The sequence below is a fragment of the Ruditapes philippinarum genome, unplaced genomic scaffold (assembly GCF_026571515.1).
Source record: "Ruditapes philippinarum isolate M1 unplaced genomic scaffold, ASM2657151v2 ctg3094_1_1_1_1, whole genome shotgun sequence".
NCBI lineage: Eukaryota > Metazoa > Mollusca > Bivalvia > Venerida > Veneridae > Ruditapes > Ruditapes philippinarum.
In genome coordinates, this window is record NW_026858409.1 from 132,580 (window position 1) to 193,527 (window position 60,948).

Sequence of the window (60,948 nt, forward strand, 5' to 3'; positions counted from 1 at the left end):
TTTTAAAAGAATTTAATCATACCTACTATAAAAAAAATGCGCAATAGAATACATTTTCAAATTTGTTTTGAAAAAAATTGGTAGTTAACAAGGAAAAAAAACAAAAACCGGCGCGTTACAGGGGCGGAAATCTAGCTCTCGGGGAACGTTTTTCGGAAACTCGGGGAGAGCCTCTTCCCCCTGTAAAAATTACCCTCGAGCTAGATATTCCGGTCTGTACTGGCAGCCAGTGTAAGATTCTTAATAATTCTAAAAGCATAATTATAACGCTGGTCTTTAATATATTAAAATTTCTAAGGCATAAATATAACGTGCCTTTAAGTAAATTAAGTTCTGAAACTGAAAATTGAAAACACATGACTGTGATAAAAAAAGCATGTGTGAGCCAGTTGATAATGAGTCTGCAATGGTCACATGACTGTGTAGGTTCATTCCACCAGCAGGTGTATCTAAGGAAACAGCAATTATATAAAAAATCTAAAAATGGTTTGTAAAAGGTCAGACATGTTTGGGGAAATTCTCAAAATTTTGATTCTTTAGATCCTAAAAATAAGTACCAATCAAAATTTGAGAACCATCCAAAATTATATGGTCATAATTTTATACATGTATGGCAAAGCTCTGTTGTTTTGGATTGTTTTCAAATTTAATTCGTTAGATCCCAAAAATAAAGAAGTGCCAATCAAAATTTGAGAACCATCCAAAATTATGGTCATGTATAATTTTGGGGAAAAGTCTGTTTTTAAAGGCTTTCATGTACAGCAAAGGTCGTGTTTTTACAGCAAAACACTTGGGTAATTTGAGCAATCAATATTTAAAATGATAAAATTTTCATTGTGGGAAATTAAAAATTTGTGAAACCAGAAAGATTAAACTGTAACCTTATTTTACATCATAAATAAAATCAATTGTTACAATTTTTTATTAAGCGTCAGAAAAAGAATGTTTTTTTTTTTTGAAAAGAAAAAAAAGAATGCGAAAAATAAAGTTTGATAAGTTACACTTTTTAACCGAAGAAATATGAAAATGAGAAAATAGACTGAAGAAATAAGAAATAGTGCTGAATGAAGAAAGTACGAATTCATTTTGAAAAAGGTATGAATGAGATTTAATATGTGAATATAGTCAAAAGTAGACAAAGGGTTTTTTTATTTTTTTAAAATACTTAATCAATATTCCTTTAAATTATTGCCCAAAAACAAAAAAGCAAAATTTATTGCTTAGCTTAAAATGACAATGAAACCTTTAAGGAATAAAAGTACCCGGACCAAAAAACAAAACGTTTTTAAAAAAAAAAATATTCTAACATTTTAGCCTCAATGGCCTTTTTAAGGGGACGAAATACATTGTTTATAAAAGTTTTAAATAAAAACCCTTGGTATTAAGTTTGATTTTTTTTCTTTGTGGACCTTAAGATAAACTATTTTCATGAATAATTTAGGTATTTTTATTTAGTGTTATATGAGATATATCACCAAGGTATAATCACTCAGATATTATCACCAAGGGATTTGAATTTGATACCTCTATAAAGATAACCAGTTTTGAATAAGTTCATCCAGACAATGCTCTATGACATTGTTGTAACATGGCTTTGGAACAGATTGAAAAAAAAGAAAAAAAAAAAAGATAATTTCTCTTTGATATTTAATCTTTCAAACTCCAATAGTTTGACAGTATTAAAGCAGCACGCCTCCATATTCATGCTAATTTTCACAAAAATTTTGAAAATATAATTATTTAAAAGTGAAATTGTGAGGTAACCAAAAGAAGCAAATTACGCATTACAAGTAGGACTCAAAAGTTAATTACCAAAATAAGGTCAAAACAAATTTTTTTAAAAACCTTTACTGCATTAGTAACACAGTAAAAATATGGTTATAAATACTGGAAAATCAGTCGTTAAATCACACATAACATGTAAATTATGACTTAAATCTTGAATCTTTTTACTTTTCCTAAAATTTTAGTACATTTGTCTCAGATTTGATTTTATCAAAATATTTTTGGTTCGTCTGGATGTATGTAGCTTTAACTATAAGTTATATAAATCGTTAATGAAGAATGAAAAAGTGTGTAATGAAGTGTCTGTCCTTGTTTTATATGTATATACTATGTATATATTTTCAGGAAATAAAGTCAAGTGAACTCTGAAGTATTAGTAATTAAGAGGTTGTTGTGGATAAAGTTATACACAGTCTATCATATACTGGTTTATATCCTTAATAAATTCTTGGATATTATACATGAAAGGTGAGATATGCAACTGTATATAGTGCCTCTTTGACATTTAGGTTCCTTAGATGTTTTTTTTAACACTCCTATAACATTAACATTTTGTAGGTGAAAGACTTTAACTTGTGATTTTGTAACATAAGATTTTGCCAGATCTTTTTTCTTTGCGTTGGTGTTGACGTATTGATAGATTTGTTGTAAAGTTATTGAAGATGAGTTGATCCATTATAGAACGACAGTCTAGCTTTAAAGATTCTATGGCAATTGATCTGCAGTAATTGCTGGCGCATTAAGTAGTTTTTTATCTTAAAATCTGTCGTTTGTGTGATATTTATTCAACACAGCTGATTTGTCTGAACTTCCTTATAAAATCTTGATGATGTTTTAAAGCTGATACTAAGTGTACTTATTTGGGCATGCTGTACAGGCTGACTTTATACTAATTATACTATTTTGTAGCTTATTTTTACTATTTTGATGTTTTAAATAATAGAAAATGACATTGAATTGTTCCATATTTTAAAGCATTAGTTAGGATATTCCAATGATTTTATGAGAAAGTGGTACAAAGGCAATGTAATGTTCTGTACATGTAACTACTTCAAATGTCTGATATGAGTTTAAAGGGACTTTATGGTTACAGGATTGGTAATATGTTTTCAACATTTATGTACCATTTAAAGTACATCTGCTTTAGTACTTTGTGTGCTCAAAGTGGACACAGTAAGGTTGTTCACTTAAAACCACTTATCCTGCACTGCTGTTGGTGGGAATCCCACCAAGGCCTTTGGATTCTTTTATGTGTGGAAGCTGTCCTGGTTTTACTCAGATGCCCGTTCATGGAGGGAGAACAGTTCATATATAGTAATAAAAACTCCAAATAAGGGTGATATCCAATATCTAATGGAAAATTAAAATATACACAAATTTGATGTTGGATAAATCATTTAAAGTGGCTTCATTTTTCACAATAGTCCGTCAAGAGTCCATCCCTTTTGTCTAATATTGCATATGACGTACAGTCACTATTCTATTCCCACGAACACCATTAAATGTGCATCATCGAAGTCCATGTAAAGTGACTATAAGTGTAATACAATTTTTCCCCATTTTCTTTGAGAGATTCTAGATACTCTGATAGCTAAACCTCTTGAGACAAAAGTATTGATTACTGACATGGAACTGATGTTCAATTATTATTCTATAAAAATATTAAATCTAATCAAGTAGCATACCATTTGTTTAGGATACACTTGATTTTCGTTCCGTCTGAAATTTGTGCTTGATATAATTCAAATTTTCTATTGATTTTTGTTGGCTTATTAGAACGATATTCCCTTATATTGACCAACAAAGTCATTTTGTGTGGCATCAGCTATAATTTAGTCTGTGACAGTGAGAACAGTTCCTGATATAGACAATTTTCCCACTAAATAAGGAATTATAGTACAAGAGAGGGATTCTCTGGCCAATTATGAAAGGTTACTGACGGCCAGTGATTTTTGCCCTTTCATAACTTTAAAAGTTTGATACCTATCTTTAAAGATGCCTTTTCTACAAGGTTGACGAATCTAACTGCTGGTTGCAAGCATTGTTACATTTTGTGTGAGTAAAGGCATTGGCAGCCAGCATGCAGAATGTTTTGTGTGACATGATGTTGCAGTAATTTTTTTTTGAAATATAGTAGTTTGAGATATAGTAGATTGATAATAATATTTTTGTGCCGCGCCTTTTTGAAGAAAAAGGGGGATATTGAAATAGGCTCCGTTCGTCTGTCAATCCGTCTGACCGTCACACTTTTGTGTTCCGACCATAACTTTGTCATTTATCAAAGGAATCTGAAATAACTTGGAACAAATGTTTGTTATAATAAGACGATATGTCGTGCACAACAACCAGACCCCTACCTCCAGGGTCAAGGTCGCACTTTCTTATTCAAGGTCAACATTGTCTATTTGAGGATAAATGTCGTGTCTGGTCCATAACTTTCTTATCTTTGAAGGGATTTTGTAAATACTTGCCACAATTGTTCACAATAATGAGACAATGTGTCATGCGCAATAACCGGTCACCTACCTCCAAGGTCAAGGTCACACTTGGAGGTCAAAGATTAACAGTCTGTTATAGGGTATAACTTTTTCATAGATTAAAGGATATTGTAAATACTTGCCACAAATAGTCATTATAATAAGATGATATGTCATGCTTAACACCTGCATCCCTACCTCCAAGTTCAAGTTCACACTCAGAGGTCAAAAATTAACATAGTCTGTTTTAAGGTATATTTTGTGTCCGGTCTAGAACTTCTTCGGGATTTTGAAATAACTTGGCACAAATTGTCATAATAATAAAAGAATATGTCAAGTACAACAGCTGCACCCCTGCCTCCAAGGTCAAGGTCACACTTAGAGGTGAAAGGTTAACAGAGTCTGTTATATGGTATATTTTGTGTCCTGTACATAACTTCTTCATAGATCAAGGGATTTTGAATATACTTGGCACAAATAGTCACAATAATAAGATAATACGTCATGCGTAACACCTGTGTCTCTACCTCCAAGGTCAAGGTCACACTTAGAGGTCAAAGATTAAAATAGTCTGTTATAGGGTATATTTTGTGTCTAGTCCATACTTTTTTCATAGATCAAGGGATTTTAAAAATACTTTGCACAAATAATCACAATAATAAGACAATATGTCAGGGGCAAAACATGGGTCCCTACCTCCAAGGTCACACTTAGAGGTCAAAGATTAACATAGTCTGTAATAGGGTATATTTTGTGACTGATCTATTATAAACTTCTTCATAGTTCAAGGGATTTTAAAAATACTTGGCACAAATAGATACAATAATAAGATGATATGTCATGCACAAGACCTGCATCCCTACCTCCAAGTAAGGCTCCCACGTTTACAATTTTTTGTAAACGTTTACTAGATTGCTAAGAACCGAAACGATACTGTTTAAACGGTGGTACCTCTATGTACTATACACACCATGTATTTGAGTCGCCAAATGATGTCATTCTTTCTATCTTTTATAAATAAAGAATGTGCAGGGCTCATCACGATTGAGTCAGCACAAATTTTTTGCATTGTATTACCAAAAATGTATTATGTCACAAGCAATTTTGCACGGTAATGCTGTGTTGAGGGTTTTAAACACCTATTTTCCGTTTGTTTATAGTCTGATTTTATTGACCTGTCAATTATGAATACATTATAGCACTCATTTACATATTCGATCCCACTTCGGTTTTTTCCGTTTATTTTACGAGAATTAATATGGAGTGTATCACTTACGTTTGGAAAACTCTCACTAGATTAATGTAGGTTCTTGTAACATCCGCAATAGCACAGTCGGTTAAGTGATTACCTAATGCATGAGGGGTCCGAGGTTCGATCCCCTTTTTTGATATTGTTTTTAGACTTATTCTTTCTTTATTTTTAAGTATATTTTAATGAAAATGGTCAAGCGCTTGCAATTTGTCTACACGGATATGAACCAACTAAGAAACACTGAATTGTCACATTTTATATTGTATAATTACATTTATTGATTTTAATCGGAATGAATTTTCAGTATTAATTCTTGTTATATACAAATGTATAGTGTTTACAAAATGGTGCAAAACATATTAAAAATGGAATAACCATATCTTAAAAAACATGTAGAAAATAGTTATGAAAAAAAATACTGGACATACTCTGTCTCGATCCTACAACACGTTGAACATTCAGATAAAATATACCAGTGGTTTACCCTATTGCACTATAACGGTCAGTGTAACTAATTCAAAATAACAAGATGAATTTAATCACATCTTACTGCGCACATCTCACGGAATTTACCGAACATTTATCGAATATTAATATATACTGTGCATTGACCGTATAATCAGTATGGAATTGACAGGTTAATAAAATCAAACAATACTTTGGAATAAACCACTAGAATTGATAAAATCCATGATTACAGGCAATGATTAAGATATTTTTAAGACAATATGGTCATTTCGATTAAACGGTAAACAATATCGTAAACGTTTATGAATGAAAATCGAAACGAATCCGTTTAAACGTGTAATCGTGGGGGCCTTACCTCCAAGGTCAAGGTCACACTTAGAGGTCAAAGCTTAACATGATAGATTTTTAAATTCCGTGTTTCATTTTTATTTCTTTAATAAATTTATTGTTGCATTTGCAGATCTAGCATTGATCATAATTTTAGACTCCATACCTCAATCTTTTGAAATAGCACAATTATTTTACGCTTCATATAAAACTTCCCCGAGGCGGGGGATGTTGGTAACTCTGTTACAAATTCTTGTTGCATTTAGAGATTTGTCTTGAAATTCTGTGATGGTGTTTCTAAGTCAACAACTTTTACTATCAGGCCACAAAGGCCTGTTCTATAAGATATAGATTTGTCTTGAAATTCTGTGATGGTGTTTCTAAGTCAACAACTTTTACTGTCAGGCCACAAAGGCCTGTTCTATAAGATTATATATTGATTTTCCTTAATATATGCAATGGATTTGAAATTGGAATAGTTCATTTGATTTAAATTTCAAAATACAAAAACATATGAGCTACCAACAGTATTATAGCCTAGCTTGACTGCATCAATGAATTGGTGCAGGTTGCTTGGCTCGATACTGGTGGCAAAAGCTTACTCAATTTTCAAAATACAAAAAATTGAGCAACCAAAAGTATACAACAGGTAAAGGTACTTCTAAAAATTCAGATGGGGATTATAATAATGAAATGCCTGGCTAATCAGTTTGTATTAAGAAGACTTTGCAGCTTGGAAAGATTTAGTATTTTGATTTTAAGTCCCTAAAATTACTGATGGCAGTATGAAAACGATTAATAGGTAAAATCATCAAATAAAGTAGAAGAACTTGTAAAATGTGTTTTTAGATAATTACAGTATAATACCAATGTTATATGTAGTGTATCAACAGTAAGGATGCTGAAGTTTCCATGTGAACGGACAATCAGAAATGTATGTATCATATACTGTATGTGTCACAAATTGAATGTGACAGTGACTGCCAGCTTGTCTACAAGGTAATATACTGTGACAAAATGACATTGACAATAATCAGAATTTCCTGTATATTTCTGCCTCTTACGGACATTCTAGATATATTAGTGGTATCTCTCTAAAGAGCTGTAATTATATATCCTTCAAGCAATTTTCATTGTGTGCTATGATGTATTGATGTCCTAGAAATGAGCCGCGTCACGACAAAACCAACATAATGGGTTTCCGCCCAGTCTGATCAGAACCATGCTGTTCGCTATCTGTTTCTCTACTTGTTATAGGGTTTGTAAGAGATCAGCATGGATCCTGATCAGACTGCGGGGATGCGCAGGCTGGTCTGGATCCATGCTGGTCGCAAACCCCTTATGTTGGTTTTGTCGTGACGCGGCTCAAATCTCCTAGTCTTGATATCAATCTTGTTTGTCACAAAGTTTAAACAGGTACACTGCTAAATATGATAAGGGCACTTAGTCTGCCACGATTTGTTTATACAGAATTTTATTATGCCCCCACAGAGTGGGAGCATATAGCGTTGCACTTGTCCGTCCGAGTGTCCGTCCGTACGTCCGTCCGTCCGAGCCAACATTTGATTATTATGAGCTTCATTCCGTAGTTAAATAAAGAACATAAACTCATAAAATTCAAATTAAGAGCTATTTTTTTGTTTTTATGAGCTTATTTTGCTTATGGACGTTGGTCCAGGTGGTGTTTATGAGCTCATTTGCCTCATAAACATCAGATTTTGGTACAGACGTCCGTACGTCCCGAAATCTTGTGAACGCAACTCCTCTTAAACCGGATGGCAGATTTTGCTTAAACTTCCAGGGATGAACAACCTTAATGTGTAGATGGTAGTAGAGGAAGGAATTTTTGCTGTGACCAAATTTAACAGAATTATGGCCCTTTGTTGATTTTTTCACTATATACTATGTAGAAATTTTGTGAACGCAACTCCTCTTAAACCAGATGGCAGATTTTGCTTAAACTTCCAGGGATGAACAACCTTAATGTGTAGATGGTAGTAAAGGGAGGAATTTATGCTGCGACTAAATTTAACAGAATTATGGCCATTTGTTGAATTTTTTTACTAAATACTATGTAGAAATTTTGTGAACGCAACTCCTTTTAAACCGGATGGCAGATTTTGCTTAAACTTCCAGGGATGAACAACCTTAATGTGTAGATGGTAGTAAAAGAAGGAATTTTTGCTGCGACCAAATTTAACAGAATTGTGGCCCTTTGTTGATTTTTTCACTATATACTATGTAGAAATTTTGTGAACGCAACTCCTCTTAAACCGGATGGCAGATTTTGCTTAAACTTCCAGGAATGAACAACCTTAATGTGTAGATGGTAGTAAAGAAAGGAATTTTTGCTGCAACCAAATTTAACAGAATTATGGCCCTTTGTTGATTTTTAGTTTTCAACTTGTGGCACATGTAGTCCAAAAAATATTTGACCTAGAGTCATAAGATTGACAGAACAGTGGCGTGTGGGGGCATCCGTGTCCTTTGGACACATTTCTAGTTTTATTTTGATTGTGTAGGAGGTTATAAGCTTATAGACACACTCTTGAATCCATTCCTGGAACCAATCATCAGTACTGAGCAATGCATGTAAATTTTTCCTGCTCAAGGAAACAACGTCTTGTCCTAATGACAGAGTTTGAACCCACACAAGAAGAAATCCACAATTTACTAGTCTGATGTGTTAACCACTTGACTTTGAAACTGCATATTTGTTGTTTGTAAAGCGATTTAAAAAAAATAAGAATATTAAGCTGTAGCAGTCAAGAGATTAAAGTTTTGTTTGTGTTAAAAAATTTGTGTTAAAAATAGATTTATGTTACCTGGAATTAAGCAAATATTGGTTTATCTCATCTAATTCCGGGTTACAAAGAAATTTTTATTGTTATAGCTTGATTATAAGTGCACAAGCATCCACAGAAGTGATCAAATTGCATTGGGCTTATTTTTTATATAATTACAAAGTTGTCACTGTTAAAGTTTGTTTGAAGATGGGAAAAACATGCATTTGCGTAGTTCCGGAGTATCTCCATTTGAAAATGTTAAACTATGCAAGAGTGAAATAGATTTGAGACAATCGAGACCCCCTATAAGGTTCTGTATGGATTTGCTTCCACACAGATTTCTCTCATCAAAGTTTTAACGAATAATGTGTATCATTATCATCATAGTTCTAACTGTTACAGCAAGCAATTGATTTCTCGTCGTTTAATGAAAAATGTCCATTATTAGGTTGTGAAATTGTTGCCGATTTCTTCTTGTTAAGTGTATTATAGTAGCAACATATAGGATGATTATGACCTCGATTAATAAATAAAAGTTGCCAATTAGCTGCTATCAAATAAAAAAATACTTGCTGTACAATATATATATATATATATATATATATATATATATATATATATATATATATATATATATATATATCTCATACATGATGAAAAATGATGAAAATGATATCATACGAAATTATTACTACATAATTGATGGCACAACTATGGTGTGAAAATTTTGGAAGGCAATATAATTATCACTTTCTTATATTGTTGTTTTCTCACATGTGACGAAGAACATAAATATATTTGTATGTATATGTTTGTAACAACAATATAGTTTAATTTTAGTAAATCAGAACAAAAAAATGGGCGACATGTCCAACACATCAGAGTAGTAATCTAATGATCGCTAGCCACATGGGTTCAAACCCCCGTCAAGAGGTTGTTTCCTTGAGCAAAAAATTTTACACTCATTCACACGGGGGAGGAAGTGTTACATGAAGGATGGAGTTCTTATGATAACTTGTACAGGAGTTCTTGTGATAACTGTCACAGAGTTCGTCGGAAAACATCTGTATATACTACAAAAACACTCGTTAAAATGGTTATTGTCATCGTTCAAAAATGAGTTTTAGGTGCTAAATTAAACTTTAATTATTAAGCTTGTCTTACATCTTGTATTATGTGTCGAAGCCTAATTCACAGGCCATTTTTCATCGCCTCTTGCTTCAAATCTGGTAGTTTTGAGTAAAATTTCCAAATTACTTGCCAATTCACAAGTTTTGACCGGTTTATTTCTGGTCTTCATCCATCCCATACATAATTACCTAATTATAATGCAAAATTGCAAACATTAAGCACCGGCTAACAGATTTGTACCCGATTTTTCAAATGTCCCGGAGTTCTTGTGATAACTCTGAAGATGTCACAGAGTTCTTATGATAACTTTTGTTATTGCCAGTGTGTTTCTTGCGCTAAATCACGGCACGTTTTGGCGTTTATTATCATTTAATAAGATTATAAGTCATTTTGAAATGCATGAGTACGATCATCTTTTGCACAAAAATGTGGACAAAACGTTTGTATTAAGTGTCTGCAAAGGATAAATAGATGATAGGCTATCAGCTACAGTAAAAAATTGAACCAGCGGCCACTGATATTCAGCAGTATAATGGCTTAAACAACAAAACAAAAATGTCTCATAACTCAGTTTCACCCACCTTTCTTAAGCAGACAATATATAGGCATGCTTCCCTTACCTATAAGGGCTAAGTAATTTGTATCATTTTATACCATAATAAATAAGTTTAAAACCAGGATAACTTTCACACCTGTGTCTTGAAAAAGTACGATACATGATAAAAACTCAACTGCGGTTGGCTCTAACTACCGATCTCTCGAACAAATTTGAACTGCCCCTCCAGGTTCGAGCGAACTAAGTTTGACTTTATATTTTTGTTATTATTGTGATTTACCTAGAATGGGATTTCAGTAATTGTGCATTGGCATTCAAACTAGAATTCCCCAGGTGTTGCTTGTAAGTGTCGCAAGTTCTCAAATGTAACTTAAAACAACAGACAAAATTTTAAAACATATTAATCGCTGTACTATTATAACTGCTGTATTACAAAGAAAACAAATGTTACTCGGACTGATGCAGTTACATAGATGCTTAACTGAGAAAAAATAGACTGTATGCCTGGATGAAAATGATAAAGGGCCAGAATACTGCTAGGAGCCGGAAACTGCTAGGAAACCAGTACATAAATCCTTTTTCATGTCTACGAAATATGCGTCAAACAAAAAGAAATACTTTGATAAAGAAACGGGGGTAAGAAATAATATCTCTTGAACTAAAATTCACTCAAAACCAACATTATAAGGATTATAGGATGAGCGTACTACATTTCATAATGATTTACAATCTCATTGAATAATAAAAAACACTAAAAAGTGCCGTGATTTAGCGCAAGAAACACACTGGCAATAACAAAAGTTATCATAAGAACTCTGTGACATCTTCAGAGTTATCACAAGAACTCCGGGACATTTGAAAAATCGGGTATAAATCTGTTAGCCGGTGCTTAATGTTTGCAATTTTGCATTATAATTAGGTAATTATGTATGGGATGGATGAAGACCAGAAATAAACCAGTCAAAACTTGTGAATTGGCAAGTAATTTGGAAATTTTACTCAAAACTACCAGATTTGAAGCAAGAGGCGATGAAAAATGGCCTGTGAATTAGGCTTTGACACATAATACAAGATGTAAGACAAGCTTAATAATTAAAGTTTAATTTAGCACCTAAAACTCATTTTTGAACGATGACAATAACCATTTTAACGAGTGTTTTTGTAGTATATACAGATGTTTTCCGACGAACTCCATGACAGTTATCACAAGAACTCCTGTACAAGTTATCATAAGAACTCCATCCTTTGTGTAACACTTCCTCCCCCGTGATTCAGCTCAGTACTGGTTGGTTCCAGGATCTGATCAAGAAGTGTGTCTATAAGCTTATCATAGCCTCTTACACTAAACTAAAATTAATTTTGTATACATGTATATTAAAACTAAAAATATGTACAAAAGTAGTCCATTTTCTCAAGAAATTTTCTGCCATCATTTACGTCGCTGAATTTGCCCAGCTTAGAGTTTTTGAAAGTCCATTAAAAGTTTTATGGACTTTTGTTTAAAAAATTTGAAATTTAGTAGCCAACTGTTAAGATTTTTGTCAGGTTACACCGGCATGAATGCTGGCCTGGCTCTAAAATGATGGCAAACTCGGGTTTGTTATGATCTCAGCTCAAGTTCCAACAGTTCATTTTAAAACCTTTCAAATATTCCTAGTGTCATGTAAAAACCTTTTTTCCAAGGTTACTCTTAAACCATGCCAGTGCTATTATGACAGCATTTATTTAACCCTTACTACATGCACTATGCAAAATAAATTAAAGGAACTTGCCCCCCATCTTTCAATATGAACAAAACTATTCATCACTTTCAAGGAAAATTTCCAAAAAAAATACTGAGTAGTGAGCTGTGCAGACCAGAATCAGACAGCACACAATTATGCCAGCACCCATAATTCTAACTTCATAACTGAAAGAAATGACACTTTCACAATTGAAAGTTTCTCTAAATTGAATACCGCTGCAAAACTGTTATAACAATAAAATGCAAAGTTTCATTTGGGAAATTTGGAGTCACCTCATACACTAAAACATTTTCCAAGTTAAAAGTACTTAATTCTAAATATCTGAAATGATTCGTTTTTGTCAATGAAAGGAAATTCTGAGACTCAAATTGTGTTTCACAAAATACCGTATGTCAACAATATGAGCGTCCTCTTTTAGTTCTAATTTTAAGGGATAAAAAAACCTTAAATTTCACAATTTGAAGAAAAATTTTGATAATGTCTTTCAGAAATTAGAAAGGCCTTGGGCTCTTCACAATTAAGGGAAAAAAACCTGGTAAGTCATCAAAATATTGAAGTCTATATGTGGTAAAACTCTTTGTACAGTCATTGAATTTAAGATTTTGAATTTACTGGCCCGAATTCCAGTTTTGAATTTATTCTACTATATATTTAAGTAAATATTCTTAAAATTTACACTGGCCCAAAAACTAATTTAGCACTGGCCTGAACTAATTTAGCACTGGCCATGGGCCACCGGACCAGTGCTAAATTCGATGACTGGTCTGCTGTCTATGGTATTGCGAGCATACTCTGCGTGCCTTTTAGCATGGTCAGACTACATGAAATTGTCAAGGTGCCTCATTTAAGGATCAAACCCTTGACCCCTGGATTACAAATGGTGCTTTCCCTATTGAACTAGGCTAGCAAACAATTCTTTTCCTGTAAATTTTATTTCAAAAGATGAAAAAGACTGGATTCAAATGACATCAGGTCATGTGGTATACATGGTATATTTTTTTCTGTACTGTTGCTAGAGATAGATTAAATCATAATGAAAATGGTAAAGCATTATATTTAGATTAACAAAATATGACATTGCATGTTTTAAGCCCTTGAGAGGCATACTGACATCTTAATGACTAGAATATCAATTTACGACATCAAAACATTCACATTATTTCTCATAAATATGATTCTTTGCGGTCTGATTTACTGTCAATTTTCCGTTTTACTATTTATGGAAATGGTGGAATGAGATATATATATTGCCAGTGACTTGAATTAGTAAATTAAAAGCTTCGCAGTCGTAAATTAATTCTTTGATGTTTAATATCTTGGTTAAAAGATACAAATATTGAGTACTGTTGTACTAGAATATTGCATGTTTAGAGCATTCATGTGTACTGTAATGCTGTAAGCATGCCGTGATTAATTACAAACCATTTGGCAGTATGATTATGCAAGAAAAAATTTGTTTGAATTACTAGAGTCTATGCATGTTTTAGCTCCAGCAAGTGAGGTGGTTTTGACCTCTGGTGCTGCTTTAAGTTTGTAACACCCGAGGTTAGTCAAAATCATCTTTTCTTGTTTCTGCGTTGTTGTCTTGTCCTGTGATGACCTAAATTGTGTTGGTGCACCATATACATGTATCCATGAAAACAATAAAACCATGTTTATTAACATAAATGGACTAGTCGATCTTTCAATCTAGACAAAGTCATTCATCATTTTTCTGGAAAATTTCAATATTCAATACTTAACTGAGTAGCAAACAGTGCAGACAATGATCAAATATTGGCACACATGGAATCAGTTTCTGCCATCTGGTTAAGAGAGTTAAGGAGGGTAAATTTTATATAACAAAAACAAGTAAAAAAAAATCAAGCAGTTGAATTTGTCAGCATATTAATCAAGTTTTAGAAATTTTATGAAAACTCAATTTGATTCATGAGCTTTTCCTTTTCTATCACCTGGGGCCTAAAAGGGTGGCTTCCCCCCCTCCCAATATCTGTGAAAAAAACCTCTAGTAAAAATTTGTTTATCTATTTCAACTTGCAATTGTTTTAAACTTGAATTAATTAAAACGTTGTTTTTAGCTTGTACTTATCTTTAAAAATCAAATGAAAATTAAAGCTTAACTCATTGTTGATGTGTGCCGTTGTGTGGAAATGTGGCAACATTTTGTTATACTCATGAAATTTGTGCTATCGGGTCACGTCATTATTCTGAAAGGAGCAAGCACTATTATTGTAAAATAAACAATCAATTTGCATTGTTTAAACAAATAATATTGGGAAATTGTATTGACAATAATAGACATTGACTTGAGTTCTAGAATACTTATTTGTTTTATTGTTATGAGTATGTGTAAGCACATTCAATACGTATATATATCACTTCTTCCAAAATTCATAACCCACATTCTTTTTATAGGCAAGTTTACAGACCTAATATCAAGCAATTCAAAAAAGTTGAAACAAAAGTCTACTTGATGGTGTTTATCACTTGAAATATTTATAAATCCTTAGATAAGCACTATTGACTAAGTATGATCACAGTAGTTCTACTAAGATGAAATAGCTTTAAGTGCAGCAGAGATATAACTTACAAATGCAGACCACTTAATTCAATACACTAATCCTTCCTTTGTGAAAATAACATATGAATAGGTCTCTTTTAGCTAAAACCACTTAATAAATTTGTACATTTGCACTAATTAACACAATGTCTGAAGTAATATTTGCACATGCTTCATAGATATGATTATGAAATTACATTCTTAGTACAAAAACATGTGGTGACCTTGATGCTTTGCAAAAAAATTAGTTTTGTTGCTTATTTGAATGAATACCTTGCCTTTTTTTTCAGGAGACCGCTTGTAAAAGCCTCTTTTTGAAAATAGAAGACTGGTTGTCTAGCAACTGATGTAGAGCCTCAATTCAGATTACGAGACTGGTTATCTGGCAGACTGGGGTGCACATTAGGATGTGCTCAGATTATGGGGGGTAACCAGTCTACTCGTGGTGTTCCATTTGATGCTTCAGGTGAAGGTAATTGTCTTCAATTCTTCTAGTATTGTAGCATTTAAGTAGTATTGCAAGTTTAAACTTGAAGCATGTTTTCATGAATGTTTTGAGTGTATTGGAACCACCTGCCTCTGACCTTGACCATGTTGACTAGCTAGCTTAACATCGTTAGTTTTACTCAGGTGCTTGTTGTAGCCTGAAATAATGCACAAGAGGGCACCTGAGATTTTCCTCCACCAGTAAAGCTGGAAAGTGACCATGTGACCTCAACTCTGTTGGTGTGACGCAAAACCCAACCAAAAAAAGCAAATAATGATGACAGATGTGATGTAAGAAAACAGTCTTGACTTCAAACTTCTATCCAGACACCATATTTACATTACCTATCTTTTTTAAAGGCCAGACTTACCACATAAAATCTGCAAACAATACTAGAAAATTATATTTAATTGGAAGGTTACGTAAGCTTCTTATCAGTATAAATAGATTTTTTTCCACCGATTGACAGTGCCTAACATTTCAATGGTCATTAGTAAGTGTGAAAATTGCCCAGTTCAATCAATTTACATCACTTGTTCTGGTTATGGGAGTTTTGATAAGTCTTTTCAATTGAAGGTTGATTGATTTAACCACTGATTGGCTTCAGTTGATTGACAAATTGGTCGTCTGCGACCATCCAATGACCTTGTCACAGGCTGTTGAAAGGCAAGGTGTTGTAACTGCTATAAATTAAAGAAGCAGATACAGGAGTTTAGCACCAAGTCGTCGTATTTTAGTGGATAACAAGGACTTTATAATGTAATTTAAGGAGCACTTGCCAATAAATTTGTTGATTTGGTTTCATTTAACTCGGCTTATTTGTAGGCTCCTGTTTTACAGTCTGGGAATACTTACAAGTCTTGTTGCTTTGGTTACTTAAACAGAAATAAACAGATTTCAGAATGCTTTTAGGTAGAATATACGATTTATGGTACAAGCAGATAAATCCTGTAATGCGCTTTTATTCCAGTAACTTGACTGCTTTATTTGTGAAATCTTGTCTAGCTTTTCAAATCTAATACATCATTGCCTTGAAATCTCATTAACACTTTTAGCATAAATCAACAATGCTGTTGATACTGTTGGAATAAGGAGCTGGTACAATACTTACAACATCTACATACTTTAAGCTTCTCTTAGTTTCAGTATTTCATTCTTCCAATTAACAACTGACAGTCTCGGATTCAGAAACTAAACATGTCCACCATATTAGAACTAGCAAAGAAATAGGGTCAAAATTAATGTTATACTGGTATTCCATTTTTTAGCAGCTCCGATGATTTTAACAGGATCAAAAACTCACTTTCAAGGGCAGATAACTCAAAAAGTAGGCCGGTGAACCCCCAATTTTTTCCATCAATATGACTTGTTTTAATCATGATTCTTAGAATATTACTGAAATTTCAAACTTGGGGCCTTTAAAGGAACTTCACTGAGGTCAAAAATCATAAACACATAACATTGAACTTTTGACATAGATCAAGTGGGACACCTTAAAACAGAAAGATATGCAAGACTAATAAGAAATATACTCAGAAATAAATTGAAAGTCATAGAAATGTATTGAATTACTCTGGAAAATCGGAGTTAGCAAAGGATCTGTATTTTTGCACAAATGCTATTGGTCAAGACTAACATCAAAAGGAACAAAAATTTATCAAAATATTTCAAGGTCAAAAAACCTTAGTGGAGTCCCTTTAATACATTAACAAGACTAATTCAGTAATTGTCAGATGAATAAAGAAATTCTTTATATTACAGTTTCTGTCTCACACAATAATATTGTTTACTTAAGTAGTTCCCAATCTTATTCCAGTCTACTCTAGTTAAAATTGACAATTTGAAGTCTCTATTGAAAATGTATTAAAACTTTGATGAATTGCAACCTAATTTGCCAGAAAATGTTTTGTCTGATTGAAAACTGCATTGAATGTATTTACTTTAGCAATCAGCATCTGTTATATGGAAAGTTTGTTTTGACATTTGTCATTTGACATGCTGTAAATTTTCACCAATATTTATTATTTAGTTATCAAAGGTAACTCTATGGGATGAATTTTATCTTCATCATGTCCTTTGAACAAACATTTAAACATGCATTGTACAGTCATACAAGTAAGTGTTGTATATTTTATAAATTTGTTCATTATTTTTTAGCTCACCTGTCACAAAGTGACAGGGTGAGCTTTTGTGATCGCTTTTCGTCCGGCGTCCGGCCGTCCGGCGTCCGGCCGTAAACTTTTACTTTAAATGACATCTCCTCATAAACCACTAAGCCAATTTCATCCAAACTTCACAGGAATGTTCCTTTGGTGGTCACCTTTAAAAATTGTTCAAAGAATTTAATTTCATGCAGAACTCTGATTGCCATGGCAACCGAAAGAAAAAACTTTAAATATCTTCTTTTAAAAAACCATAAGAGCTAGAGCTTAGATATTTGGCATGAAAAATCTTCTAGTGAGTGTCTACCAAATTTGTGCAAATAAAAGCCCTGGGGTCAAAATTGGCCCCGCCCCAGGGGGTCGTTGATTTTCCCTATATGCATATAGTAAAAACTTAAAAAATCTTCTTTTAAAGAACCCAAAGAGCTAGAGCTTAGATATTTAGCACGAAACATGTTCTAATGGGTGTCTACCAAGTTTGTTCAAATAAAAGCCCTGGGGTCAAAATTGGCCCCTCCCCGGGGGGTCATTGATTTTCCCTATATGCATATAGTAAAAAAACTAAAAAATCTTCTTTTAAAGAACTCAAAGAGCTATGGCTAAGATATTGAGCATCAAACATGTTCTAATAGGTGTCTACCAAGTTTGTTCAAATAAAAGCCCTGGGGTCAAAATTGGCCCCGCCCCTGAGGGTGTCATTGATTTTCCCTATATGCATATAGTAAAAACTTAAAAAAATCTTCTTTTAAAGAACCCAAAGAGTTAGAGCTAAGATATTTAGCATGAAACATGTTCTAATAAGTGTCTACCAAGTTTGTTCAAATAAAAGCCCTGGGGTCAAAATTGGCCCTGCCCCGGGGGGTCACTGACTTTCCTTATATGTGTATAGCAAAAACTTAAAAAATCTTCTTTGAAAAAACCCATATGTCTATATACAGGTGAGCGACCTCAGGGCCATCATGGCCCTCTTGTTCTATTTTCCATAAGGTTATGGCACTTAAATTTCCCAATTTCAAAGGAATAGGCTTTTACAGATAATGAAAAGGTAAAAAAAAATCACTGATGGTAAAACATCATTTTATATGATCTCAAAGTTTGTACTTCCTAAAAGTAAAATGTACATATATACGATGTATAAACATGGAAAGATATATATTATAATATTTAGACTGGGAATGGAATGAAATCTGAACAGCCCCTCATTAATGACACAGTATTATGACAGTTCTCCCTAAATTTCAAACTTTTTCCTGTTTTTCCTGAAGGGAGAAATGACTTCTCCCTAAATTTCAAAACTTCTTCCTATTTTCCCTGAAGAGAGAAATGACTTCTGCTTAGATTTTAAAACTTCTTCCTATTTTTCCTGAAGGGAGAAATGACTTCTCCCTAAATTTCAAAACTTTTTCCTGTTTTTCCTGAAGGGAGAAATGACTTCTCCCTAAGTTTCAAAACTTCTTCCTATTTTTCCTGAAAAACTTCTTCCTATTTTTCCTGAAGAGAGAAATGACTTCTGCTTAGATTTTAAAACTTCTTCCTATTTTTCCTGAAGGAAGAAATGACTTCTCCCTTAATTTTAAAACTTTTTCCTATTTTTCCTGAAGGAAGAAATGACTTCTCCCTTAATTTTAAAACTTTTTCCTATTTTTCCTGAAGGGAGAAATGACTTCTCCCTGAATCATGATTCTCTGCAACATTTGGAACTGCCTCGGCTATCATCTACAATATTAACCTCGGAAACAATACGGATTGAAAGTAGTTCTACCACGTGGTTTACTGATGTAAACAGAAACAGAGATAATGTGAAACGAATGTATATATTTGACATCTAATGTCTGTTCCAGTACTCTTATGCTTGAAAATATGTCCGACAACAATTTGTTATTTAAATATGCCCTCTGAGGTTCAATTTTGAATAAATCCGACGAAATGTCAACAGGTTGGTTTTTTGTACTTTCGGTTTCTACAACCATAATAATAAATATATAAATAATGAATTGTTTGCTTTTGTATCTATGATATCACTTATTTGAGGTGAACGTTTACTACATATATTGAAAATAAACTTGTAAACAACTCCCAGCATTAAATTACTATTTGTTTACATGTTTAGTTTCTTAGCGTAGGTTAGACCGAAATACCGCATCCGTTCTGTGTATTCATACTATTGTGTTCGAGGTCCTTATCCGAAGACTGACGGAAAGGGCCGAGTAGTTGCGATTGTCTCTGCAAAAGAATGGAAAAAATAATTTTACGTAACAAATTACAAATTTGTCATCTTCCTATTTAATAAACCTTGAGTAGTTATTCCAAAACCAAGGAGGAATCTCTAAGTTTATGGTGTTTTATGTTTATTGATTAAGTTTATTTTTGTACAATCTTGTTTTGTCTGAATAGCTCGGATGAGACAAGTTTTATTAGGTAATATTGCTGGTAATAAAGTAAACAATAAACCAGTTTTTTATGATATGCCTCAGAGAATGCAAATCATTTTAAAGTGTCTACAGCTACCTAATATTGATATTTTAAGAAGATTTGCATGTTTTATTGTTCTGTTTTCAGCAGTATTTTAATTCGAGACTTTATAAAATTACTTTTACCGAAGTATTCAATCCCACTTGCTTTAAGCAATTTTCACCCTTGTTTATGCTCCTGAAGGGCTGCATATAGTAAATGCACTGTCCTTTTAATAATCTTGTTCACGATTCATCACCAACGCCGATGGGAGGATTTCAGTGAAACTTCACAGGATTGTTTTTTACCATGCCTAGTTGTGCATGATAAGTATCTTGATTTTCACGCTTGAATTTTTTTTTGGACACAACGTCGAAGCTTCCTTTAGGGGGCATTAGGTACTTTTTAGTGACAGCTCTTGTTTTCTATTTTTCATCGTTCATAAGCAAACTACATTTCAAGAATTTTTATGCCCCCACAATGTGGGTGCATATAGCGTTGCACTTGTCCGTCCGTCCGTCAGTCCGTCCGTCCGTCCGTACGTCCCGAAATCTTGTGAACGCAACTCCTCTTAAACCGTATGGCAGATTTTGCTTAAACTTACAGGGATGAACAACCTTAATGTGTAGATGGTAGTAAAGGAAGGAATTTTCGCTGCGACCAAATTTAACAGAATTATGGCCCTTTGTTAATTTTTTCACTATATACTATGTAGAAATTTTGTGAATGCAACTCCTCTTAAACCGTATGGCAGATTTTGCTTAAACTTACAGGGATGAACAACCTTAATGTGTAGATGGTAGTAAAGGAAGGAATTTTCGCTGCGACCAAATTTAACAGAATTATGGCCCTTTGTTGATTTTTTCACTATATACTATGTAGAAATTTTGTGAATGCAACTCCTCTTAAACCGGATGGCAGATTTTGCTTAAACTTCCAGGGATGAACAACCTTAATGTGTAGATGGCAGTAAAGGAAGGAATTTTTGCTGCAACCTAATTTAACAGAATTATGGCCCTTTGTTGATTTTTTCATTATATACTATATAGAAATTTTGTGAACGCAACTCCTCTTAAACCAGATGGCAGATTTTGCTTAAACTTCCAGGGATTAACAACCTTAATGTGTAGATGGTGGTAAAGGAAGGAATTTTTGCTGCTTAACCTAATTTAACAGAATTATGGCCCTTTGTTGATTTTTAGTTTTCAACTTGTGGCACATGTAGTCCAAAAAAATATTTGACCTAGAGTCAAAAGATTGACAGAACAGTGGCGTGTGGGGGCATCCGTGTCCTATGGACACATTTCTAGTTTAGTTCTATGCAGATATCAACAAATTCATGATACTCAAGAGTCCGCAATTGTGTCCGCACATGACTGCTGCAAATGTTTATAGCAAAAAAAAGAATATGGGGAAATATATCCATAAAATCAATGGTATAATTTATTTAGGAAGTTATGAGGAAAAGCATATTATTTATTGAAGAATTAAGGTAAATTTGTTTCTATGTTTAGTCATATTTTTTTTTTTAGATTATGAATATCAACAGGAATATTATCGTCAGATACCCATGGTTGATTAAAACGTAACATAACACGTTAATGGTTCGGCTGTGGCTATCTGGCGATGCAGGAATATTCCGGTATCCAGCGATGCAGGAATTTTATTCCGGTATCCGACGATGCAGGAATATTATTCTTGTATCTGACCATGCAGGAATATTATTCCGGTATCGGACAATGCAGGAATATCATTCAGGTAGCCAACAATGCAGGAATATCATTCAGATATCCGGCGATGCAGGAATATTATTCCATACCAGACCATGCAATTACCTAAAAAATGTTGAAGTCTTCTATTTCAGCCAAGAAGACCGTCTAAACTAAACATTGTATCTTTATGTTGATGATATCATCTACTGTTACATTGATAAAATAAAACATTAAGCATGATTTATTATGATTGTCTATTTTTTCTATTGATGTCTTTTTTTGTAGATTTCGTTAGGAAAATATATTTATTTGTTTTCTGTCAGATTTGTTATTATGATTTCTGTGAAATATAAATAACCAGAAGAAAATACAATTATTGGAAATGGTTATAAATATATAAAGTGTTGTGTTTGTTAATTTTTTCTGGAATTGCAAGAATTGAAAGAACATATTGTTTACATTTTATATTAATTTGATTATACAACTAATTTATTGTTGTCATCTTATACAAGTTGGTGTTTAGTTTAACTTTTCCGTTAATTTATTATACACTCCTTTTGTAGTTTACTTTTTGTTTCAAGATAAAAGTCAAAATATTAACACCCCAGTTACACAGAGCCATCGGTGATTGATCGGTAGGTTTTTTAGCCAAACTATGGAGTGAACCGACGACAACGTATTTAACACCGATATCACCTATTGGTCACCTGTTTTCCACCTATCAACTGCTATTAGGGAAAGATAAGTTTCATCAGTGAAAAATTACCGATTGGGATTTTTAAACATGTTTAAAATTCTCGATCGGTGAAAATATTTTACAATTTTATAACCGACATTAACCTATATCATGAGATATGCAAGCTCTTAATCACCGATATCGCTGATCGGAAAAGATAACCAAATATGAATCAACGGCCATATCTGACGGAAAGTGTTTAACCACTGATGACTAGCTATCAAACACCGATTAATCAGCGTTACGCCCGATTTAGCTCTGATTTACAAACGATAAAAACCAATAGTATTTTTATCACCGACCCAACCCCGTTTGAGTTTGCTTTCTGTCACCAATGGCCGTTTACACAGAAAACCAGAAATAAAATCACGCATGACAACCGATCATAACAGCGAGTAAATTTAAATTAAATAACCGATTGGGGACCAGCCGTCTGTGTAACTAGGCCCTAAGATGGCTGTATCATCTTCGTCATGGAATTCGTAACTTAAAAAAAAACTTTAATGTAAACTGTTTTTATAAACATTATGAAAGGTCATAATCAACACAAAACTTGGAATACATCAACTTATCATGACGAAGCTAGAGTTTTAAAACAAGGGGGATTATCTTGAAATCAATATTTTTAGAAGTAACGTCTCATTTTTTACATGTAAAAAAATATTTGTAAAAATTGGTTATTGCACGAGCTTATCAACACCATAATGTGGTGCTCTTGTTTTGGGGGCCTGTTTTTTTTGTAATGACCATTTTCTCCATGAGGGAATAATAATGGAGACTGTCATAGAACATGATTGTGGGCTGCTTAAAAGTGTTCAAAATGTCAATGTTACTTGCCTTGTAAAACAATAAGTCACATGAAATCCTTTGGTCATATAGCTCTTATTCTAATACAAGAAATGCTACATGTAATACTGGCACTAAACTTTTGACATTTTTATGATCCATATATAGTAGTTCTGCAGTAATGGGAAGCAAGTTTCTGACATTTTGCTCCCTATATAATCCGTAAGTTTCATGAATAGAAATGAGATGGATTAAGTAAATGCAAAAACTTAAGCTGAGGCTTGGAGTATTACAGTTCACCAATACACCGGTCTTAGAAGACTTACAACATATCTGTTATAATGCTAAAAATGCTACTTTACAAAATGACACTGAATATGCTACTTTACCAAATGAGCTTAAAATATTATTTTACCAAATGACAGTTTATCCTGTAAAAGCAATCAAATTATCAGACTGACAGTTTGAAAAATGTGATGAAATTATACTATCTGATTGAAAGAAAATGTGATTATTTTGATGCCAATTTTCTGGTATTTTTCTCACTTATCTATCAAATGATTGGGATTAGTCTCCTGGGTTGAGACAACTTTGAATTGTTCTTTTGTATGTGCTCTAAAGGAAGTCAATGAATAGATTTTTTTCTCCAGAATGTTTGATGAAAATTTGTACATTTATCATTATTTGTAGATATAGGAACTTTGATGATAATATGTGATACATTAAACTATTCAACTATTATTTGTCAATGCTCACTGAGACTAAAGTGGTCAATATAGAAATTTTGACCATGGTATTTTACTTGGTTAGACCATAAAGAAGTCAGCATTATTAAAGCTGCATAATCCTTGACAAACCTTTCTACATGTTCTCTACTTCTGTTTGATCGTTTAAAAGCAAACTTAATTGTAATTAAAACATTTACATAAATTTTCAGGTTTGTGTTATTGGTGTAAAATTTTGCTAAATTTGGTGCATTACTGTTTTTCCCTGGATGTTACTTTGACATTTCTGCTATAAGTGTGTGACATTTTGCTCTGTACATAATCCGTAAGTTTCATGAATAGAAATGAGACGGATTAAGTTTAATGCAAAGACTTGAGCTGGGGCTTGGAGTATTATGGTTCACCAATATACTCTCGTCTTAGAGAGTAAATCATACAAGACTTGCAGCATATCTTTTATAATGCTGAAAATGCTACTTTACAAAATGACGCTGAAAATGCTACTTTACAAAATGACAGTTTATCAGACTGACAGTTTGAAAAATGTGATTGAAAGAAAATGTGATTATTTTGATTCCAATTTTTCTGGTATTCTTCTCACTTATCAAATGATTGGGATTATTCTCAAGATCTGCAAGATGACTTTGAAATGTTGATGACATTAAGAAAACAGTGTAATACTGTGGTAACCATGGTGCGACATATTCAAGAGATATCTTTCGACAAAATTTTGTGCACTGGTGGTAAAGAAAGGCAGTGGTCTTGGACTGTGGCATGTTTCTGATGCTTAGATCATAAATAATACAGTGAAAGTTGAGAAAACCGGACGGCTTTCGGACCGAGGGTTTTGTCCGGTTTTCTCAGCGGTCCGGTTTTCTCAATGTCCACTTCACCTGTTCAGGATCCTATAAACCGAGCAATGACTTACAAAGAATGCTGAACGTATATTTGCATTTTCATTATCATATGTAAGTATATTGCCAAATAAAGAAATGATAAAAATACTACACAATATGTTTTAATTGTTTTTGTCCCATTATTGCATATAAATACAAAACATTTTTGGATTTAAACGAACAACAGTTACCTCATAACGATAAAGTCTGATTACACCCGCATATGTTTGGGTAATGGATAATGATTTAACGAACATAGTTTACTTTGTTTATAATAATGCCCCAATTGTAAATATTGCCTATACCATATTTGTCAGATAAAGATTTTTAAAGTAGGTCTCGGCAAAGTTTTTACTGTCTTTAATTAATTTAAATTTGTCACTTATAGACAGCTCTCGTCAAATTCTTTTAGGCCATGGGATAGAAGTGATAAATGATAAATGTCGTTCCGATTCGTTGTCATTTTGGGAAATTAATATACAAAAAGCAACGCAGTATAATAATACTCATTCATACTGATTTTAACTTATGAATTCCTCGTGCATTTTGGCATTTATATAAAACGGTAGCATCTATACCTTTCAATAAATCAAACTGTGAAAAGAGACATAATTAACACATCAGACAATAATTGTTCCGTTACCGGTCAGTTAACGTACTTAGACACAACCAATTGATAAGTACACAAGGTTATTCACACCTTCATTGTCCGGTATTGTCGGGGTAATTGTCTATATAATTGACTTTGTAGTCCCCTTTCAACCGTCCGATATTCGGTTTTCACAGATTCCGGTATTGTCAATGTTTAATACAATAGTTTAAAGAAGGGAAAATTTGGGACTGAATTATTTGTCCAGTATTTAGAGAGTTCCGATTTCTCAAATTTCACTACTACGAAGCTAAAAATGGCAATATTCCTCGACCAGCATATCTATTTATGATGTTCTATTGTATATGATTCTGATTATAGTTAGATAGCATGGGAACCAGTAAAGAATAAATAACAGCTACCAGCTCATGTGTTGACATGTTGTATTTCTTCATTTTCCTCTTATTTTGTATATGATGTAAGAAACGGAGCATTTTTTTTGGGGGGGGGGCTTAGTAAGTTACTTTATTTTTGACGTTTGTACATACTGATGGAAGCACTTGTTCTTTGTCAGAAATTGTTAACATGTTTATTATACTTTATATAAAATATAGATAACCGGTCTTAGTCTACAAAATTAATTATTTATTATGTTTGTTGTTTTCATATTAGATAAAAGTAAGAGTCCCTTGTGGCAGAGCCTTTATGCATTTAGGCATCAGAATTGTGCCACTGTGAGTGTTTTATACCCTGCCTGATCATAAGAGGTGACTAAATGGGTTCAAATTATTGAGTCTATGCATCTCTTAGCTCCAGCAGATGAGGTGGTTTTGAACTGCTGGTATTGCTTTAAATTTGTAACACCCAAGGTTGAGCCAAAATCATCTGTTTCGATCGGCACCATATTACCTAAACAGTGTTCAGGTGTGTCATAAAACCAAACAAACAAAAACAAATAAAAGAAAGACATCAAATGTTAGTCAACATCTTTATTCATGATGCTTGTATCTGATAAAAGACCGGCCTTATAGAGTCCTTGGTTTATAGTGCTGTTAATGAGATAAAAGAAAGGTAGCAAGTTGTGCTGGCATGCCTCATAAAAAATGCAGCTCTATAATTCATGATGTTATTTTTATGAGATTAAACAAAGGCAAAAGGTCATGGATATCATTAATGATGCTTTTGGTTTTGTTTTTGCTTCTGATTAATTACTGTTATAGGTCATTTAACATGATACATATTGATTTCAGCAAATTTTTTAAGAATAATACTGTGTAAGTGGTTAAGTTAGTGATATAAAAGTATTGGCGAATTTCACGAATCTTTAAAATTTAACAACCATCCTGTCATTAAATTCTATCTTTACATACAGGATTGGCTAATATTTCCTCATGCAAAATGTCTGGAATTTTTAATTCGGTAACTTTTCGACACACAGAAATACACTTATACAATACTCAATGTCAAGGACATGAACTCTCAAAGGCAGGACAACTGTTGATGGAATCCACTCCCTTGTGAAGTGATATTTATTATAATGTATGTACAAATATGCAACTCATGTGAGCAATAGCAGTCTCAAATAATTCAATCATTTATGCAAATTTGGATGAAGTTTGAACACAGAAGTGGAAATATATCCCTCAAGACTTTGTCAAATTAATACCGGACTGAATAATCTCTACAGTATCAATGTATCAAGAAGGAAGAGTTCTATCAAGAAGGAAGTGTTCATTGACCTTGATTATTAGGAAATTATATAATCCAAGAACCTCTTTATATACCAAAATTAATTTTTCAGTTATTTTAGCAAAATAATTAATTTAATTATTAAGTGTGAATCACTTATTGCTATGAAAATTACATCATTTTGTCAATTTTGCTGCAGTTTCACAATAGTACATTTAGTTCATTTGTTGATTTTTTTTTTGTTACATGCTGCTTGCTATTGTCATGATTTGTCTCTATTCATTTATTGAGTGTTTGCTGTTATACTGTTAGGTCAATGTTCAGTCAATTTGCTAATGATTTGTATTGGTCTTTTTAATCTCTTATCCACTGCAGTTATACCATTTGGTATAAACAAGCCTTTTGTTGATAGCTTGCCACAGAAGTTCTGTGACTGCTTGTCATTACATCATTTAGTTAATTTTCTCTGCTTGCGATGACATCATTTAGTTAATTTTCTCTGCTTGCCATTACATAATTTAGACAATTTTATCTGCTTGCCAATACATTATTTAGACATTTTGTTCTGCTTGCCATTACATCATTTAGACAATTTGCTTTGTTTGTCATTACATCAATTCAACAATTTTTTATACTTTAAAATTTTTTCAACCATTTGAAGTTCTACAAAATGAGCTAATTTTCAAGGAAGCAGTCCTACAAAATGGGTGCATTTTCAACCAAGCAGACACCAACAAAATGAGCACATTTTCAATAAAACAGTCCTACATAATTATCAGAGGTCAATGATCTAGGTTTATTTTTTGTTTGTCTGAAACAAGTTCCAGACTTTATTAGAACAAAAACAAGTGTTATTGATAATAAAATGTTCATATTCTTCTTACATTGTCAATCAGTTTTGATATTGTAGGACAGTAGAGAGAAGAAAGAATAACATTATTCTGGCTGATTGACTGATAGGTTTTATTATTGTGCAATTTTCCGCTACATGACAGGGCACTTAATTTCATTTCCAATTTTCACTGTCTTCTGGTAGACAAATGTATAGCCTGAGCCAGTGATTATTTTTCATTTATCTTGAGGAGTGCTAAAGATTGGCTCTAGCATTCACAAAGAATGGATATTTCAATAAGAATTATATATCAACAGGGCTTCAAATTGTCAAAGACTGTTATATTGAAAGTTTTCTTATGATTGTCCAAGTTTATCTGTGTTTACCTTAATTGTAAGCAAAATTTTAACTTGAAATAAAAATTTTAAAAAACTCTGGTTTAATTTAATTTTGTTTACGGTAATTATTGCAAAGACATTTTTGAAAGAATTTTATCACAGAAATTTTTTTTTTGTAAAATATGCAGTATCACACCAATTGAGACATTATTTTGCCAGGACTACCTGATTAACTACCAAATTAATTAAGCAATCTCAGCGATATTGACTGAAATTGTCCATATATGATAGACATCAAAACATTACAGAAGAAGCATATAGGTTAATTAAATTAGTCTTATTTCGTCACCTTAATGCCATAATGGGTTAACTCTTTATATGATTTAATAGGAATTAACCTGTAATTCAGAGTCAGTGGAATCAATATTTTATTGAATATTCAAATTGACAAAATTTAATATATAAATTTGTTCATGTATATCATGGTGATACATTCATTAACAGGTTATACTTCTCATCATGTATTTTCCTTCATTAGTCTAATCAATATAAAAAGCTGAGAAATTGGTTTCTATTGGTTACCAATTAAGATATTTTCAGAATTATCTTTTAAAGAAGCAGTAACAATATATTATTATAAGTTTACAGTACAACCAGTATTTCCAATTAACCTTCAAACATGACCTAAATAAAGTGTGATAATTTATACTTTTTAATATGACATTAAATTAAAGTAAGGCACTTGTACTCGAAATTAATCTCCAATTTGACAAAGTGACTTTTAATAAATAATTATACTCAAATTTTTTTCTTTAATGTGACCAAGTTTTCTTAGTACTCCAATTGTACTCGAAATTGATCTTCAATATGACCAAGTGACATTTATAAAGTAAAACTATTGTACTTAAAAATAATCATAAATCTGACCAAGTTACCTACATAAAACAAAAGTGCTTGACTACTGAGTTGCTTTCAATTTTTAACTGGCTATTTAATTTTTTGTTGCAAGACTTAGTGCATTTTATTTTATAACCATTTTGACTTCTTTCCCAAATATAAGAACAGCTAGTAATAAGTATCCCTTTCATCTCAAACTTGTCAAAATATGAGTGACTGATAAAGTTTGATTACCATCATGTGACTGACACAGTTTGATGAATTTACCACCATGTGACTAATAAAGTGTGAGAACTGTCATTTATAAAGTGCAGTAATTGTCATGTAACCGTCAATGTTTTATAACTGTCATGTGACTGATAAAGTTGGTAACCATCATGTGACTGATAAAGTTGGTAACCATCATGTGGCTGACAAAGTTAGTGACCATCGTGTGAATGACAAAGTTTTATTACCAACTTGTGACTGACCATGTTTGATAAGCTTCTTGTGATTGACAGACAAAGTTTGATAACAATCATGGTGATTGACTGACAAAGTTTGATAACCATCATGTGATTGACTGACAGAGTTTGATGAATTTACCACTGTGTGACTAATAAAGTGTGATAACTGTCATGTATAAAGTGCAGCAATTGTCATGTAACCGTCAATGTTTTATAACTGTCATGTGACTGACAAAGTTGGTAACCATCATGTGACTGACAAAGTTGGTGACCATCGTGTGAATGACAAAGTTTGATTACCAACTTGTGACTGACCATGTTTGATAAGCTTCTTGTGATTGACAGACAAAGTTTGATAACAATCATGGTGATTGACTGACAAAGTTTGATAACCATCATGGTGGTTGACTGACAAAGTTTGATAACCATCATGTGATTGACTGACAGAGTTTGATAACTGTAATATGATTGACTGACAAAGTTTGATAACCATCATGTGATTGACTGATAATGTTTGATATCCATTATGTGATTGACTGATAAAGTTTGATAACTGTAATGTGATTGACTGACAAAGTTTAATAACCATCATGGTGATTGACTGACAAAGTTTGATAACCATCATGTAATTGACTGACAAAGTATGATATCCGTAATGTGATTGACTGACAAAGTTTGATAACCATCATGTGATTGACTGACAAAGTTTGATAACCATCATGTGATTGACTGACAAAGTTTGATAACCATCATGTGATTGACTGACAGAGTTTGATAACTGTAATATGATTGACTGACAAAGTTTGATAAACCATCATGGTGATTGACTGACAAAGTTTGATAACCATCATGTAATTGACTGACAAAGTATGATATCCGTAATGTGATTGACTGACAAAGTTTGATAACCATCATGTGATTGACTGACAAAGTTTGATAACTGTAATATGATTGACTGACAAAGTTTGATAACCATCATGTGATTGACTGATAATGTTTGATATCCATTATGTGATTGACTGATAAAGTTTGATAACTGTAATGTGATTGACTGACAAAGTTTAATAACCATCATGGTGATTGACTGACAAAGTTTGATAACCATCATGTGATTGACTGACAAAGTTTGATATCCGTAATGTGATTGACTGAAAAAGTTTGATAACCATCATGTGATTGACTGACAAAGTATGATATCTGTAATATGATTGACTGACAAAGTTTGATATCCGTAATGTGATTGACTGACAAAGTTTGATAACCATCATGGTGATTGACTGACAAAGTATGATATCCATCATGTGATTGACTGATAAAGTTTGATAACCATCATGTGATTGACTGATAAAGTTTGATAACTGTAATGTGATTGACTGACAAAGTTTGATAACCATCATGTGATTGACTGATAAAGTTTGATAACTGTAATGTGATTGACTGACAAAGTTTGATAACCATCATGTGATTGACTGACAAAGTTTGATAACTGTAATATGATTGACTGACAAAGTTTAATAACCATCATGGTGATTGACTGACAAAGTATGATATCCATCATGTGATTGACTGATAAAGTTTGATATCCGTAATGTGATTGACTGACAAAGTTTGATAACCATCATGTGATTGACTGACAAAGTTTGATAACCATCATGTGATTGACTGATAAAGTTTGATAACCATCATGTGATTGACTGATAAAGTTTGATATCCGTCATGTGATTGACTGACAAAGTTTGATATCCATCATGTGATTGACCGACAAAGTTTAATAAGCTTCATGTGGCTGTCAAAGTTTGAAAATTGTCATGTGACTGACAAAGTTAGATAACCATCATGTGACTGACAAAATGTGAAAATTGTCATGTGGCTGACAGTTTTATACCAAGTTTGATAAAGTAAACGTCTAAACATTATGAGTATGATATTTCCCATAATTATTCTTTCAATAAGACATCTCTTAAATACAAGCTAGCTGAAACATTGTTGATTCCGTGACTTTCAGTAATTATTCTGTATATGTAATGCAGTAGATATCAAGTTTCCATTACAGTATTTCATAATGCCGGTCCCCTGAGTCAAAGTTCCATAGAAAGAAAATCAAAGTTGAAATAGATGGTTTTAATGAATTTCATCTCCATGCTGTCTCACTCCTTAGTGCTTAATTGATACGCTGCCAAGAAATGGCGGCAATTTTTACACATTGATTGATTGAAAATGAGAAACGTTCCTGCAGAATGTCCTCTTTCTTTAACAAGGGATGATTTGGTCTCCTTGATAGCTCATTAGTTTTAATATTTCCTGTGACAATTTGCCTGCGATGCATTTAAAAAAAACAGCTCGCTCTTTCCGTTTAACACAAAACTCACTTTGTTGGTAAGTCATCGTTCAATAGAAACTCTGATTCTATTTTCTGTGAATTGTATAGTTCTTTAAAAGGGGATATTTTTCTGAAATCTGATTGGAAAAATGTAAATTTCGACTGTGTTTGATTTATTGTCTGTCTTATTTCAATCTTGATAGAAATTCTGTAATGATGAAGTACGCACTTTGCCATCTGGGTTTAGTTCTTGATATTAAGCCATAAGTTATCAATCATTTTCCGTGCATTCTGTATAATTATTAAAAAATGAGCCGAGTCACGACAAACCAACATAATGCATTTGCGACCAGCATGGATCCAGACCAGCCTGCGCATCCGCGCAGTTTGATCAGGATCCATGCTGTTCGCTATCAGTTTCTCTACTTGTTATAGGGTCTGTAAGCGAACAGCATGGATCTTGATCAGACTGTGCCGATGCGCAGGCTGGTCTGAATCCATGCTGGTCGCAAACGCACGATGTTGGTTTTGTTGTGACGCGGCTCAAATTATGTTTTAGTCATCTAAAAAAAATTCATTTAACTCTGGCATGAGAAAACAACAATTTACATCATTTAGTTCTTTAATTGACATATTGAATTCTTAAAGAAATTTAATTCTGTAGCTCTTGAAATAAATAAAAACGTTTGAAATTTGCTTATTGTTACCAATTCATGTTTGTCTTGAACATTTCAAGGGGACTTAATATGTTTACGTCTTTTTACGTCATTTCTTAAATGATCTTAATTAACAATCTTTATATCTCATGCCAGCATTCAATAATTACAAAATTGTTCATGTCAGATTTTGCAATTAAATATGTTTTGAAAAATGATAATTATTTTAGAATGTATGATTTAATTTGAAAGTTGTCTTTTTAATGTAATATATTTTGTGAAATGGTCTCTAAAATATCGGTTAATATTATAATGTCAGTCAAGTGATCATGTGACATTAAATTTTATCAGATGTAAAATTACGGCAACCTATTTAACGGAACAGCCATTACATAAGAATGCTTTTATCTAAACGAACACGTTAGAATTAATAGCTTTTTGAATTTTTTAAGAAAAAATTGATATAATCCCTTCACGGTAATTTATTTCTACAACAAAAGCTCTCAATGCCTGCAAAACGTTTGACTGCATTAATGTTGCATAATCAAGATTTCTGTGGCAGACTCTAGTTATTAAAAATTCTGAAAATATCTTAAAATAGCAATGTTTAGTTTATTACCATTAAATTTTAAGAAAATAAAGTGTGGGAAAAAAATACCCCAAAGAATTTTTTCTCAGTTTATTATATTAAAGAAGTAACTATAAAGTATAATTAATTGAAATATTGTGTTTGTTTTTCAGACTAGAATAAAAAATTGATGTAACATTTGATAATTATATTACATTTATGTAATTATTTTACAACAGTGATAAAACTGGTAAATTTGATCTTATTTTGCATATTATGACAATTTGAATGTTTCACTAAATTGTCAAAATATTTATTCATTTCTTAAAATATAGAAGATTTTTTTTTCAAGCCTGATTTTTTTTGAAGATTTTGATCCTTTCTTCATCTGTAGGCGTGCTCACTCTATAGTTTTTAGCTCGACTATTCGATAAGAATAAGTAGAGCTATTGCAGTCACCCGAGCGTCGGCGTAACCACTTATGTTAAAGTTTTTGTAATAGTTCAAATATTTTCAAAGTCCATTGACATATGGCTTTGAAACTTTGCACACTTGTTCACCATCATGACCCCAACCTGTAGACAGGAGGAGGTAACTCTATCAAGCATTTTGACAGAATTATGCCCCTTTTTCGACTTAGAATTTACGTTAAAGTTTTGTAATAGTTCAAATATTTTCAAAGTCCATTGACATATGGCTTTGAAACTTTGCACACTTGTTCACCATCATGACCCCAATCTGTAGACTGGAGGAGGTAACTCTATCAAGCATTTTGACAGAATTATGCCCATTTTTCGACTTAGAATTTACGTTAAAGTTTTTGTAATAGTTCAAATATTTTCAAAGTCCACTGACATATGGCTTTGAAACTTTGCACACTTGTTCACCATCATGACCCCAACCTGTAGACAGGAGGAGGTAACTCTATCAAGCATTTTGACAGAATTATGCCCCTTTTTCGACTTAGAATTTATGTTAAAGTTTTTGTAATAGTTCAAATATTTTCAAAGTCCATTGACATATGGCTTTGAAACTTTGCACACTTGTTCAACATCATGACCCCAACCTGTAAACAGGAGGAGGTAACTCTATCAAGCATTTTGACACAATTATGCCCCTTTTTCGACTTAGAATTTACGTTAAAGTTTTTGTAATAGTTCAAATATTTTCAAAGTCCATTGACATATGGCTTTGAAACTTTGCACACTTGTTCACCATCATGACCCCAACCTGTAAACAGGAGGAGGTAACTGTATCAGGCATTTTTTTTACTATCAAGCACTAAGAATAGTGGAGCGTTGCTGTCCTACCGACAGCTCTTGTTACGTTACAGAGAAATTAGAAAACTTACATTAGCCAAAGATTTTATTCACCTGCAGCAATTATATATATAGGGATAGTGTGGTGCCCCAAGGGTACCGCCATACTAATACTTATTCAGTAAATTTGTAATAATTAAAGGGCTTAATTCCAATAACTAATTTTACACCTGTTTTAGTTAATGATCAAATACAATAAGGCAATGTTTACAGGGGTTGCTCCTTATGCATGTTAGCTCAACAGATTACTGAAATGTTGATAGGGACACTACTGTATGTAGGTTCCGGGTTTTTGGCAAGATATAGTTACTGAGTGTCTATGGTTGTAATCAGGTGTCTGTGCCTGAAATGTCTGTGCCTGAAACACATGGAAGGGCACCTGAGGTCGTCCTCAACCAATAACTTAGCTGGAATGTCGCCATATAATGTGACTATGTTGATGTGCTGTAAAACCCAAACAACAACAAAAAACATTAGAAACAGCCCTCTTAAATTACTTCAATATTAATTGGATCAGCAACAACTGAGAGCATAAAATGATATAAAAACTAGATGCAAAAAGTCATAAAAGAACTTTTCATTTTGCTCAGAACTCAGAAGTATGAATTTGAATCATATTACCATATTTAGTTTATATTTAGTTTACTCACTAATAAAATATTTTGTAAAGTGAATGATGTTTTCTCGTTTCAGTGAATTTTGACCACTTCCTGATATTGAGAGCTATTGGTAAAGGGAGCTTTGGGAAGGTAATATAACATTATCAGTCATACAAAACGCTTTGGCACCATTTATTGTTTAATTGCCCCTCACTGCTGTGTGTTCAAATCATGACAGGGACTTTGAATTCTTTCATGTAAGGAAGCTATCCAGCAAGCTTACAGAATGGTGGTTCTACTCAGGTTCAGTTCTACTCTATGCCCATTTGTACCTTAAATAATGCACAGAGGGGCACCAGAAGTCTTCCTCTACCAGTAAAGCTAGAAAGTTGCTATATGGCATATGCTGTGTTGGGGCGATGTAAAATCCAACCAAAACCAAAACAAAACAAAATCATATTGTGTCAATTTGTACCACTCAGTCACCAAGCAATCTCTTTATTTAGTTCCTGCTAAATTCTTTTTATTTATTTTGCATGAGACAAAGATTTTTCTTCCACCGATACTTCAAACAAAACAAGTCTTGTCTTGAAATATTATTTTGCGTTGCTTCTCTTATTTCTCATTGTTCATTTATCAATTTCAATCTTTCTATAACATTTAGGAACAGCACAACAGGATTGCAAAAATATTTGACCCTTGATCTGCTTAACTTGTAAAACCAGAATTTTTTTCTTGCCACAATGTTAACATAATAATTAACTGACATTCTATTCTATTATGATTTATTTTTTTCTCTTAGGTGTGTATAGTACAGAAGCGGGATTCAAAGAAGATGTATGCAATGAAATACACAAATAAAGCTATGTGTGTGAAGAATGAAGCTGTTAGAAATGTTCTAAAAGAAGTGGAAATACTAACCAATCTAGACCATCCATTCCTTGTAAATCTCTGGTTCACATTTCAGGTATATTATTATCTTTTGATATCCCATGGCTGTTCAACATTTTAAAGGATAATGATATTTTTGTACCTGTCATTTGTAAAATAGCTCTGATCCACCTCTGTGGATAGGTCAGAGATGAGCCGAAATTTGTCTTTTCTCTCAGTCCCTGCACTGTGAATGGTTTTGTTATGACGCAACTTTGACTTGGAATATGGTGCCATTATGGCTTGTGACATAGTGCCATAATGGCTTGGAATATGGTGCCATAATGGCTTGGAATATAATGCCATAATGGCTTGGGATATGGTGCCATAATGGATTGGGATATGGTGCCATAATGGTTTGAGATATGGTGCCAATATAGCTTGGGATATGGTGCCATAATGGTTTGGGATATGATGCTGTAATGGCTTAGAATATGGTGCCATAATGGGTTGGATATAGTGCCTTATTGGCATGGGATATGGTGCCAATATGGCTTGGGATATGTCAAAAGTGCCGTGCCAGAGATTTTACCATCCAACTGTCTCTGCTGGGCAGACCCTTTACCTGGGTTTTGAATTTCCAAAAGTTCCCACTTTTTTCTAGGGGTGAAGGGGCCTTGGTTACAATTGATCAGTGCATTTTTTAAATATTTTTTTATTATATTTAGATAAATGGATTATTCAATTGTTTCTTCCTAACACACTAGGTAGTATACCTAGGGATTTTGGAATGATAGTATTGTTTGGGTGGTCATATCGAATAATTTACCTCATTAGGTTTGAATCCTACCAGAGACATCCAATTCTTTTCAAGGAGGAAGCTATCCAGTTCTGCCTGGGTATCTATTGGACAATCCCTGGCCCGATGAATAAAGTTAGGGCTGTGGAAACATCAGTTTGACTAAACCAAAATTTAAAGAAAGAATTGGAACAAAAATGGTTACAAGCTTATGGGAATAGTGTAATTTAAATATGATCAGCAGAATTTGCCTCTTAATTCACATTAACTAAATTATTCTAAATTTTGGTGAGAAACTTCAGTATTTAACTTACAGCTAATTTAGAAGGCAATATCCAGATAATTGTTGCTATAGTAACAGATTGTTAATTAACATGACAATTTTGTTGAAAGGCCTGATTTTGCAATTTATGCAAAAGAAATGTTGGTGTCTTTTGGTTTTAAGGGAAACAAGTACAATAAGGTGGTAATGAACATTGTAATAGATATGAAGATAGGTGTGGTTGCTATAGCAACTAATTGACAGAACAAATAGAATATGTGACAAAACTATTTCTAAAGTGAATTGTGCTGTAACTTTGAAAGTGTAATGGGTTTAATATGAAATTTAACACTTGGTCAGACGACTATGTGATGATAACGTACGCTTTGAAGATATAGTGAGTTCCATATAATATGAAAGTTGACACTTGGTTGGAGATAAAAAAAAAAAATAGAATTTTTAGATAGATTTATAGTTTATATTGTACATTGTCAGCAGATGTGTTTTTTCAGTCTTTATCTGCAGATGGAAACAGCTCAAACATTGATTCCCCAAATTCTTGAAAAAAAAAAAATTAAAAAAATTTAACGGGGTCAATACTTATATGAGATCTGAGAGTACAATTTGACTATATTCTTTAACTTGTTGATATGCTTGATTGACACATACAATAATTATAATGTAATGATTATACATGTATTCTTATACCTTTTTGATGTGCCTAATGAACTTTTAGCAAAATGAAATAATTTAAATTTTAGAATTTAAAAAAAAAAAGCATTTATTATATCATTACAGGATGAAGAAGATATGTTTATGGTCGTTGATTTACTGCTGGGTGGAGATCTACGTTATCATATACAACAGGAGAATCAGTTTAACGAGGACCGAGTCAAGTTATATATCGCAGAGATAGCATTGGCTTTAGATTACCTACAGTCCAAACATATTATACACAGGTAATATAACATTTTCTCTACACAAGTCCAAATCTGTTTGGATTTTGTCAAGCCTGATTGCTTTGAGCTCGACTTAGTCGCCACTTTTGGCGTATAGTTTGATGTATGTGCATCTATCCATGGGTCAGGATTTGTTTGGTCTATATCTTGCTCATTCTCTGATGGATTACAAAATAATTTGGTACAAATGTTCACCATGATGGGTGTCCTGTTTTTTTATGTCATTTAAGATTTCCTCAAGACGTTTAAATCTGTTCTTTGTCTAATATGTTAATTTTGGCCATTATTTGTCTTGCAGACTGCATTTGTATGCATTTGAAATAAGGTAGACGATTACATTGACTTTTAATCTAAGTTCGCCTATTTGTGTTTACTGAATCTACCCATGAGACCATTGCAGACCAGGATCAGCCAGCATATCTGTGCCTCCCCATCCAGGTCTGCAATGTTAGTTCTTCAGGCAGTACATATTTTAAATTTTCCGCTAAAAATGATAATGGTTTTGTCTACATTCAAAGAGGGGCAAGTCTAATTAAAGTATCTAGCATGAAAAGGGTTAATAAAAGACATACATAAAGTTGTATAAGCAGTTTTATAACCATTTTATGCTGCTTTAAGTAACCTCCATTTTGTACTTAAAATTATGTTATTTTTTGTCAGGGCTCAAATGGTTTATTTTGGTAGTTTCATTAGCTTAAGTTCATTATTAGTATAAATTGTTCAAGTTGTAATGCACAGTTACAGTATTATTATATAATTTAAGTGACAATTTTTAAAAAAAAAAAAAAAAGGTTCTATTTTTGGGTTTTATAAAGTTATGACTATTTTTGTTGCTATGAAAGCATGTTAATTCATGGTCAATAGTTTTAATGATCTCTCAATTAAGCTGACAGTGAGATTCACTATTATAGACGTTAATATAAACAACCCCCCCCCCCCCCCCCCCCCTCTTACACATCAATGTTATCCAATATTTTGATATTGTCATTCTCGCGCTCTAATTTGAGTGCTTTCTGTTTTTGGTTCATGACATTTTCTGGCTAATTTCTTCTCTGCTACAGTTTTTATCCCTGTGAACAAAGTCATGAAACTCTTTATCTTTACATGCCTCTCTTGATCAGCATCTGCTGCTTGCTTTTTCTCTAGGGACAATAGTTACAGAGATACTGTTACAATCCTTGAAAATTAACACTTTAAAAGCAGATTTTCACTCCCCCCTCTTGACAGGCACTTTCTGAGTTGCCTAATGAAAGATAAAAAAAAACTTCTTCATGCAATTTCACTAGAATGCCTCAATGGATGCTTATTATAGTAAAGAGGGGAAAATCATCTCTTAATAGTTGAAGCTTGCAAAATCTTCTCATTTGTTAACTGAAGAGAGAGATATGAGCCGTGTCACGACAAAACCAACATGATGGGTTTGCGACCAGCATGGATCCAGACCAGCCTGCGCATCCGTGCAGTCTTGATCTGGATCCATGCTGTTCGCTATCACTTTCTCTATTTGTAATAGGGTTGTTAAGCGAACAGCATGGATCCTGATCAGACTGCGCGGATGCGCAGGCTGGTCTGGATCCATGCTGGTCGCAAACCCATTACAATGTATGTTGGTTTTGTCATGACACGGCTCATATGTGTTAAAGTCTCTGGAAATTTCTCTGACATTTTAGAGAATGTATTCACATCGTTACAAAGCCTTTCTTGAAGTCAAAGTGAAAAATAGTAAATGATTTTAATCCTATCTCACACAAATAAATTTAGTGACAATAGGTATATAAAGTAAACTGTTGTATTATAAGGAAACTATGAAATAGTTTTTTATAGCTTGACAATTCAAAGAATTGGGATAGGTATTATACTCACCCAGTTGTTCGCGTCTCACTTTGGTTAAGTTTTTTGCAATCAAATTGGTATCTCCCAAAACTACCAAAGGGAATGGATTGAAACTTCACACACTTGTTCCCTGTGATTATTTGAAATGATGGGCACAGGTCCCATAACTCAGGATATCAATTCAAGCAGGTGTAAGTCACTATAATTAGATTGATGCAAGCAGGTACATTCCCTTTAAAATCTATATTTATATCATGAAATCTCTCAAATTAACAGTACTGAACAGTTTCAAATTCAAGAGTTAAAGTTTGTATTTATTTATTTAAGATATGAAGTAAAGTAAATAATTTATGTGCCAATGTGTGTATACATCCCATAAAAACCTTCATAATGTTTTATACTGTGAAATAAAACTGTTGCTGTCTGGATGAGAATTACAAAAATGTCATTTCCTGAAAAACCTCTTTAATACATTTTCTCATTCTATTAGCTGAACATTTTGTATTGTCTTTGTGCTATAAAACATTTACTCTGTGTGTGGTTGGTTTCAGAAGACTGAGCAAAGTTTTTGTTACCTTTGTTTCCAAGAAAACAACAATGTCATTAGCAACAGTTACAGGCAAATTTATGTTTACGCTTGTGATGTTTTTAACTGTCTGCAGTATTTTCTGTATAGTACATACAAGATATTGCTGTTAGGGAGATATCTTACTATTGTTCTGACGGAAAGTTGGTTTGGGGGAAAGCCCCTACTTGAAAAAAGGAGTGATAACACCAATTAGATGGAATGTTCTTGCCAAAAAGCACTAATATGTTTTATACAAGGAATAAAGAATACATTGTGAGAGCCGGCAAAATTTGGTATGAACTTACTTGTCCATTACCATATCCATATGGTATTTATATAGTAAATTCTTTAAAATTTCCACTTGTCCGTACAGCCTGTGGGTCAACCTGGGAAATATGGACAATTGATTTTGCCACCCCTGAATCATTTATGTTAATTGATGTTAATCCTTAATCACTGACCTCTTTTAATTCCAGAAAAAATGTTGACAAACTCGTCAGTAAAACATGTTTTTTCTTTGCATAATCTACTGTGAAACTACAATGTATTACAATAGCCAATATAAATAGAAAAGATAATGTACTCAACATGGTCTCATTGGAAAATCATTTTCGGGATCTTATTTCAAAGTTAGTTAATGTGTAGGCTGATATAGCACTAATCTTATTTCAAGCTCAAGTTTAAATTGAAATACTTGTCATTATGTATAATAATGTCAATATTATGATGCTATTATTTAATTATAAACTTTTTAGTGCAGCAAATTATGACAAATATCAAAATCAAAGCAGTTTATTGGTTTTGTTATATGTTTGATTGGAGTCCAGATCTCGTGTGTCCCAGACTGCAGATCAGATTCTAATTTATCATATAATTCTGTATTATTAATTACTTGGATGAAAGAATTCCATAGTATAAAAAAAGAAAAGACATCTATATTACGATGGAGGAACATTAAATGGACTGTTGGTTTTGGAAGCAAAAATGCAAAGATATAAATGTTTAAAAGTGGTATCTAAATTTTTTTCCTGTAAAAATTTATGTATTCGAAGAGTGATTTGAAATAATTATACAAGGGTAGATTTTAAGTTATATGCTGGAGACAATTCCTGCCTTAAAGCATTAAAAAAACAAGGATCAATACTCATATGAGGTCTTCCTCCACCAGTAAAGCTGGAAAGTTGCAATTTGACCTGTGCAGTGTTGGTGTGACGTAAAACCCTAACATAATTATGTTTTGCTTTATTATACAGAATTTTAAAATAAAAAATTTAAGAGTGAGTAATTTTTAGCTTGACGTTTGAAGAATAGAGGGGACTTTTGTATTCATTGAGGTATTGTGTCAGCATAACATTTTTTTAAAGTTTTTGAGTGCATGTCTACCAAGGGGAATGGTTTGAAATTTCATACACTTATTTCAGAGCATAAAAGGAGGTCACTATCCAAGGCCCATATGACTGTAACATGGATTTTGACAGAATTGTGGCCCATTTTGAAGTGAGAAAATTCTTCATTTTTAACAAAATAAAGCAAACACGAAGAATAGTCTAGCATGCTGTCCTACCAACAACTCTTGTTTACACTTTTAAATGTACTTTTGTCTCAAATATTAGTATGCAGAAAAGCCACCTTTAACAAAAAGTTCAGACCCCTCACAACAATCCTCATGTGACAATATATTGTATTCCAGATATGTCAGGGTTAACCAACTGATATAATGGCATGAAAATATTGAATAAGAAAATGTCAGAAACATCTCTCACACCCTGAGGAATTGTCTGTTTAATAGATTTCTACCATAGTTCTTATTATAATTGAATAGACACTTTTCACCCTGAAGGTAGATATCAAGTTAACATTAACACAAATCAATGACTTTTGACTTTTACTCCCTAGATAATCTGAATGAAATAGTTCATTTAAGTCTGATTGGATGTCAGTGTGATTGGATTTGTTCATTTTAATATGATTGGATTTATTTATTTTTTGTATGATTGGATTTGTTCATTTTAGTGTGATTAGATTTAAATGTGATTAGATTCATTTATTTTAGTATGCTTGGATTTCAATGTAATTGGGTTCATTCATTTTAGTGTGATTGGATTTCCATAATTGGACTAATCCCTTTTTGAACCCTCTCTGAGACCTGGTCGTTTATGAAATGTTGTCATTGATATTTTTAAACTTTGTAAGGATCATCTCTAAATAAAGACCACACATACAATGTTCCGTTTAACAGGCCACGAGTCTTTAGGTTTTCACTTGTATGATTTTAACGCAAATTGACGCGTTTATAAGGACCAGCTGTCCAAAAAGAACTTTTTTTCTGTATTTACCATATATGATCTTTATAATCATGGTTGACTAACTGTTTAGGTTGTTTACAGTGAGTACTTAGGATAGCACAGTCTGCTTCTAGCAGTGCTATGAGTCATATGTAAAATGGAGGTAGACCCAATTGTGGCTCCTTGTCAGTGATTGTTCACCTTATGTATAAACGCAGGTCTACAAAAAGCTTCTTCCCAATTGAAATTTTCTTTGGAATCATGCAGTTTTACCAAAAAATCTGAACTTACACCAGCTTTTTTACTTCCCAAATTGGCAATTTTAGCAATAAATCTTCCCAAAATCAAGAGGCTTAGGTGTCTTCCCAATTAAGTATGAAATTTAACCACTGCTTGTTGCTTAAACTTTAAAACACTTAATTCCTCTGATTTAAAACCAAAACCTTCAAAACAGTGAGCCTTCAGTCCTTCACCCATCCGATACAATGTTCTAGGCCATAAAGTGGGCTCTAGAGTTCTTGGAGAGTACATTTTTACCAAGTTAATTAAATTATTGCATGACAAGTCTCCTGCAAAAAGAAAAAAACTCTGCTGATTTTCTTGTTAGTACGTCTCTAGGGGAAGTCTCTTGATTTTTCCGTGTTTATGTCTGTGACTCTTGGGCATTGGCAAGCATCGGAACTGTGAATATTCTCTTGTTCTATGGAGTATATTTTGCCGCTAAGAATCAAATTGTCATTGTGAAACTCTCAACTGTATTTTAATGATTCTAATTTGTCTGCTGGAATAACATTCAGGATCTGTCTAAATTCCATGGAAACTTCTTTGGTAGAAATTTCAAAGAGAAATCTGTATAAAACGCAGTTATATGTCAAGGGTATTAGTTTCAGTGATATAAATGAAGATAGGAAAGAAGGCTGGTTAGGTTGTGTGTGAAAACTGATAAAGACTTAAATTTGTGATTTATTGTTTTATAATTTTCATTAATTGTTCTCTCAGGGCATGGTTTACTTTTTGTTGTTGAGAATGTTGTATTTTCATGTAAATTCACAAGTTCTTTGCCTTATTTCTAAAAAATATGGTCCTTGTTGTCACCGACCTTTGATCAGTTGGCTGTTTTCACTGTTCGACTAATTGAGATGAAAATATGTTGGACTTTAATTTGTTGCTACTTGTTAGTCCTTAATTCTGCAGTAGAATTGCAATTAAAGTTTTTTTATTTTCTAGATAATTATATTAAATCTTCAGTGAAATAACCAAAACAACATTTTCTCTCTTATTTTTATCGTCAATTGTGTTTGACATTTCACAAATTTATTGAACTTTATATCTATACTATTGGATAAGCTCCGCCAAGTAGAATGACTGCTTTTATTGATGCAGATTTGTCCAGAAATATCAAAGATATGTTTTGTACCTCACAGAGTAAACTATTAAAGTACTTTTGAAACTTCATTAGGGGGAAGAAGGTCAAATGGTTCATGTGAAAGTTGTCACACTGATTTGGTAATTTGTATTGGCAGATGAAAGAGAAATTCAGCTATCAGTTAGGTTATTTGGATCCTGTTTCCATGATTTCATTACCCCCATTAGATACGGACCAGAGGTTATAAGAAAATGTCCTAAATGAATATATTTATATACTTTAAGATAGATTATACTTAAACAAAGTGTTAAGAAGACATAATATGAATTTTGTAACATTTGCCTAGTTTCTAAACTAAGGAAATGATAAAAAAGTTTTCAAATTATTTATTGTTTGTTTGTTCTCTTTGTTTTTTTCTGTCACATATGATTGATACCATTTGTTGCAATACTGTCATTGTATCTTAAATTGACACCATTATTTTCTTTAGAAGGGTTTAAAGGTTAATTTGATCAATGTTAAGGTGACTACGGCTATGAATGGACAGGACAGGACTAGACAGTAGATAGGATAGGATAGGATAGGAAAGGATATTGATTGATTGATTGATTGATTGATTGATTGATTGACAGTAGATATGATATGGGAGGAAAGGATATTGATTGATTGATTCATTGATTGATAGTAGATATGATAGGATAGGAAAGGATATTGATTGATTGATTGATTGATTGATTGATTGATTGTGACATCTAAAAATTATAGGGGGGTAACATGTAAAAATGTAAATTGATTAAACATAAGAACATACACATATAAAATTCTGTATACAGCTTGAAATTCAATATAACATCTACATTATATAGAGGATATTTGTTTAGTTCAGTGTAAGATCGGAATATATTTCACCGAGTGAGCACCAAAAGGTATATTTCACGAGTGGCGCAGCCACGAGTGAAATATGAACCTTTGGTGTTCACAAGGTAAATATTTTTCGATCTTACACTAAACTAAACAAATTTTCTTTTTATTATATGCAAAGAAACGTTTTAAAAAGACATTTAACCTAATACTGAATGAAAAGCGCGCCAAATAATAATACAACGTGACGTCATTTACGACGTCACGTCATTAAAATGGTACCCAGTTCTGTGCACGCTGGTATTTCACTGAAACAACGTATTTCGGGAAGTCTGAACGTAAGGGGCTTAAATTCAAAACAGTGAAATTATCAAAGTGGTAATTTCACTGTTTCAAGCAGTGAAATTACCAGTTTTTATATCACTGATATATTTCTATAAACCACCAAAAAGCATGTAATAAAAGTAATTCCCTTTTGGAGAACAAACATTTTGGTTGTTGCTGAAAGGTGTTGCTTTAGAGAAGTTAAAGATTGTAAAGTGGAAAACTTAAACTGTTGTTCTAAAGAGACAGTTGCCTTTCAGATTGCCCCTTTACAGAAATTTTACTTTAATCTCTAAACTATACTTTACTGGTTGCCATGCCCAACCACAAGCAGACGGTGCAGGGCTTGTATAGTATACATGTACATAACCACGCCCACTTTTTTTTATAAATGAAATATTTTTTATTCAGAATGTTAAAAAACCTCTTATTTTATATAAAACAAAGTTTCTTTTATAAATTTCATTCATTATACTACATGTGTATGGATAAAAAAAAAAAAGTATTGGCGTCATCATGTAAATGTATAAAATCAAAGGCACTTACCTAATTGCTATACGTACTGCCTACACACACAAAGAAACCAAGTGATAGCACTTTCACCTGGAATAGTATTTGGTCAAAACACTTATTAAATGTTGTCAGTCATTTGTTGGACACAAAGATGTCCAAATGCCAGTATGACATGTAAGTTAATCAATGACTTGTTTGATTGGCTTCTTGCAGGAAGTCATGAACATTATCCTTACCAGGTTTGATTTTCCAATTCTCAACATGGAAGAATGAGACTAATCAGCTGATTTTCTGCTCTTCCAAAGTTATTACATAATTATATTTCTGAGAAATTGATTAATGGTGCAAAAGAAATGACATAATATTCATTTTGATGGATATTCTAATACACTTCTACAGTTATTGCAGTCTAGTGCTAGAATGCTTGAGATGTAGGTGGGAAAACAATCTTTAGCTCAATTATTCCAAGAATAGCTTTGGAGAGCTATTGTCCACACCTAGTGTTTGGGGTCGCCATCACATTTTGGTCAAGTTTTTGCGTTCAAGTTGGCATCTCTTAAACTACTAAAAGGAATGGGTTGAAACTTCACATACTTATTAAAGTTTTTAGAGTAAAATAGGAGGCTACTGTCTAAGGCCCATACCTCTAACATGAATATTGTGAGAGAGTTATAGCCCTTCAAAGTTAGAAAATTCTAAATTATGCAGGATCTTGTTTTTACTATCAAGCTCTGAGAATAGTCGAACACGCTGTTCTTCTGAAAGCTCTTGTTTTAAATAAACTTTCTGAATAAAACTATTTGTAGAAATGGTGACATTTATAAAATAAAGTATATATTTTTTCTATACAGGGATATAAAGCCAGACAATATACTGCTTGATGAAGATGGTCATGTCCATATAACAGACTTTAACATTGCTACGGTGATCAGTGATGGACAGTTAGCCACGTCAATGTCGGGAACAAAGCCATATATGGGTATTGTACTTTAAACAAATCTATTTTGTGGTTTTATGCTCACAGCTTTTTGCTTCTTTTTTATATGCCCGAAAGAATTTCGGGCATATTATGTTATACCCCCTGGCGTTCGTCCGTCCATCTGTCCATTCGTCCGTTAGCAATTTGGTTTCCGGAGCATAACTTCAGTTCAATTTGGCCCACAATAATTAAACTTCATAGGATGATTGTCCATATTGGGTAGAAGACCCCTATTGATTTTGGGGTCACAAGGTCAAAGGTCAAGGTCACTATCACCTTAAAACTGAAAACAGTTTCGAGCATAACTTAAGTTCCATTTGGCCCACAGCGTTCAAACTTCATAGGATGATTGTCCATATTGGGTAGAAGACCCCTATTGATTTTAGTGTCACAAGGTCAAGGTCACTATCACCTTAAAACTGAAAACAGTTTCCAGAGCATAAGTTAAGTTCCGTTTGGCCCACAGTGTTCAAAATTCATAGGATGATTGTCCATATTGGGTAGAAAACCCCCTATTGATTTTGGGGTCACAAGGTCAAAGGTCAAGATCATTATTACTTTAAAACTGAAAACAGTTTCTGGAGCATAACTTAAATTCCATGTAGCCCACAATATTCAAACTTCATAGGATGATTGTCCATATTGGGTAGAAGACCCCTATTGATTTTGGTGTCACAAGGTCAAGGTCACTATTATCTTAAAACTGAAAACAGTTTCCGGAACATAACTCAAGTTCCATGTGGCCCACAATATTCAAACTTCATAGGATGTCCATATTGGGTAGAAGACCCCTATTAATTTTGGGGTCACAAGGTCAAAGGTCAAGGTCACTATTACTTAAATTTGAAAACAGTTTCTGGAGCATATATTAAGGTCTATTTTACCCACAATATTCAAACGTCATAGAATGATTGTCCATATTGGGTAGAATACCCCTATTGATTTTGGGGTCACAAGGTCAAAGGTTAAGGTCACTATTACCTCAAAACTGTAAACAGTTTCCAGAGCGTAACACTTCTAAGTTCCATTTGGCCCACAATATTCAAACTTTATAGGAGGATTGCTATTTGAAGGAGGTTATACTTTATTTAATTTATGTAATGTCTTACAAATGCTTCATCCTTGCAAAAAAAAAAAAAACACTTCACTATCATGTAGTTATATATTAATGTAAAAAGGTTTGTATTAGCATAAAAACATTCTTTTTTTGAATATGTGATTAATAAAACATAAAAATTTGTGTAGGTTCAATGGAACTTGTTGAATAATACAATATGGTGCTCATCAGAGGCTCGCATAATATGATATGATGCAACTTTTTCAATAAATTTAGTAATTCAATATCCTCTATGTCTTTTCCACAAATCAGATTATGATATCGGCTGTTCACTTGTATTTCTTCTTTGTTTTAAGAATTATTTAAGACTTTCGATAAGAGCAATTAGTCCTAAAAAGTCCTTATAAATTTCAATCAAATATGAATTTGAATGTCGAGTCTTGTTTAATCCATCTAGAGATGTGTTATTTTAGGTTTTGATGAAGTTTGATTCGATATTTTCAATAAATATTTTGTCAGACATAATCTTGGTGATAAGAGAATCTGAACAATTATCAATTTTGATTTGCACTTAAGGCCACTTCTGTCAGACATGGGAACTAATAATGTTGCCTGAGATGCACTTAAACCTTGTTTGTAAAGCATTTTACAGTATAATCTTACAGGAGATCTAACATAATAGATGTCTTTTCCTTGTAATTCTGACTTCAAAAATCTCAGATTTCTAGATAATGGTTCAATTTTATAGATTTGAATATCCGAGATATGGAACAATGTCTCCAGCTAGGATACAAGGTCAAGGTCATTATAGGGTGTCATTTTCATTAAGGGTTACTATGGAAAACACTGCATTATTTATGTGTGTTGATATAATTACCACAATTATCAGAGGTGCCTCATATTTTCTCCAAGTTTCATACAAGATTAGGGTTATTAGATGAGAAATGGAAAATACACAAAATTTAGTGCATTTGATTTTTGTGCCCCCACATTAGTGGCGGGCATTTAGATTTACCCTTGTCCGTCCGTCCTTCCGTCCGTCCGTTCACTTTTGTGTCGCACGTAACTCAAAAAGTATTTGACCTAGAGTCATGAAACTTTACAGGATTGTTGATCAGCATGTGTAGTTGTGCACCTGGGTATTTTCATCTGGATATTTTTAGTATTTTCAGAGTTATTGCCCTTGACGTAGTAAAATTTTGCAATTTTCAACTTGTGTCGCATGTAACTCAAAAAGTATTTGACCTACAGTCATGAAACTTTACAGGATTGTTGATCAGCATGTGTAGTTGTGCACCTGGGTATTTTGGTCTGGATATTTTTAGTATTTTCAGAGTTTTTGCCCTTGACTTAGTAAAATTTTGCAATTTTCAACTTGTGTCGCATGTAACTCAAAAAGTATTTGACCTAGAGTCATGAAACTTTACAGGAATGTTGATCAGCATGTGTAGTTGTGCACCTGGGTATTTTCGTGTGGATATTATTAGTATTTTCAGAGTTATTGCCCTTGACTTAGTAAAATTTGGCAATTTTCAACATGTGTCGCACATAACTCAAAAAGTATTTGACCTAGTCATGTAACTTTACAGGAATATTGATCAGCATGTGCAGTTGTGCACCAGGTATTTTCGTCTGGATTTATTTAGTATTTTTAGAGTTATTGCCCTTCACTTAGAAAATTTTTGCAATTTTCAACTTGTGTCGCAAGTTTCTCAAAAAGGATTTGACATAGTCAATAAACCTTATGGGCAGGTTGCTCAGCATATTTTAGATTTGCACCTGGGGTTTCGCTTGTGGATTTATCCAGTATTTGTAGAGTTATTTCCCTTGACTTAGTAAAAAGATTGACAGAACAGTGTCGCGGTGGGGGCACCCGTGTCCTATGGACACATTTCTAGTTTCCTTTCCTTTTAAGTTAAACTCATTGTTAAGTTATATTAAAATTTGAGCGTAAGATCGCAACAAAATATATGAATATGGCTGATATTACAATTTTAACAAATAAAACATTGAAAGGATAAAGATAATGTTAGAGTTGAAAATAGGCCCATCTGTCTTTTACTTTTTGTTGTCATGACTTTCTTTGGTCAACTGGTGACTTGGTCCATCAGAACTTTCTAGGAAAATTCCTAAGCCCACCAAGAGCAACTGCACAAGTCATATTAATAAGTTTCTTGTAAAGACTGTTCCTTAGTCACCAATTGAAACTAGTTAGTAATTTTCTGTTAATGGTATTGAATGACTATGTTAACATGTATAAAGTTATTGGACTTTTTAACCAGGTTTTTCAAAAGTTTTGGTTATTAGATTGGCGAATTGTGGGTGGTCTGAGCCAGGCGTCCTACAAGTAGTTTGCAGTTGATAACTTGAGTTATGAACGAGTTACTATAATCAATTTAGGCATAATAGCAAGCTTATGTGGAGACCTCCCTTAAGATTGCTTTTAAGCCCCTTGGGTAAAGGTCAAGGTCGCTGTTACTAAATAAAAGAAAAATTGTTTCCAGTTTGAAAACTCTTCAGCTTTGTCAGTTATGTGTTTCTATCTAGTCTCAGATGTTCCTTGGTGCATAGTGTCTTGTATTTCCAATTTCCAATTGTTTCTGTATTAAAAGAAAAAGTAATAATAAAATTGATTTCTTAAGTGTTATTTCATGTGCTTTTGTATCAAAGACTTAAAAGACCAAAAATTAGGGTAATTTCCTAAAATGAATTGTTAAAATTTAAGACCAAAAAACTCTGAACAAATTCGAAACTTGCAGCATCTGAAACTTATCTGCTGTAAGCCTCTCTGATAGCAATCTTCAAAAACAGATTGTGCCATGTTATTTCCACAATAATATGACTTCAATTAGAACCATGGCAATTTTAGACTGAAAATATCTTGTTGCTGCCATGTAATGGTTTCAGATTAATATCAGGAAAGGAAATCATTGCAATTGAATTTCTTATCATTCAAGCTGAATTTGATTACCCTATGATGCAATTTTTTACCCATGATGCAATTTTTTTAGGTGTCGTCTGCTACTTAGATGACTTGCAGTGTAGGGAGAAAACTTGATAAGGAAATCTAATTATAGTAACACAATACAGATACTGAAAATAAAACATTGTTATATTTTTCTGCTTAAATAGATCACATTTCTAGGAAGTAAAATCATATTACGGCATTTAAGGCATATTCTGCTTTGATTGGTTTAAATCTGTTGTTTACCAAATACCGGTATTATTATGTTATGATCATAGGATGTTTGAAGTTGTACAAGATGTAACTGCCATTGTATTTTGCAAGGAAACTCGCAGCTACAAAATTAATACTAGAATTGAAGTAATGCTCACATGCATATTTTTGAACATTTACATGCAAAAAGACATAATAATATTACAAAAAGACATAATTACACTTTTTGATGGTTATTCATGTTTGATGCTTTTCAATTGAGGCGTCATTTTTTAATTATGATTAGGTGTTTGGGGTATGATTAATAAAATGGAGAGTTTATTTCTGGTCATGATTTGGTAAAAAAAATGAGCCGTCACGACAAAACCAACATTATGCGTTTGCAACCAGCATGGATCCAGACCAGCCTGCGCATCCGCCCAGTCTGATCAGGATCCATGCTGTTCGCTTACAAACTCTTTTACAAATAGAGAAACTGATAGCGAACAGCATGGATCCAGATCAGACTGCGTGGATGTGCAGGCTGGTCTGGATCCATGCTGGTTGCAAACGCATTAGGTTGGTTTTGTCGTGACACGCCTCAAATACCTGTTCATAGTTACATGCTTGACAACTTTTGTTTTGTAATGACTATGCCTAGATATAGCAGATTTTAATTTTGATTTATACTAAGAATATTTTTTCCTCTTTAATCAAAAAGATATAATGTTACAAAATGTCATGTTAGAATAGTTAACAGTATATAATTTATAAATCACATTCTCTTAAAAGCAGAGTTTGTTTTTATTCAAGCGACCCGTAGACTGTGTCAGTCATTGACCACAGACTGGTCTTAAAATAATGTCTGTGAAACGTCTGCTTGATTGGATATCCTATGTTTTTCTGGAATAAATTCTAGATTAGATGGAAATAAGACAGAAAATTGAAGGAAATGTATTGTGTCCGGACATGTCAAGCAAAACTGATGGAGTTTTGTTCTTTACATGTAACATTGTTCTGTGTATTATAGAATGGCTGCCATAATCAGTGATATATATGTTTGTCAAAAATTAATGTTAGTGACTGTAGTGGTTTGAGTTTGTTTTTTTCAATAGTTGACTAATTGATAATGTTTCTGGTATGCTTAAAAAAGTTTAGTTCATTTTAGAATATTTATGTTTTTCAAATATAATTAAGCATCAATATTTGGTCATTAATATAATCCAATTGTTTACATGCAATTTGACTGCTGCCAAGTTATGAAGTTAATTTTTATTGTTATTCTTTATTTTAGTTGAAACAGCAAAAAAAATCATGTCTGAGACGCAAGTAAACTTTGCCCTTGTCTGTCACACTGTGTGATTACAGACTGACAAAACAGTGGGGGTGGGGTGGGGGTTGGAAGAGAACATCTGTGTCCTATAAACACATTTCTGAAGTTTTAAGAATTGTATTTAATTCAAGCCATATTGTTTTGATTTATTCAGGGAAATATACATAAACACATATTATATTGTCACATATTCGAACATGCTTATAAAACACACAAAAGTGCAACAAAAATATAATTATAAAATTAAGTACAATGTATTAAGTTTTATGTTACCCTAGAATTGCCCATTAAGTTAAAAGCTTATTTCCAATGTGTTCATATGTCAATGACAAGTATGTATCAGATTTTTGTATCTTATTTTGCTTGATATGGTAATGAAAATTACAAATTTCAGTGAATATTTTTTATGCTTTCCAAAGCGTGAACATACAGTCCCACTTTGTCTGTCCATCAGTCCATCTGTCTTGCCTTCATTTGGAATCATTGCACTTTGAACTTTGTCCAGGACATAACTCTGAAACTACAAAAGGTATACTTTCCTGTGTCCAAAACCTGTTTTGGGAGGATCATCCGGTTCAACTGGCTCTTGTATTATTTCAGCTCCAGAAATGTATGCCTGTGCCTTAGAGGAATGTGCCGGTTACTCGTATGCTGTTGATTGGTGGTCTCTGGGAATTTGTGCCTATGAAATGCTCAGAGGAAGGGTAAACCATCGTAGTTATAAAATTACGTCTTGCGTCATTTGTTGTCGCAAGTCATCCTGTATAAGGCTGTTAACTAAAGCTTGATAATGTTGGGAATTTTTTCCCGCAGATTTATTTCTTAGCCTGCTGGGGTGGCAACAGATTTAATCTATGCGACTAATGCAGACCAAAGGCTGCAGGCACATCTTTATAGCCTGATCATGGTCTACATTGTTCACTATTCATTCAGTAGTATTTAAAAAAAAATGAAATTTTCCCTAAATAAGATGAATGGTTTTGTTTAGATTGAAAGATGAACAAGTCTTTTTGTGATATTAAGCATGGTAAGGGTTAAAGCTATAAATGAAGAAAATGTTATACACAAAAAACTTTGTTATTTTACCTTAACAATGATTTGTCAAGAGAAGTTATGATTTAAAAAAAAAAAACTATTTCATGTAACTCAAATATACATCATGAATTAATAGAATGATATGTTCACTTACAAAATATTCTGTGGCTTTCTTAATAGTGATGAATTAATGCATGTAGCCCTGATTTTAGCAAATACTTAAAACATTAAGCCTGCTTTCCTCTATTTGTCATTTTAACTTTATTCGGGTAAAAGTTTTTTGATATATTGTTTTAAGTTTAAAAAAATCATAGTTTATCAAGTTAAAACAATTTTTATATACAGAGACCATATGAGATACACTCCAGCACTACTGCTCAAGAGGCAAAGCATCTTTTCACAAGTTCACGGCCATGCTCATCTGCTGTGTGGGAAGAATGTATCCGAGGATTGCTCAAACAGGTTTGTACCTTACCTGAACTGGTCACTCGAGGATACTACTTCTTTTTAAACTTCGATATAAATGATGATCAATGAATAAGTCTGAAAAAGGGTACTGTCCTTTGTCATGTACAAAATGTATGTATTTCACTATTTGAGAGGGAGGCGGGCTGTAGCAAGATAACCTTACTTCAGCATTTATTGACCACTGAATGTTCGCAAACAAAAATTGTCCTGATTATAAATATTCATTTAGTTAGAAAGGTCGTGGGGATAAGCTTATAGAGCTCTCTGGAGATTAGCTAAGTAATACAAACGGCTTTACACTAGAGTACGACTAATACTCAATTTCGTTCAAGTCACGTACAATGTGTCTGAGCAAATAAGTAGCCGTTCCTTCTATTTAATCTATGTTATAATTTGTTGCTGATTTGCATTCAGTATTCAAAACCGTATGGAAAACATTTCCCGCTTTTTGTAGAAAGACTTCCGCAGAATAAATGTGCCAGAATAAAGAAACGTATTAAAAGTTTCCTGTCCCAGGCGTAATCAGAGAGACGAGGCATCGTGTGGGACAGTGTGTTCATTTCCTGCTTGATCAGGGTGCGAATGAGAAAACTGATTTAATATTCATTGAACTGTCTCTAGCATAATTGTTTCCCCCCTTCTCCTGTATAAAAGAAAGGCATTTTTTTTTCTTTTGAAAGAAAAATAATACATTAACAGCATTTGGTTGTTATGTGCTTTGATGGGGCATAACAAAAAGAATTGAAACATTTTCTTGTGTACTAGGCAATTTACAGATTTGTGGTGTTGTGTTATATGATGTGAGGATAGGATAGGGAGAAAAGACTATTTTATTTTAGTCCAAAAACACAAAATTTGCATTTTTTAACTAATAGACAAGAATTTGTATCTATCTAAGTCATGTTGATTTATTGCTGTATATTGCGAAGTTTGTATTCATATATTTATTGTAAAGACATGACTCATACATTTGTAATTGTTGGAGAGGAAAGATTTATGAATATGTTTTGAACAAAGTTTGTTTTTTAATATGAAATGCAACTTATTGGCAAAATTTCTGGCTCCAGTAATATACTGTACACTTGTCCTTTGATGTAGAGATTTGTAAAATTAAAAAAAAATCAAAAAAAAAATCCTGTTTCCTTTTATTAGAGAAATAAAATTTCAATTAACAAAACCACTATTGCATTAATTTTCTTCTTAAACAAAATTAGGGACTATTATCCCACCTTTTGCTTAGTGATATATTTTTGTAATTGTGCACCTTTCTCTTACATGTATTGTATTGCATATACAAGTTATTCCTTTAAGTCTGTATTACTCCCACCCACAATTTTTCCAATCAGCACCAGACACATTGTTTCTGTAGAGCAATGATTTATTGAAATATGCTTGAGGTATGTGACCTTCAGACAAGTGAGGCATGCAATATTTTACAAGTTTGTGTTGATGATTCAATTTCCTGTATTGTTAGACCTTAGTCTATAGGTCTTTAAATCAGTGCTTTGTTTTGTCCCTGCTTAAAATGTAATGAATATTTAAAATCATTTGTTCTCTTCAGCCCATTCAGTGAATTTCTGAATTCAAAATTTATTAGTTACCATTTAGTTGATAATAACATTTAAGGACATGAATGGTGACATGTCCGGGGTCAGTACTCATAGTGCCTGAAAGGGCAAATGGACCCTCATTTAGTCTAGAATACATACTTATCTTCAGGCCTGTTAGATGGGAATTAACCTCTAAAATGAATTATTTTTTAAGGCACATTACATGCCTCAGAAAAAATTTATATTTTTTTTTTCTTAAAAAGGGCAAAAATTAATTTGATAATTTGATAATGTTTAAATAATGGTTTATAAAGAAGTTTGAGAGAAAAAGAATATGGAGAGAAAAATGTGAAATGATTTGTCATAAATGTTGCAAAATGTAGTATTTTGACAAAATATTAATTCGCTGTAACTGTACTTACTGCCTCAAAGCAACAGAAGAAAAAAGTTGGTTCAGGTAATTGGCCAATGAGTAACTTTTTGGATACTATAAAAGTACACTAAAATTAAACAGCTTTTGAGAAATAAAAATAAAAGCATTTATGAGGCATGATAGGCCTTTAAAAGCATACCTGGAAATACACATGGAATTCATATTCTTGCATATCAGACTAGTGTTTCCATTAGTTTTACCCATGTCGGAAAGTTCATCTTGCATGGGGGTGCCAGATGAGTTCCGTGTTATACAATGGCATCATTTTAGCGCATTTCCCATGGAAAATTGTTTTATTGAGGTAACGCCTCGGCAAGCCTTGTTACCCCCTAATTGGCCGTTCCCCAATGGACGGATATTCTAAACCGTAACTAATGACAGACATTATTATTTTACATAGCATAAACATTGTTGCATTAAACATAAAAAATAAAAACACTGATGCTCACAATATGACAATATGCATTCATAGTACTATGTTTCCAGAAAAATTTTGTATGGAAGTCATATTAGAAGATACCACAGTGTCTTGATCTGTACAAAAACAAATTTGTAGATTGTTTGCCTTGTTGTTTCAGTTGCTGCATTTAGATCCAGAAAAGAGGATATCTACACTGTCTGCTCTAAAAGAAAATAAGTACATGGAGGATATAGATTTTGCCAAGGTCCTGCAGAGGCAAATTAAACCTTCATTTGTGCCTTCAGTAAGTTTTAATGCTAATTTTATCTCAATGTCACATTAAACGTTAATTTGAGCCTTCAGTAAATCTTAATGTCAAATAAAACCTTCATTTGTGCCATGAGTAAGTGTTTATGACACATAAAACCTTCATTTGTGCCTTCAGTAAGTCGTAATGTCAAATTAAACCTTTATTTGTGTGTGCAGTAAGTCTTAACTGCCAAATCAAACCTCCATTAATTTTGTGCCTTCAGTAAATTTTAATGTCAAATTAAACCTTCATTTGTGCCTTTAGTAAGTCTTAATTTCAAATAAAACCACCCTTTGTGCCTTCAGTAAGTGTTTATGACACATCAAACCTTCATTTGTGCCATCAGTAAGTCTTACTGCCAAATCAAACCTTCATTTGTGCCTTCAGTAAATTTTAATTGTTCAATTAAACCTTCATTTATGCCTTCAGTTACTGTTTATGCCAAATTGAACAATCATTTTGCAATGCTTTCAGTAAGCCATAATGCCAAATGAATTAAGCCCTCATGTATGACTTCAGTAAGTCTTTGATGTCAAATTAATCAGTTATTAGATTTTTTGTCTTCAGTAAGTTTTGATGTCAAATTAAACTTTCATTTGTGGCTTCAGTAATTCTTAATGTAAATTTGCAAATTTAGACTTTTATGTATGGTAAATTTTAATTGCCTTCCACTGAGGCAGATAAGTCTTTTGAACACAATTTCATTTGAAAAATAGCTTGAAGTTGTAGACTTGCTGCTTTTATGTAACAATGGTCTATAGACTATTTCTGGGTTTTCTTCCTAAACCTATTGATCATAATTTCAGAAAGATCATTTGAATTGTGACCCTACATATGAACTAGAAGAGATGATTATAGAGGCCAATCCCCTGCACAAGAAAAAGAAACGCCTAGCCAAACAGAGCTCTAGACGGTCTGACGGACAAGTGAATTCTCAGGTATAATTTTACAATAGTGCAGTAACTATAATTTAAATTTGACAATAATGGTGTTAGTTCAGGTAACTGAGTGTATAAGAGAGAATTAAATGTTGTGATTTCATAATGATGATTTGAATTAGTATCAAAATGTTACTGACCTCATATAAGAGACCAATCATACTTAAAGGAACTCCACTGAGGTTTAAAACAAATTGAATTTTTTATTAGATACAATAAGATATGCAAAAGATGATTAACAAATATACTCAGAAATAAATTGAAAATATTTTTTGTGCTGTTCTTAGCCGAATTGGTTATTGGTTTTTGGTAATTTTTCACAATTATAATTATACAGTAATTATTTTGGAAATATAGAGTGCATGCATCATGTGAAAGTTTGCACACAAGTTATTGGTCTAAGCCTACATCAAAAGGAACATTGATCTCGAAAAAATTATTTTCAGTCCCATCATGTCAGATAACCCCTGTACTGTGGAGTCCCTTTAAACAGTAAGATAATAGTGGTTAATATTAATATAAGGTTCAAACCCTGTAGGACAAACCTTATTGTTTCCTTGAGCAAGAAACATCAGAAATATTGCTCAGTACCAGTTGGTCCAGAAACAGATTCAAGAGTTTTAATAAGATGATATCTCATGAAACGATCAGATTTAAATCTAGATTTTTTGCCATGGCAATAATTATATCGAAAATCCATGGCAAATGCAAACTTTAAGTGGATTTTTACAAAAAAATAATTAAGATAAAAAATGAAAGACATTAGCTTTGATATTTAATATTTAAACAATTTAAGATTGTTTTCAATTTTCTAAAGCGCTTAAAAATAAGTATTGAATTTGCCAAAATCTTGTGCTGCAAAAAGAAATTGGCAGCTATTTAAGTTTGATGTACAAATTGAACTCTGTACTGGCATGCGAGCAGTACCTGTACAAAAATCGTGGTTACTTAAAAATATTTTTTATTACGCTCACTCATCAAAAAATTGAATGTTACGAATCAATATTCGGCTCGTTACACAACTTATGGAAATTCCATTATGTTCTTAACATAGAATCAGCCTAAGTTATGAGGCCTCATATGGGGTACCGAAATTATCCATTATTTTGTATGAAGAGAAGTAGTTCCCGTATATAAAATATAACCCATTATAATTATACAATGTTGTAATGTCAGACCTATTTTACATTCTTAATTGTTAAAACGACCATTTTCCCCAGTGATAAATACATGTTATTCAGAAAATAGATTGTAGACTAAACGCTGGTATCAATTACCGGGTACCGTTACCCCAAGGCATTCGTATGCAATTGCGTGCTTGCATGCATGATAATTTACCATATTTTAAGCCATAGAATTATTTCATTTACAAGTGCCTATAGGTCAAAATAAAGATAACTTAAAAGGTTTTCATCACATTGCCCACTTATCTGTATACTGGTGGTATAAGAGGAAAACCCTTTAATAGGCCTCATACGTAAATATTTTTGCGCATGCGCGTAAGGAGGAAATCCCCCAACGTTTACAAGGTTACGTTTTGACAACGCACAGGTGAAAAAGATTTCAAATAAAGATTTTTGTACGTATTGCAGAACTGACACTTAGATTTTGTCTAGTTCATACATCTGCTTGATTTGATATGAATTTTTAAAGAATCCAAGTAAAAATCAAGCATTTAAACGTAAAATACGGGTACTGCTTCTGTACGGGAACTGCTCGCATGCCAGTATATATTTTTAAGTTAGGAACTGTATATTATTTTTAGTTAGATTTACTCTGTAGTGAATGGGAAAATGTTTTGTTTTAAAGGGAATACAAGTTAGATAGTGATTTTATTTACAGGACATAAATGACGAGGAGAAGGCTATAGAATTAGCATTTGCTGACTTCAAGGCTTTCAACAGGGAAAGGTTTGTAGAAAACTCAACCAATACCAGCTGTCTTTATTATTTACTCGGCCAAAATTGTGATATCCCCTATTGTGGTAATAAATTTAAGTGGAAAATGTCATCCATGTTCCTTGTATGGTCAGAAAGGAACAAGATTTAAGTAAAATATTTCTTAGAAAAATGTAATTATTGGACCAATCACTATTATAATAAGCGAATTTAAAATTCCAAACATTAAAATTGCTGATCTCAGAGTAGTGTGAAAACTGAAAACAGGTTGCTTGTAATCATCAGTAGCAAAATTCGCCAAATATTTCCTTGTTGCTAACTAAACCACTTATACAGTACTTTGTGATTATAATACTTTAACACACAGAGCTCTTGTAAGGTGATATAATTATATATTAAATTATTTTAACAATGAAAAAGAGTTGTTTCTGGTGAGCAATTCAGGGCCATCATGGCCCTCTTGTATATTAATTTTTTTGTGTTTTCAGAGAGACGGGAGAGAAACGACGTCTCCACATGACGACCAGTGACTCGGCTTTAGCTCAACATAAGATTTCTGATGCTGATGTAGATAAAGATATTAAGAAAAAAGCTCTAAGTAAAGCCAATAGTGAATCTACGACTCAATATTTAAGAGTGCAGGATAAAACTTGATGTGGGGCCAATGTTTTATTAACTTTTATCTAATTTATATTTGAATGTGATAATTATTGAATAATTATGCTCTCTTTGTTTAGTCAGGATATAATAATTTTGTTATATTACCATAATCTATGTGTGTATATATTAATTTTTTTGAAGAAGAAGAAGAAGAAAAAAGAGAAATGTGAAATGCATTGTTTGTTTGTTACTATATATTGATATGTTAGTCATGGCACAAGGGTACAATATAGATTTCCTGTGACCTTTATATTAAAGGTCATATGCATATTTAATTGGAGATCATTCCATTTTGAGGCAGAACTGGTTAACAGATATATATATATATATATATATATATATATATATATATATATATATATATATATATATATATATATATATATAAATATGTATATAGAAAATGTACATTTATATAGTTATACATTATGTATTTTGTAAGGATAAAATAAACAGTGTACCAAATTAGCACTTTGTGTAACCAAGAGGTCTTGGGGTCACTGATCCCTCAAGACATCGGAATTGAGAGTTTGAGTCTCCAATGCATTGCATGTTTTTTTGTGATACTTTTGTACATGACTTAAGTTATTTTCTATTGCCATTTATCTGCTGTATTCAATTTAAAAACTTAAAAACTTATTTAAAGAGTCATAGGTGGAAAAACAGGTTAGCTCCCCTTGATATTTTGGGTGCGTTGCTATATTTGGGTTGTCAGTTGGACAATTGCTACTAGGAATACTAGAATACTTGTTAGGTTATTGCCTGCTGGTACATGACTGTTATACTTGTATCTTT

The 60,948-nt window shown here is 32.8% G+C and overlaps 1 protein-coding gene across 1 annotated transcript; it reads left to right on the plus strand.

Moving 5' to 3' along the window:
- Positions 1–2,121: 2,121 nt before the first annotated feature.
- LOC132753098 (serine/threonine-protein kinase 32A-like) lies at positions 2,122–60,265 on the plus strand. The gene is made up of 12 exons (XM_060743518.1): positions 2,122–2,253; positions 15,378–15,559; positions 35,390–35,445; positions 36,098–36,262; positions 38,025–38,185; positions 46,787–46,914; positions 53,062–53,165; positions 53,842–53,958; positions 56,526–56,651; positions 57,464–57,595; positions 59,438–59,505; positions 59,982–60,265. The coding sequence occupies exons 2-12, from the start codon at positions 15,508–15,510 to the stop codon at positions 60,145–60,147; spliced, it is 1,275 nt and encodes a 424-aa protein (XP_060599501.1). The 5' UTR covers positions 2,122–2,253; positions 15,378–15,507; the 3' UTR covers positions 60,148–60,265.
- Positions 60,266–60,948: the final 683 nt, after the last annotated feature.

Coding starts and splice junctions, on each gene's coding strand:
- LOC132753098 (XM_060743518.1), top strand. CDS start 15,508: ATGGGGGGTAACCAGTCTACTCGTGGTGTTCCATTTGATGCTTCAGGT. Junction 38,186..46,786: donor TCCAAACATATTATACACAG/GTAATATAACAT, acceptor TTTTCTATACAG/GGATATAAAGCCAGACAATA. Junction 53,166..53,841: donor ATGAAATGCTCAGAGGAAGG/GTAAACCATCGT, acceptor TTTTATATACAG/AGACCATATGAGATACACTC.